Source organism: Quercus lobata, chromosome 1 (genome assembly GCF_001633185.2).
Source record: "Quercus lobata isolate SW786 chromosome 1, ValleyOak3.0 Primary Assembly, whole genome shotgun sequence".
NCBI classification, from domain to species: domain Eukaryota; kingdom Viridiplantae; phylum Streptophyta; class Magnoliopsida; order Fagales; family Fagaceae; genus Quercus; species Quercus lobata.
The window spans coordinates 1,459,347-1,530,815 of record NC_044904.1 but is presented as its reverse complement, the minus strand read 5'-3'; the positions used below and the strand labels follow the sequence as shown (position 1 = coordinate 1,530,815).

Sequence of the window (71,469 nt, the reverse complement as noted above, 5' to 3'; positions counted from 1 at the left end):
CTTTGCCGGCAGGGTCCAAGGATTACTCACCTGTTTTTTGTAGATGATTGCCTTCTGTTCTGCAGGTCTAATGCAACTGAATGCCTAAAAATTCAGCTCCTACTTGAGTGGTATGAAGCTGCTTCGGGCCAACAGGTGAACAGGGCTAAGACAACCATTTTCTTTAGCCGAAACACTTCTAAGGAGGTTCAACAGGAGATCAATCCGGCCATAAAGCACTATGACAAATATTTGGGTTTGCCATCTTTTGTGGGGAGGCAAAAAAAAAGCATGCTTCAATCAAATCAAGGAGAAAATTTGGAACAAGATGCAAGGATGGAAAGAGAGACTATTATCTCAATCCAGGAAGGAAGTAATGATTAAGGCTGTGATTCAATCCATCCTACCTATTCCATGAATGTATTTCGCTTGCCACTTAGGTTGATAAAAGATATAGAATCTATGATCCGCAAATTTTGGTGGGGGAATCAAGATAATTCAAGGAAGATGCAATGGGTGAAGTGGAAGACGCTTTGCTCTTCAAAGGCTCTTGGAGGCATGGGGTTTCGTGACCTTCGATAATTTAATGATGCATTCCTTGGTAAACAGGTGTGGAGGCTTTGCCATGAAGAAGATACCTTGCTGTACAGAGTGTTTAAGCCAAAATATTTTCCTTCGGGTTGTATCCTTGATGCTGAGATTAATCCTCGGAGTTCCTTTGCATGGAAGAGTATAATGCAAGGAAGGAATGTTATTTGTAAGGGTGCTAGATGGCATATAAGGGATGGCTCTACAATAGATATATGGAAGCATAGGTGGTTGGACTCTTCAGGTGGGGGAAAAATCCTATCTCCTCGGATGGATTCATCTCTGGCTGTTGTGAAAGACTTGTTCATCACGAGAACAAAGATGTGGAACTCGGAACTTATTGATCAGATGTTTTACCCTTGGGAGGCAGATTGTATAAAGAGTATGCCTGTTAGTCTTCATACTGACAAGGATGCACTTATCTGGCCGTGGACCCCGGATGGTGATTACTCGGTCAAGAGTGCTTACCTAATTTTGGCAAATGAATCATTCTTATCCCAGGCTGGCTCGTCCAATCCAGAAGCTTCAAAGCCCTTGTAGAATGGTATCTGGGGGCTTAAGACCCCTAACAAAGTCAAGCACTTCCTGTGGCGAGCATCAAATGAGTCTCTACCTACAAAGCTCAATCTCTGTGCACGGCATATCCTAACAGATAATAAGTGTGGACTTTGTGAAGAGTTTCCTGAAGATGTCATTCACTGCTTATGGCTCTGTGACCATGCCAAGAGTATTTGGTTCTCAGATCAGTCCTTTTACTACCCACGTACAAGAAATTTCAGAAGCTTTGGTGACTTGGTGTCCTTCGTGTTATCGAAATTATCTTCAAGTATAACTGCGCTCTTTTCCGTAGTAGCTTGGTGTATATGGACTAGACGTAACAGACTGAGAGAATGGCAACCTGTGTGGGACGTTGGCGAAACGATGAAAAAAGCGAGGGAGTTGTTGCAGGAATTTAACGACGTGCAAGACATTCCTACATGGGCTGTCATCCCTCAGGTTGAAACAAAATGGCAGCCACCTGGTGTTGGGCTTTTCAAGATCAACTTCGACGGAGCTGTGTTTGAGGATAGGAAGCTTGCTGGTCTGGGTATTGTCATCCACGACAAATCTAGGATGATCATTGCGGCCCTCAGTCAGAAAATCCCTTTGCCAAGCTCGGTGGACATGGTGGAAGCTTTGGCTGCTAGGCGAGCACTTATTTTCGCACAAGAGATCAGCATCTTCAAGGCCGTTGTGGAAGGGGATTCCTTGAAAGTAATACAGGCACTCAATAACCCAAAGCCCAACAGAACTCAGCTAGGCCATATTATAACTGATATCCAAAGATTAGGAGCTGGCATGCAATTTTGTAATTTCATTCATATACGTAGGGGGGGCAACAAGTTGGCCCACTCCCTGGCAAAGAGAGCAGTTTTAGCTGCTGATACAGATGTGTGGTTAGAAGAACTACCACAAGACTTGATTGATGTACTTCAGTTTGATCTCTCTTAATAAAGTTGACTTACCTTTCCCTCAAAAAAAAATAATAAAAAAAAAATAAAAAAGAATACATGACAAGTTTTTTTTTTTTTTTAAATAAAGATAAGTTGTTATTTATAAAGTATATAAAGTGCACATAAAATGTGAGACAAAATATTTGTATTCACATACTATGAACATCATAATGTATTTCAGATATATACATTTTTTTAATAGATAGATAGTAAGAATTGATAAGTGAGTTTTGAACTACAGACAAATCACATGACCAATACAAAAGATATCCTTACCATTGGAGAACCCTATAATTCAAATGCATACATTTGCTTTGAAAGGCACATCATAAAGCTAAGTACATATGTTGTCCAAAAAGCTCCCATCTTTGAATCATGAAACACTATACTGTGCTCTATCTAAAACTTTTCCTTTCCTTATCTTTCCTTTGTGTATGTATGTTTGTCTGCACATCATTTGGAGGAAGTAGTGCTACATAATCAAACCATGTCACATGCAACTGAAATGAAACTTCTAGTATTTTCTTTATTCTCATCAAGATAAACCTTTACATAAAAAAGTCTTGAAACTCAACATAGCACCATGTGCAAAAGAAAACGCCTTCATCTCCATATTGTTGCAGTAGAATATCTTCTTTTTAACAATCCTCTCTAACAAGAAAACCGAAAAACAAAATTTTAAGTTTTAACTACTATGCCATGTATATTAGTTTTTCCTTCATCGTTTAATACTATCTTGCTGGGCTTTTCAATGTAAGATTCATTCCCCTAGTATAATAAACCACACACCATGCAGATTTTATGAGAAAAATTGCAAAGAACAAGGGCATAAGGATGTGCCCATGCCATATAACAACAAATAAAAATCAGTCATACTTATTTCAGTTGAGAAACATTCAGCTTTTGTCACTAATTGCAAAAATTTGGAAGGCTGGAGCTGAAGACATCAAGGAGATTCTTGGGTAAAAATTCTGACGACCTTTGGTGATTACAACCATTTGTTTGTACACAACTTGTCAAAAGCATCAATCAAAATGGTGTTCTCTAACGATCTAATCTAACACACAAATGAAGGTGTGCTATAATAATCCTAATTACTAATCCAATCTAGTTGAAAGTACTTAACAAATGATTGCCCTTGATATGAATCTCCAATTCGATATTTCTCTAATTGTAATATTAAAAAAAAAATTAAAACTAAATTGCACCCAAAAAAGAAATACACTAACCATGCAACTCTGTCTCCTTGTGTAATTTACAGGCAAATTATTTGTGAGCTACAGAGTTCAGGAAGAATTCCAGGATGTTTTCGTATAATTCGATATTTCCCTGGTCCATATAATGCTTTCATACAATTTAACAGCTAAAAGCTAATTCAACAGTATGGAAGTTTTTGTTAAGACAACACTAAAACTAAAATCCTAGCCAAAAGAAAACCCACAATGAGTTATAGAAACTGCAACCACCCACAGTTAAGGGGGGATGTTATGGGCTTAGCATGTAAAACAAAGCTATCCCATGCGCAGCTCAGAGGTAAAATTCTAATATGGTGTTCCAACTGCCTATGACAACCAATCAACCACCTCTTCATCATGCTCCACGATTGTTTCTTCCTGTGAGAAAATACAGCAGAGATCACACAACAGAGGATGCAGAGTTAGATTTCTCTGTCCCACACAACTGAAGCTTCCATTTCACACGGCCAGTAACCTTTGTCATATCATTTTCAATAACGGATTACAGGCAACAAAAAGTGCCAGAGTGTGTGTATGTGTGCGTGTGTTATGTAATCAAAGAATACTAACCTCACAATTCTTTCCTTTAACATCCACTCACTTAGAAGCACTAATGCTAGCACTCTTCAGTAGGCTGTGGGGACTATTACTTGGTTTGCTAGGGTCATTCTGCAATGCTGATGCATTTTGGTTAGTGCTTTCTGCTTTCTCAATTCCTTCTGACATTGGAGGGCTCTGAAGGGTTGCACGGGAAGCTGAAGCTGCATTACACTTCTTATTATCCCCATTTTGGTTGGGTACAGAGACCCTTTCCCTGAAAGAATGAAGGGTAAACATCAGTAGGGAAAAGACAATAAAATCAAACAAACTGCATAACCATTAAAAAGATATGACATATTTTGACCAACACTTAACCTGGGCAAGGATGCATGTTTCCTTTCGAGTGCAGTACTTCTTCCACCTTTAACAAACTGCTCCTCAAGATTAGCAAATAGTCTCTTGAATCGATCAATTCCACTGGTTAACATAGAACTCATTTAGCTTGATAATGACAAGTCTTAGGACAAAACAAGGAATTTAGAAAGCAAACAGAAAAATCACCAAGCATGAAAAGTATATAATGATTTGATCAAATCAGATGATGCATAATAATCCCCATGAAGTAAAAATACAAGTTCTCTGAAGAAGCAGCAGGAATTTTTGTCATTCAAAAAAGTTGACTTTGCAGGATAATGCTAGGATTGAAATTGCAACAATACTAGTAATAAAATAAATACCCACTACACATGGCCCCATGGACTGAGTTGATTCAAGATAAGGGAACGAAAAAATGTGGAGGAAGACCAAAAATAACATTAGTAGAAGTAGTAAAAAAATATATGGCAATTAAGGAAGCAAGAAAGGGTATGATTTAGGACAGACTAAAATGACGGAAAAGAATACATGTGGCTGACCCTAACTAATCTATTGAGAATCCATAGCTGACCCCAAAAATTTGGGTCTAAGGCTTGGTTATTGTTATTGTTGCTATAGTCCCATGGCTTTAAAAGGCTAGGTGCATAAAAAACCATGTCAGAAATAGAAGGTGGATATGCAGCAATATGCCCTTTTCCTGAATTTGGGGAAGAACAAAGTACCTCATACTTTATCATGACCAATAGTGAAGAAAATAGGTAAGGTACCAAGATCCATAATAAGGCAAAACTAGCATTTTGTTGTTTTAACAGGTTATGATAGTACTTTTCAACAAGCACCTCTGACGGGAACATTTAACATACGTTACACACACACACAAACAACCACATGACTTTAACATTAGGCTCCCTCATTTTACAGTAGATTCACTCACATATAAACATGCATGTACACACCCATCATCATCAACATTAATAGTAGTAATAATACCTAGGATACATGAAGCTACTCTGATCTGCACCTTGCAGATACTCCTTAAGCATTTGCGGATGATACTCTAGAATCTGTATGCTTTAAGATTTACAACATAAGCAGATGGCAAGGAAGGAGAGAACAACCAAATCAAGATATAAAAAATAACACCACTGAAGCACTATCACCACTGTAGTCGTACCTCTCTATAAATTAGCTCTCTTACATCATCTTTTGACAATTTCCTCCTTTCAAAGTCAAACTCAAGTTTTGAAATGGGTTGTCTAGATGGTTCATGGTCCACATTCGCTAATCCGTCAAAATATGGATCAGCTAATGCCTGAAAAAGAAACAAGCATGGATATCAAGAAAAATAGATATATGATATCGAAACAAATGAGAATTTTAAAATGCATCAGAAATAATCAGTTTTACTAATATCTTATCTCTTCAGCAGATGGGCGATCTTTAGGATCAAATGCAAGCAACTGCTTTAATAAATGAAGAGCCATGGGATCTGAATTGGGGAATTTTTGTGAGAAAGGAGTTGGTTGCTTTTCCCTCATGCAACTTAAATATCTCCTAGCCTTATCATTCCGAATCTGCAGGAAATACAAATAAACCAAAGGTGAGCAATCAAGAACATAATATTAAAATAAATGTACGTTGAAATTCATAGAGACAACTACTTCACAATTATGAAACAATGTTTCAAGATCTATGTAATTGTGAAAGAAGTGACTGAAAAAGACAACAAACCTTTGTAATGGATTCAGGAGGAGGAGTGCCAAGCAAATCAGTTATGATATCCAATTGATGTACCACATTTTTCCCAGGAAACAATGGTTTTCCTGTTAGCATTTCTGCAAATATACATCCTATGCTCCAAATATCAATAGCAGGGGTGTACTGCAAAAGACAGTTCATGATAACAAATTACCAAAATGTGCGGGTGATTAGTTCCATTTTTAATTCTACTCGAATATTACAGATCTAATAAAACATGGACGATGAGTATACCATACAAAATGTACAACAGACACAAATATAACGAGGTAGTGTAGAAACATAATCTTATGCACCAAATTTGTATTCACATGCAGTAGGTAATATAGATTCTTTAAATTTCAATTGACACCATTAGTAAGATCTCATCATCCCATCCAATGCTATTAAAGGGGCCAACTTAGCACACTCAAGCACAGATATTAAGTGAGCATCGCCTCTGAATGAAGTAAGCACATGTTTTGGAATATATATGACATCATTTGAACAGAATATCTATGAAATATAACCAGAAAACTTACCTTAGAGAAAAATGAACCACAGAGTTCAGGAGCGCGGTACCATCGCGTTGCCACATAATCCTTAGAAATTATATTTTGTCAGCAAATGTACAGAATTTATAATAAATAATTAAAAAATTAAAAATCATTGAGCTTAACAACTTTTTTTTAAGTGATTTTTGGCCCCAAGGGGGAAGGAAAAGGGTAGATTCGAACTAGTGACCTCCGCTTCATCAGACGTGGTCCCTAGCCGATTGTGCTACCCCCTTGGGGTTGACACTTCACAACTTTCACAATGGAAACACCTACGGTCCAGAAAATTGTGGATGGGGCATCATCAAAAGCTGCCCGAGCAAGCCCAAAGTCACATATCTTCAGCTTGCAATCCGCATTAGCAAGTATATTTTTTGGCTTTAAATCTCGATGGAAAACATTAGCTGTGAAAAAAAAAAAATTATATATATATATATATATCAGGCCATCAACTTCATTAAAACCAAAGGAAATTCTATCTTAGAACAATGAAAATGGAGGCCAACCTGTATGAATATACTTTAAAGCTCGAAGAAGCTGGTATAAGAAGAATTGAAAATGTGCAGGTGTAAGATCATCATTTGCCTTAATTACTTGGTGAAGGTCAGATTCCATCAACTCAAACACGACATAAATATCTTGAAATTCTCTTCTAGATGGAGGAAGCATTATATGTTTTATTTCTACAATATCCGGGTGTCGAAGCAGCCTAAGAAGCTTGACTTCTCTCAGAATACGTGTTGCATCAGAAACATGCTCAAAGACATCATTGATTTTCTTTATAGCTACTCTCTCTCCAGTGTGAGTATCAATTGCAGAGGCAACGACACCATAGCTTCCTTTGCCAACTACTTCTTGAATTTCATATTGACTTGCCTCACCATATTCTGTGAAAAATTCTTTGTCAAGCATGCTCTGATTAAATCAAATTTTAATTAGCAACTCTTCAAAAGCAGGTAGAAATAAAAATTGAAAGCATGAATAGAAGAAGAATATGAAATTGTATAGTTACCGCATAGCTGAAAAAAAATATATATCATTAACATTTTCTGTCTAAAAAAGAAAAGGAATTACTAATTATTCCATGGTTATAGAGCACATATAATACTTCAATGTGTTAAAGTCCTTCACATAGTTTCTCAGAAAATGTATTCCATAATAATGGAAATTCCTTTAATATCCTATTCAAGTTCCATGCTTGTGATGGGAATCTTGAGAAAAACGCACAGAAAATGCACGAGGACGTTCTAGAATCATTTACAGATTATACCTAGTTTTTAATTAATTACAAAGGACGTTGTGAGTTCCATAAAATATGAGCCAGAGAACATTGTCAATAACATCACATTGCTAACAAATAATTTTCTGAAATGATATCGATTAGCAATCAAATAAATACCAGATAATAAAGTAAACCAACCATCTTAATTAACCATTTAAATTAACTTATTTAATCAAAACAAAAATGTAACATAATGTTGTTGCATCAACGTCAAAACACGCACAGACATCATAGTCAAGACAAGTATCAGTTTCTTCCAAGCTAGCTACACCGACTCAACCTTGTTATGTGTTAGAGTAAATATATCATACACATGTAAATTCATATCAAAGAATTCTACGAAATTCATTTCCCTCTAAATTTGACAGAATGATGTGGAAAACGCCGATTGATTCCCATCACACAAAAAAAAAAAAAAAAAAGACAGCTTCACATCCCATAGAAAGAAATAAAATACATCCTAGAATGTTAACGTGGGTGTCCAATACTCTTCGAGCACCCGAGTATGTGTAGTCTCGCACACATCGGCAACCTAGGACCTCATGAATCACACGAAACTGAGGAACCGTTAGAACAACCCGTCGGGGTTGTCCTTGAATGTTAACTATCAATAGGTCAATTTTTAACACATGAAAAATCTTCATATATGCAAATTCCACAAGCAAACACTAACAGCAGCATAATTAGATTAACGAACAAGCTTTGTAAATAACAAAAACCTCGATCGAGAACACGAAAAATTGCTCGCTCGGGCGATCTCTCTCCGTGTTCTCCAAAGACACACACAAATACAATTGATACGAATCGATCAAAGGGCTCCACGTCATATAAATACACGCATAAATTGAAATAGCGCTACACAAATTTGAGCTTTTCAACTAAAAAAGTCGGTCCAGTAAATACAGCAGAAGCAAATCTTATATATCATATAATATTGAGACGCTCTCTCAAAATGCGAGCCTTAATCATCTTATCAAAAACTATAAAGAGAGAGAGAGAGAGAGAGAGGGGATTGTGTGTGTGACTGACCTTGTTAGGATCGGTGAGGGCGAGCTTGTGAGCGGTCCGATCGGGGACCTTGATCGGCTTCAAACCTGAGATATCTAAGTCCACAGTGATCGTCAGCTCCTTTTGACTTTCATTCTCGGATGATATTTGTGTTTGTACGGCGTCGTTTTGGGAGTGATATTCATCATGATCGTGATCGTGATCATCAACGGCAGAGGAGGATGTGGATGAAGAAGAAACAGAAGAGAGGCGTTGGAACCAGCGAACCAAGCCGGACATGATTGTAGATTAAAAAAAAAGTCTGTGACGCGCCGTATCCTATCTTTTCCCAACCAGCAATAGCTTTAGCTTTTCGTTAGTCGTTAGCTTTAGCCGCCTATTTATCTCAGTCTCTGTCTCTGTCTCACTATGTTTTGCAGTAAAGAGCTTATCGATCGATGCCTGCTGTTTGGATTTGGCAGTTATAGGGTGTGGTTTGGTTTTTCTCCGGTGTTTTGTAGCGACCAATAACTTCGTGCCATGTCAGCATTGTGTGATGGTGTCCGTGTGGAACCCACTCTCTCCACGAATCTCTCCGTTTTTAAAGGAAAAGCAATTGAAATACCATCCCCTTTTTATATTTTATGATTGGAGGCTTAGAGCATGGCAATGATACTCGCTATTGTACACGCAGTTGCATGGACTAAAATTTTAGTGGCAATTATTTAATAATGTTATTTGTATTTTTTAAAAATGTGTGTGTGTGAAAAAGTGTATGAAAATACGTGTAATATTATTTAAAAACTAAAAATATGTATTTAAACCCATGCATCAAACGGGTCCTGAGTTTTTAAAACAAGATTTCGTAATCTTGACTAAAATCGTGTTTTTCCTTAGAATAAACCTCATAAATAAACTATGCTACTGTACACACAGTTGCATGGACTAAAATTTTAGTTAAAATTGTAAAATCACATTTTTAAAACAAGATTTTGTAATTTTGACTAAAATCGTGTTTTTCGTTAGAATAAATCCCATAAATAAACTATGTTAATGAACTTTATGTAGCAAATCCTTATCCAAAAATAAAAAACTGCAGTACTGATTCTAGTGATAATACATTGGATATCTTCTCAAATTAGAATAAATCTCATAAATAAACTATGTTATGTTAATAAAGTCAACATACTAAATCCTTATCCAAAAATAAAAAAACTCCAATATTGAATAGTGAATGCCGATTCTTTTTTCTTTTTCTTTTTTATGGGACTCTAGTACTGATTCTAGAAATAGTACATCGGATATCTTCTCAAAATCATAATAATAATACATTGGATATAAATTCTGGAGGATCGCCTCTATCTAGTAATGTTGGAATGTTGGATTTTATACAACTATTTACCATGTGAACTAAAGCTAGGTGGAGCCCTGAAGTGCTTGTAGAGTGGATTTTACTTTGGGTTGTCTATCACATTGGATTCTTGTTCTTTAGTCAATAAGTTTTGTTTAAAGTCCAAAATTTTTCAAAACCATGGGTCATTTTGGGGGCCCATTTAATAATTTGACTTGAAGGTTATGGAGAGTGGAGACACACTGTAATAAGCCTGACTTTTGAGGAAAAGTATCTAACATCCCCAGATCTGGCTTAATCTTGTCTGCTTGTTACTTATCCCCAAAATATAAATTATAAAATATAAAAAGAAAAACCAGTCTGGTTTTAAACCTCTATAGTTTATGGTTGTTCTAATAATTTTCAGGTCTCATGTGATCCAAGAAATTATGGGTTTTAGTCTCCAAATCAACACCTTCGAATCACTCTAAATGACCCCTTTTTGTAATTACTTAGTACGTACAAAACAGGAAACTACACTCACCCCCAGAAGCCAGGCCATTAGCTGAGTGTGCTATAAAATTCTTGGACACCCAGTTTAGAGCATCAGTATTGAAGAGTGCTACTTTATCCTATTTTACCATCTTAAAAAATTACTTTATCAATTATACCATACCATTTTACAATACACCCTACATCCAAAAACTCTATTATTTTACTTTTTCATTAAAATATTATTTTTTTAATCTTTTTTTATTATTTCTTTCACATTATCATTTTTTTTCAACTAAGGGGTGGAATAAAATATATATATATATATATATTTTTTTTTTTTTAGCATAGTGCTACAGTACAATGTTGCAATAGTGAGGTATAACATTTTTTGATGTAAATGTTTTTTAGCTATGAAATGCTAAAAAGATCTTAGACATGGCATTAGCATTCTTCAATGCTAATGCTCTTAGAAAGAAAGAAGCAAGAAAACTAGTCATTGTTTTCCACTTTAGAGCAACCACGTCAGTTAGTATATTTTACACATCTATTTTTACACTAAAAATCTACTTTTTCTATTTTATACATCAATTTTTACAAAACAGTCACATCAATTTATTTATTCTATCATATCTTTTATTTAAATAATCAATTTTCTCAATTTTTTAATTATTTCTCTCAACTACCCCCTTTACATATGCGCTCTCTCCCTCTCTCTCTCTACCCATTTTTCTGATTTGTTACTCTCTCTATATACCCATCTCTATACCCATTTTTGAACACAGATCAACTCTCCTTAGCTCCGTTAAGCACCGATCAAACTCTCCAATCAAACCCGATTAAGCACCGATCAAGCCATGCTTTATTCCTAGCGAAACTCTCAAACACAGATCAAACCAGTCAAGCACCGATCAAACTCTCGAACACATATCAACTCTCCGATCAAACTCAATCAAGCTCGGTCAAATCTCCCTAGCTCCGATCAGGCAAGACCAACGAGCTCCAATCAAGCAAGACCCACAAGCTTCAATCGTTCCAGTCAAGCACCGATCGTTCCACAAGCACTAATCTGTCTCTTTGTTGGTTTGTCTATGTGGGTTTGTTTGTGTGTGGGTGTGTTTGTGTATCTCTGTGTTGATTTGTCTGTGTGGATGTGTTTGTGTGTGGGTGTGTTTGTGAGCATCTAAGGAAAAAGAAGATGAAGAGAGGAGAAGTTACTGAGTTCATTATGCACGGAGAAGAGAGAAAGAAAAAAAAAAAAAGGTGCGAACGAGAAATTAATAAGATAATATATGGACGAGCTACAATGACCATGTAAATATACACGGTTACTGTAGCAAATGTATAAATATACACATTTTTAGAAGCACTAATATGGAGCATTTTTGAAGCAAAATGTGTAAAACTGATGCCTTTTTCTATTATACATAATTTTCATCCACTGATATGGATGCTATTAGAATCTATTCAGCAAGATGGAAATAAGAAGCAAGAAAGAAGCTGAATCTATAAGTTGGAAAACAATTTGTCATCATCTAAATCATATTATGCAAAATTTCGGAATCGGCTATAAATCCATATAAAACTAGTCATGGTCACCCGCATATATTCCTTTTCACATTCTATTCTAAATCATATTGTGCAAATGTTTCAAAATTTATACCAACTTCACAGTGATAGTTACAGACTATGCAACAAGCTCTCAAGCCTATTCCCCCAGTTTCTTTTATACACATCTGAAAGCATCCTCATAATCAAAACCACTAAAGAGAACTACATCACAACAAAGATCTTATTGTTACAATAAAGCAACCATCTATTTTTCAGTTCTTACTTCCATTTCCATTTACAAAGAGCAAACTTCTACTAAATCCAAATTTTAATGGGAAATTTAAGTCATGTACGGAACTCTTAGAACCAAATGATACACACCCACAACATTCACCATTTAGATGATTTACATTTTGTGGAGATTGAATTTCCACTTAAGTAAGGCTCGAAGGTTCTCATAACTTCCTCATACGTTGGCCTTTTGTAGTCCACCGCCTGTAATCAGTTTAATACCATATGTTACAAAAATTTTGGGAAAATAAATATCATTCTGAAATTGTCTATTTAAAAGAAAGTATCTGTAGCAAACCTGCTCAACAACTTCTTCTGGGCCTGCCCATTTCCATTCAGCAAATTCTGGCTCTGCTTCACCATTAGCTAGATTGATCTCACTCTCATCTTTTGTTAATCTCATAAGGAACCTGTCAAGAGTCCAAATTCATCATCAGGCAGCACAAAGTCTCGGGTTGAATACTCAGTATAAATCCATTGCCAGATAGTCTGATTATATGATTACATAAAAAGGAAATGAATCGCATCCTAATCCCTTGATCAAATAAACAAATACACACATGGACGTATATCACTGAGATAAGAGCCTGAAAACACTATATTAGTTAGCTAGACAAACCCAAAGAAAATTATTTCAGCATTTAAAGTTGTGCCCAACCAATAATACATGATAACATGAATATTCATAACAATTGTAATTTGTAGGCAATAAGTCACTCAATGTGCTGAGCATACAAACATATCATAGATGGCAACCTTAATGTAAAATTCTTAGTTATTTCAGTAACAAAGCCTCCATACAGTAATTAAACGCTCAGTTCATTACTAAAGCACCTGAGAAGCCCTTTCCACTTATTTAATAAAGAATCAGACTTTTTGGTCTAAACAGCCCCAGGAATGGTAGGCTTTGGTAAGCAAAGTTGAAACGTTAAACTCACATTAAAGTGAAGGCCACTCTTACAGTCCTAATTATGAGCTTTTTATCATGGTGAGACAAGGTAGCAGGGCACTAGTATTCAACTATTGTCAACTGACATTAGGATAGAGACAATAAGCAACAGAAAAGCCATTTATAACTTAGACCAATTATTTCATGCAAATCTTGCACAAATTCAATTCTAAACATTTGACTTGATTCTGTTGCAGGTACTAGAAGGTATATCTGAGTAAACATCTCTATCTTTCCCCATGTAATAAGTTTCCAATTCCATAACCCCTCACACAAATAAACTGGTCCAGGTGAAAGCCTGTATATCTACTCTCTACTACCAGAAACTTAATGGAGGGAACTTTGATAACAAATTCCAGAAAAGTCAAAGCATTTATCACACATTTCTTACACTGTGAAGACCTTAGTTCCATAAATTATTCAAAAAAAAAAAAAAAACCTTTATGTATATTGTCATGCCCTCACATCCTAGATTCGGTGAATGTTCCATTATCTACATCTAAAGGAACAAGTTAACTCAAATTCCCTTCAGTCATATTATTTTGTACACATGCAAGCGTTCTTAATTATCTAAAACCAAGGATGTTTTTATATGAAATTCAAGTGAGAAAACATAGAAAATGCCACATCTACTTGGGAAGTAATGATTAAAACATGTTATTCCTTTTTTTTTTACCCCCCATAAAGGACTGTGTGAAGAAAGGAGACGCACCACTTTTGTGCCTGCCCATGCCATTCACCTCCCCAGAGACGATTGACTTTGGCCTTCACAGCAGGAGGGAAGTCATAAGTCAACCAATTTGGAACCTGTTATAGCAAACAACCTGAATCATTACTAAGAATAAAGTATCCTTACTTTAGTCAGCCACAATAAATAAACCTGAGTGGCAATATATTCAGACAAGCTACATCTTGTATGTTTCAAGTGCTATCCAAGAGATTCCTTAATCCTGCAGTGAAATTATACAATTCTAGTACCTTCATCAAAGTGATACCACAAAATGGTCAAAGAGTTTCTAGAAGAAGGCACCACAATTCCATTGAGGTTGATAAATGTTTCTCTCACATAGATATTTGCATGTTCTATCTTCATTTTTTCTTAGTCCTTAATTCTTATTTTATGAAACAGGAGGAGATCCATATCTTTTGATTCTTTGATGATCCAATAAATTCATTGAATCATGTCATATGGCTTTTAATATCTCTACACTTATTTGTAAAGCTCAGAGATACAAAGAGTGAAAGAAGGAGAATAATCAGATATATGTAAAAACATTGCAAGGATGCAAGTTCCTGCACTGGAGTAAATTCAAATGAACAGAAAACTGTAGTGTAAGAAGCAACTTTTTTCCCACAAACCTCAGCCATAATTTCGGCAGACACAATTCCAGTTTCTTCTCGAAGTTCTCTAATGGCTGCTGATTTGGGTTCTTCACCATCTTCAATACCCCCCTGAGATTGAAGATCCCATAGCCATTTAAATTCAGCTGAAATATCTTGAGATTACAGGAAAATGTAGGGTAAAAATTGAGAATTTAAAACGATGCAACACAATCTATTTGAAAGTTCAAATTTTTTATAGTGGTCATCTTAAATTAGATGTAAGCCTTGATGAAAGATCCAAGATTTTCCAAAGGCTAAATAGACTTAAACTCCAAAATGACAAATCTCTCTACCCAAACACAGCAGACAATGACAGTCCATTCAACAGGTCACTTAGACAAATACTCGGTACTCTACATCAGCCCCATACTACTGATAAAGATGTTTTACCAAGTGAGAATGTACACTAGGATAATTGCAAATGGAGAGATAAGATGTGAATAACTAGGTCAAACCAATTGGCCCAACTACCTTAGTGGCTACATTAAAATTCCTGTTGCAACAGAATTCTGTTCTTATAAGGATAAGGAATGCATTTACTCTCTGCAGTATCATCTACTAGATCTTATAAGTCATGAGGTCATAAAGATCCTTAGGAATCAAAACAGTGCCCTCCAAAGGCTGGCTATGAATCTGTATGATGTGGGTGCATTTTGTTTCTTCCCCCCTCCCCCCTTGAAGCATGTTAAGAAATGGTTTTTTTTTTTTTTTGGTAAAAAGAAATGGTATTTTAATAGCAAACAAGAGCATCTGCGCAGTATCACCTGAGGCATCTGCCATGCTCCTGGAACATTCAATCTTGAAGCCACAAAAACCTGCAAGAAAATCTCTAAAAGTTACCATCTTTACCACTTGCTCATGCAGATAAAACTCTGAAATGGAACTAAAATTACTTCAATTTGAAGATAAACAAATACATACTTTCCAAAACCTTGCTTTCCTTATTATTTTTTTTTTTTAATTAACCCAAGTTCCCACATAAATCATACATGTGGGCTACAAAATATAATGAAATATCAGAAAATTTTCCAAAACATATAGTTTGAATTTCTTGCTTCCTCTAAAACATTTAATACAATCAAGTAAAATACTCTTTTTAAGCATTGTGTTTAGTTCATCCAAATAAAAACACCAACCAACCCAACATCTATCTTTTCAACCAAACAAACTCGACCAAGTTTTCTTAGTTAATCAAGTCCAGAGACTCCAGACTATAGAATTTTCAGTCCACAGCAGTAAACACTAAAATTCTATGATTATATAAATATTTGCAGAATTTCCCATAAAATAACTTAACTTGATTTGTGTCCTAATTTCAAGAAAACCAACAAGAGGCAAAAATCACTAACAAAAAAAAAAAAAAAAAAATCAGTAACCTCAAATATATACTTACAGACACGCATAAAACAATGCTCAGTTTTGCACTTTTATAGATGCAAATCCACCATTGATCTCTTTACTAACAATTCTTCTTATGACATAAATAAACATCTAACCATAACAAAAACTAAAACCCAAAAACAAAAAAGACAGAGGTTACTTGATTATCAGGGTTGATGAGGCAAATGCCAACGTTGGGACGATAACCAGGAGGGAGACCCTCCATTGCTTATTGGTTTTTTTTTCTTTTTTTTCTTTTTTGCTTTTGCTTTTGCTTTGGAGCTTGTCAGAGAGTCTGAGTGAGAGAGAGAGAGAGAGAGAGTTAGTGCTATGACTATATGAGAAATTCAACAACAAAAAAAGTGGGTTTTGAGCTGTGTGGGAAATAGTGAAGCTGACTCTAACTATAAGCCAAAAAGGTGACTCAGAGTGGGTGGAGTATTCTGGGTTGAGTATTTGAAACTCTTATCCTGCGCACCCTTCCACCCAGGATTTTTTTTTTTTTAGTACAAATCAAATAAATATGGAGGGAAATGATAGGCTCAGGGTGTTTTCACATTGTTATCATGAGCTCTACTTTGGTTGAATATTGTGTTTTAATTGGATATGACATTATTTGAATATAAACATACAGTGTTTATTTTCTAATGCTTAATCTTTAGTCCTCACCAACAAGAAAACAGATTTCTTCTTATTAGACAGCATCATATTTCAAAATTAGAATTTATCTCCTGTATTTGATTTTGGCAAGATAGCATCATATTTCTAAAAATTTTATTTTACAACTAACAAAGTTGACAATAACAAAGTTGACAAAAGAGTGTATAAATGTCTTACGGATTTGGAAGTTAGTAGCTACCAGCCTACCACCATTATTTATTGGGTTTCCCAATACTTCTAACAAAGTCAAGAAATATCAAACAAACAACCTAATTTCATCCGAAATCAAATTAGGATATACAGTACTTGTTGAAAATCACAAGATGTAAGTAGAATTTTACAATGAAAAAATATATATATTTGGTTATTTTCATTGTATTTATCATTGCACTTGAATGATAATTGTTTAATTGCTCTTTTCCCAACTATTTCCTATAAAACGTGCACTATGTAACCATTTCTCCAATAGAATGGAACTTTAATATATAATGTGCTTGCTATTTTAATCTTATAAGACAAAAGAGTATAAAACTTATTAGTCTCGTTACTGGTTATTGTCAAGGATTAGAATACTCTAGAAATTTTATAGAGCTCCGTCATGAAATTATAGATTCATCTATTTTGAAGTGATTGATTGGATTAATAATAGTCAACTTATTTTTTATGAATAATGTTATAAGCTCTAATATAATAGTTTTGAAATAGATACATAAGATCCTATAAATCTTGTTGTATAATTAATTAGCCACCCAACTAACATAATTGATATATAAATAATTACAATAATAAGCAGTGGCGGAGCCACTTGATGACCAAGGGGGGCCTAGGCCCCCCCAAAATTTTTGAAAAAATTAAATAATTTTTTTGAAAATATCTTAAATAATTTGATAATTTTTAAATAACCTTATTATTTTGGCCCCTATACCTAATAATATACATACATATTTAAGAAAGTTTAAAAGTAAATATAATTTTCATTTAAAAAAAATAATATCTATAAATATATGTGTAAACAAATTACAATAATTAAACATTCATTATCTTTAAAATGAACATATAGGTATTTTAACAATTATCTCAACAAATAAAAGGGAAAAAATTAAGTTATAAAGTATTGTATATTACTATTTTACATTTCATATACCAAAAAAAAAAAAAAATTACATATGGGCCCTCCAAAGATAAATTTCTGACTCCGTCACTGATAATAAGAAGAAGATATTTGAATCTTAATTTTTCTCATAAAAGAGAAGTGACAGTATAATTTGAATTACAATATTACGATGAATCATTTATAACGAAATTATGTGAGAAATTAAAAAAAAAAAAAAAAAAAAAAAAAAAGAGCAAGCCCATGATAAGGAAAATGAGGACAGGCATTGAATAGAAAAACCAAATGAAGGGAAGGCCAGTGCATGATAGCGTGCGCACGAGGATGGTGACGTAGTGAATCAGATGAACATTGGTGAGAGAAAGAGATTAAGAAAAGGCAGAAAAAGCCAAATGAAGCAGAAAGTAGTGGGCGAGGGAGGCCGTTGACTTTCAGGGTGGGGAAGTGACAGAGGTAGAAGAGAGAAAAAAAGAAAAAAAAGTGGACCAGGTAGCATCTATTCCTGTCCATTATCATGTTTATCATGCACACTAATGACTAATCATATCATTAGAAAGAAGTAAAGTTAAACGGCATTAATGCAAAAATTAAAGAGATAAAGAGGTTATACTCTCGCATCTTTTCAGAGAGTGATTGCACTTGCAAGTTGCTTGCATGCACCAGCCAAACTTTGTTCTTTTCTTTGTATTTTTACTTTAATTGTTTCTTGGGTTGGGCACTTGGGCTAAATGCCAGATAAAGGGCTTTTTTTTTTTTTTTTTTGGTTTTATTTGAGTGAGTAAATGAGAAAGCAAGTCAACTCATCTGGTCCCACACCATGAAAATTTGAAGGAAAAAGATGTATTTTTCTAATAACTCAATAATTAGAAGAATATTTTGAATCATAAATGTTATGATTGGAAATAACAAAATTTTCATCTTCCTTCCTTCCAAATCCCTTGCCTCCTACAACCTCTCTTTCTTTTTTAATTTTTAACAAACAATAACCCAAGAATTGAACAGAAAATTTTAACACAATATGAATTTTTTTTCTCTATTTTATTATAATAAGAATGTATATGGAATTGTCTATTCCACTATTTAATGGAAATATGATTTGAAATATTCTAGTGAAGCAGTTAAATAGAATGTTGTAAAATTCTACCTCAAAAACTTTTGTGGCAACATTAGAAGAAGTTAACAAAAAGTCAAAGACATTATATTATATATATTTTGTTTGCAAACTACACTCCTAATGGCATCAATTTATTGGACGAACTAGACACACGTGACAAGCTTATGTAACACTCAACAGAAAATATGGACAGATGAAATGCCGAGACAAACGAAATGTAACTTTAAGAAGTAAAATCCAAATTCTATGATTTCAAGGTGTAAAATTCAAAGACCTCCAAACTTTAGGGGTTTAAATTCTAGATGTTTCTATTAGAAACACCAAGGTGCCAACAAATTAAACTATAAGGCTCTTGCTGAGTACCATAAGTTTAGGAAATCAAATAAAATTCATAAATATTAAAAATGGTATAAATAATGATATAAAATAAAATATAAAAAAATAGTGAAATAGGTACAAGTTGCAGTAGGACAAGACAAAAGCAATGGTTTGGTGACTTTCAACAAAGTAGAAGTCCTTTTTTTAATCTTTTTTCCTCCATGTCAGAATGTAACTACTCTATATTACTATTACTAAAAAATTTTAGGAGAAGTTAGGGGGGCAGGTGCCCCCCCTCGCCCACCTCTGGCTCCGCCAGTGAATTTAGAAGGGGGATTCTCATACAAAATAAAGTTTAAGTCCTTTGAAAACAACCTCTATTGGCAAAAGCATCATCATGTCTCATTCCCTCAACTTGAATTAATCCACTATTTCTCATTAATGTATTAATCAGTCATTGAACATGTCCAAACCCAATTAAAGTCACTCTCACTAGTGCTAGATTTTTATCGTTGTGGTCCATAGAACAGAGTACACTACCTAAAGCCTAGGATTGATGAAATCTAAGGCTGTGGAAGCCCAAAGCTTATAGAAATGGGAGCCAAGGCTGCGAACCAAGCTTAGGTTGTTAAAAATAGCTACAGAGAGGGAGATTTTAGGTTAAATAGTAATTATAGACTTTTAGGTACAAGAATTTTATGCTGTCAACCATTACATTTACCACTCAAAAACGAAAAAAAGGAGGGGGGGATTGTGTCACCTTGGCCTTAATGAGGCATGCAACACAATAGCAAACTACCAAATACATATTCCTTCGACGAAAAGAATGATAAGATAACAAATAGATCTTGATTCGGCTTAACGTAATTCTCTAATTGCCTTGGTAAGCTAATTAGTGAGGCTTGAAGAAACTCACTTCAACACCAGTATCAATCACAACATAAAGCCCGGCTGCAATCAATACAGCGCTTAGACTCCTGTGGGGTCCAATAATTCATGGACCAGGCCCATTTGCCCTTAGAGAGTCCAAAGGCCCAGCCGAGGACAACTGTGGCCCAAACTCTGCAATACAGAGCACAAAACAATTTTGGGAGGCAGCCGAGGACAGTTCAGTCCTTGGCAGATCCTGAATCCCACCGGAATAAAGGGGTAAAACTGGTATAGGGACGAATTTGTAAGGAGATCCAAAATATCTTGGGGAAGTTATCCTTACTACCCTTCCAGATAAGACCCAACACATGACAGGGCCGTACTCTACAGCCTTATCAACCATCCCCAACAATTCTGGGATTAGACTGATGGGACAAATATCAGTCTTGTAAAGATTGACCCTACACGTGGACGAAGGACAATTAACGCAGACGAGTATAAAAGAAGAAAGTAAGTAACTCTAAAGGGGGATCCCATCCCACCTCCAAAAAAGGATGATCACATGGGGGAGAACATCTCAACAACACCGGACTTCACTGAAGAAAGTCCGTCGTTGGATAACCGGGATAAGGCCTCAATGGTCCTCGGATTAACTCCGAGGAGTCCCATCCCATTGGGTGCGACGCCTTAGGGCTTAAATGTTCAAGCCCAACTCCTTTTTTCTACACGAATTCCTCCAAAACCAGGACCGGGCACCGCCCCGTGACCAGCGGCTAGCTTTTCAAGCCCACTCTCTACAAATCATATTGTGAGGGATCTTTCATGCGCGAGCCCAACATCCTTATTGGGCCGCCAGAGAAATGTGTCCTTACAATTGGTGCCGTCTGTGGGAAAGCTTACGCGTTGGCGCAGGTGGCGGTGGAATCAACTCATTGGCAAGCAGAAATTTCTGGGATCTCCTCCGTCTCCGGCGACATATAGTTGTCGCTCCGACGAAAACTTCTGCTAGGGGCTACGCCTCGCAGTACTAAGGGCGCGGGCATCTCTAGGGGCTTCCAGCCTCGAGCCAACTTTCCCCGCCCTGGTGTAGGGGCTTATGGTCGAAAAAATAAATCAAGTAAAAAAAAAAAGAAAATCTTATAAGTTTTGGACAGAACCAAGGTCTTGCATGGTCCTCGGACTCAAGCCTATGGGGAAACCAAGTACAAAAAAGAAAATCTTATAAGTTTTGGACAGAACCAAGGCCTTGCATGGTCCTCGGACTCAAGCCTATGGGGAAACCAAGTACAAAAAAGAAAATCTTATAAGTTTTGGACAGAACCAAGGCCTTGCATGGTCCTCGGACTCAAGCCTATGGGGAAACCAAGTACAAAATTATATTATTACAAGTTTTGGACAGAATCAAGGCCTTGTATGGTCCTCGGACTCAAGCCTATGGGGAAACCAAGTACAAAAAATTATTATTATTACAAGTTTTGGACAGAACCAAGGCCTTGTATGGTCCTCGGACTCAAGCCTATGGGGAAACCAAGTACAAAAAATTATTATTATTACAAGTTTTGGACAGAACCAAGGCCTTGTATGGTCCTCGGACTCAAGCCTATGGGGAAACCAAGTACAAAAAATTATTATTATTACAAGTTTTGGACAGAACTAAGGCCTTGTATGGTCCTCGGACTCAAGCCTATGGAGAAACCAAGTACAAAAAATTATTATTATTACAAATTTTGGGGCAGAATCAAGGTCTTGTATGGTCCTCGGACTCAAGCCTATGGGGAAACCAAGTACAAAAAAACTATTATTATTACGAGTTCTGGACATAACCAAGGCCTTGCATGGTCCTCGGACCCAAGCCAAGGGGGTAAGTATTACTTTTTATTGGTCTGCCTTATTATGCCAAGCACTTTCATTAAAGTTATGGCAACATCTTTTTATTATTAAGTATTTTGGTCTTAGTCGTGATTGATTTAGATGCTATATTATTGTGCCGAGCGGCGCTTGCAAATTTATAAAACAGAGACAAAACATGCAAAATGAAATAGAAACAACTTTTATTAATATGAAAAATCATTACAATATACAAAAGGGGCTTCAACAAGCCTATACAAAAGAGGGGCTGCCGAAGCAGCACTAACATCCCCAGTACATATAAGCAAACGGTCAAGCGCCTTTTAAACTTGTCTTCAAAGTCTCTCCAATCTCTGCCTCATTGTTGCTCATACTAAGAGAAGAACTCGCTTCAAAAAAAAAAAAGAGAATGAAGAAGAAGGAAATAGTAAGGAAGAAATCAATGAAGAAGATGGAGGACATGAGTAAGAGAAGGAGGAGAAGAAGAGGGGGAGAGATGAAGAGATAAAGAGAGGAGCAAAAGAGGGAGAAGGACAGCACCAGGGCGGAACTGGTGCTGGGAAGACTATAAGAGGAAGGCGGAGGAGGGCACCAGTGAGCAAAGAGAGGGAGAAGCAGAAGCACTTCGCCCCTGCCTCAGCCCTGACTCCTAACACACTGGTGTCATATTAGGTACGCTCGTGAGGAGCCGGGTGGTGCTGGTATTAGGTGTTCTCGACTCGGTCACGCCGAGAATTCGACATGACGAGCCCCTGCTTCGGATTTTGGCTGAAAGAGAGGCGGGACAAATCTTAAGTCTGCGCCATCCTTGCCCTGATCGAGCAATTTCAAGCTTTATCAGAACATGGTGTTTTGAGGAGGGGCATGGTTCCTTCATCATTCGTTATGGTAGGCGTATACTGATATGGTGTATAACAAACGGGCTAAGCAGACGCTAAAGGAGGCTACGGGTTTCAGATCTCAGAAGAAAGGAAAAGAGTTTGCACGAAAGTGATGGCCTCCTGCTTGCCTTCTTATAGGAAGGGCAAAACGGAGGGTATTAAATGCATTCAAGTTTCCAAAAGAATCTGAAGAAAAAAGAGACGTCCGTTCCATTTCCCCACCTTATCAGATGAGCCGCCGGACATAAATGAGCCTCGTAAAGGGAATTCATTAAGGGCGCGTCTGGGACAGCCAAGCGGCAGGAGTAGATCACGAGCAGATTAAACGGAATCCCTTGAAAACCGGCTAACTTCCTGGACAGGTGGAAAACCACTCACATAAATGCGGGGTTGAACTAAATAAGCCACATTAAGGGCCCGGGTTTGCCAAAACCCTCATTCCCAACCCGGAAGTCGGATAGAAGGGTTTTGAGGGGCTATTGTGGGGTCCAATAATTCATGGACCAGGCCCATTTGCCCTTAGAGAGTCCAAAGGCCCGAGCCGAGGACAACTATGGCCCAAGCTCTGCAATACAGAGCACAAAACAATTTTGGGAGACAGCCGAGGACAGTTCAGTCCTCGGCAGATCCTGAATCCCACCGGAATAAAGGGGTAAAACTGGTATAGGGACGAATTTGTAAGGAGATCCAAAATATCTTGGGGAAGTTATCCTTACTACCCTTCCAGATAAGACCCAACACATGACAGGGCCGTACTCTGCAGCCTTATCAACCATCCCCAACAATTCTGGGATTAGACTGATGGGACAAATATCAGTCTTGTAAAGATTGACCCTACACGTGGACGAAGGACAATTAACGCAGACGAGTATAAAAGAAGAAAGTAAGTAACTCTAAAGGGGGATCCCATCCCACCTCCAAAAAAGGAGGATCACATGGGGGAGAACATCTCAACAACACCGGACTTCACTGAAGAAAGTCCGTCATTGGATAACCGGGATAAGGCCTCAATGGTCCTCGGATCAACTCCGAGGAGTCCCATCCCATTGGGTGCGACGCCTTAGGGCTTAAATGTTCAAGCCCAACTCCTTTTTTCTACACGAATTCCTCCAAAACCAGGACCGGGCACCGCCCCGTAACCAGCGGCTAGCTTTTCAAGCCCACTCTCTACAAATCATATTGTGAGGGATCTTTCATGCGCGAGCCCAACATCCTTATTGGGCCGCCAGAGAACTGTGTCCTTACAGTTCCCATTACTAAAATTTATGCCTAAATTTTTTATAACGAAAGCTTGGAGTGTAAATTTAAGATATATTTAGTTTCTCCTCTAGATACTATCATATTTGAGGAGAGTTTTTTTTTTTTGGCTCCTAATAGGCAGATAGCGTGGGGGTTCGAAGGAGGTGATATTTGAACCATAAATATATATCACCCAAAAAAAATTTATTATTATTGAATTATAATTGAACCCTGCTCATTTATTATTTGATTAGGTATTTAAATGATATTGTAAATTCAGGTTACAGGCGAGATATGAAAAAAATAATGATGATGATGATGATGATGATGGTGTGGGATCCATATGCATGCGTGAGTGTGTGACTCAATAAACAAGGATACACTCACAACCCCTTAAGCAATTGTCGCTAGCTTTTTTCTTGCATTATATTAAAGGAATGACAAAGTTTGGTTACAAACTTGGTTATAGCTTTAAAAATATTAATACTGTTATATATTTTGAAAATCTAACTATTGGATTACATGTTTTTTATACTCTTAACACAGATGTCAAATTTTGTATCAATCAAATGTTATTTATTATACGATTCCTAAACTTATTTTTTAAGCCCAATTTTAGATTATAAAAACTTGCAATTTAAACAATAGATTAATGCAAGGGCGGAGCTACATGTTAGGGTGAGGGGCCATGGCCCCCCAAAATTTTTGAAAATTTCTTTTGACTATATAGAAATATTTCATATTTTAATAATTAGCCCCAAAAATGGGACTTAGCCCGCCCAAATATTTGAGTTGGTTCAATAATGTTCTTTAAAAAATTGTTCAATTTGTTTAGTAGTTATAAAGAACGTATTTTTCTCAAATTCATTTTTTTGGTAAAATGTGTTATCGTATCTCTTAAAATTTTAGATCATTCATGTTTTTGAACACTTCATTATTTCAATTGAAATTTTTTTACTCACAATGATAGACAATTTGGTAACTTATATTGAAAATGAAAATTGTAAGGATTTCACTGTGGAAGATAGTGAAAGATTAATTTAATTCTATGAAACATTTAATTTTAAAATTTTCATTATAAAAGATACTAATTTCTGTGTATGTGTATAGATTTGTGTATGAAAGTTTGTATAGACTAATAAATTAGTAACACAAATCGGGCCCCCGAACAAAATTTTTTGGCTCCACCCCTAGATTGATGACATAGCTATTAATTTTTGATTTTTTTTGAAAATTTGCAAGTATAAAGAATATAAGAAGAAAATATAATTCAGTGGTAGATTTATTAAAAATAACATATAATAAAAATATATTGAGTAAAGTTGTAACCTTAAACTACAACCAAGGTTGTAGCCAAACTTTGTTCTTGAAGAAACATGAGAAATTAACATTGTGGGGCCCAACAATTTTTGGGCCAGCTCCATTTATTCGTTGGGGCCTAAAGGCCCAAGCCAAGGAAGATCTTGGCCCAGACACTGTAATGCAAGTGCGAAATAGCATTAGGGATACAGCCGAGGAAGACTCAGTCCTCGGCCAGTCCAAAGTCTCCACGGAAGAAAGGGCAAACATGGTATAGAAACAACTTAGGAAAAAAATCTAAGATACCTGTGCCAATAGAAAAGGGTATGCTGGAAAGTGTAAACGACCGGGGAAAGCTGCCCTTACTGCTATTCAATACTCTGTACCTGACAGAGCCATACTCTCCAACTTTTTCAACCACCCCCAACCACTCCGGGTATGGGCTGATGGGACAAGTATCAGTCTTGGAATGTCGATCCTACACGTGAACGAAGGATAGAAAAACACCGGCTAGTATAAAGGAAAAAGAAAGTAATTTAGGGGGGGGACTGGAAAAAATGGCCAAAAAACCAGAGCCTCCCAGCCCACCTCCAGGAGAAAGACTCCAGGGGTGAAGACTCCAGGGGTGAAGACAACTTAACTATGTATGGATATCACAAAAAACCCACCGCCTGGTGACTAAGGCCTAGCCTTTCACACCCACGCTCTACAAATGATATTGTTTGGGCCTTTTTACGAGCGAGCCCAACACTGTTGCGGTTCGTTACGAATCGTGCCCTTACAAACATGATATATTTACCTTCAAGCTCTATACGACCATCAAAATTTATAATCTTATAGTGTTCTCTTTTTACCCTAGTACTTTTCAAGTTGTTCTTCAATGGGTCAAAGAAGATTCATTACTTACCAGAAAAGAGATGAAAGAAAATTAATTAATACTAATCATCTATAAAGTTGATTTTAAACATTATCACATCAAGGTGGACTTACTATACATAAGTGGCGTGATTCTTGACCATGTGGCATGGTGGATAAAAAAACTAATCCTAATCGATAGTTTCAAAGGACAATTTTATTGATTGTTGAATATCCTATAAAATTGGTCAAATAAGGCTTAGCTGGTTCAATGGACTGACCTCCCCAAAGTCAGACAAGGGTAATTAGGATGCTACTTTTATAAATGGCGATCTTAGCCAATTGTGATTTTATTAAGCATTTGGGTTTAACCAACTGGTTGGTTCTATATTTTTATTTTTGGAATGTTATAAAATATGGTATTCTTAGAAAAATCAATGAATACAATATAAATAATATTCTAATCTATCCTTTATTTTATTTTAAAAGTTAATATATTTTTTTGAATAACTTCATTTGAGTTAATTAGGGAAAGTAGTTGTGGAAATTTATATATATATTTTTATCTGAATGACAGAGGAATTGTGACTGATATATTGGAATCTGTACCAAATGCACCTTGTTTTGTTATTTTTAATTGTAAAATGAAGGAGAAGAAATTAAGAAAACACAATGAGGAGAAAGAAAGGTATATCTGGGACCATACATAGTTATGCACAATGCTATTGGGCATGGTGGTGTTAAATCCACCCACGTGCTGCTTTATCGAGCATGCACTACGATGAATTTTGCACGAGATTTAACTCATCCCACATGCCATGCAAATGGTCAGCTGTTGACCATTTTTAATTATTCTTTCTAATTTAGCAGGTGGCAGCTTCAAGAATATTTTTTGGAAGGTCATTAAAAAGTAAAAACCTTAAATTAAATATAATTTGAATATATCTAGTTATAGATTAAAAAAAAAAATTTCGTAAAGATATGAAATTTTACAATTTCTTTATACGAGTTTTCATATTTTAAAATTGTTACATGATAGTTTATTATTTGCTATCATTATCTATTGTCAATGTAGCTAAGTGTAACCATTTTATTTTATTAAGTTTATATACTTTTTTTATTTTTATGCAATTTCCATTATCTATTACTCATTGTTTTTATAAAAATATTTTAATCTAAATGATAAAACTCAATTCACTTGCACTGTATTAATTATTGATCAACACAGCAACACTCATTCATACATAAATAATATATTAAGTGTCTACTTAACCAATCAAATTCTTGAACAATTACTAACTTTATAACAAAAAGTTATTATAACATAATAACAGTATACACACGTGTGACAAACCCTCTATATTTTACAATTATTAAATTATATAAAATTATATTATATTTATACTATACATGAACATATTCACATACATCACAATTCACACAAATAACATAAATAATAATAATAATAATAATAACGCATGTATTAGACACACACACACACACACATATATATATAATGTAAATTTATAATAAAGGGAATTTATAATAAATAGAGAGACACTTACAACTCACAAATATTCACTCTTTAATCTTAGAAATAGAAGATACTGAGATAGTCAAATAGAGAAGAAAGACGAGATGAGATTCATTAAAGAGAGATTTGTGATTTGTGTTGTTATTTGATTTTGGACTAGGCTGATATGTGATTAGAGTGAGCAAGATTTAAATCAAGGTGTATAATAACATTTTTAATGGTAAATTAAACTAATAAAAAAAGTTATATACATAAATTTTTTTTTTTTAAAGTCAGGGGGTTCATTTGAACCCCTGGAGTAGCTCTAGCACCATCCCTGAATTGGGATATCTTCTCTGTTACTTAGCACTAAGTACTTCTTGCATTTTGGTAACGGAAAAAATTTGACTCCAAACCGATTTGTTGCTATCTTAAGTGCTTTGCAGATATCCACAAATCTCTTCTATCCATAGTTTTTGATCCATAATTGAAGGATCAAAGCATTTCAAATTGTAATTTATAGCCTTGATCATGCAGCAACTGTGCACTATAATTCCTTAACTAATAGAAAAATAATCCTTATTCTAACAAACCTAAATCCTCGCCAATATTCATGGCTCCCGTAATTGTTTACCATCCTAGGACCATAGCTTCTTTAATTCTAACACTTCTTATACAAGGTATCAACTACTTTTTTTTATAACATACAAGGTATCAACTACAAGGCATGTATAGTAAAGTTATTTTATGATCCCTACTTATCGTGGCACATTTGGTACACTCTAGAATAGTTATTACCTAGGAAGAGAAATGACCAACACCAATAATACAAGAAGTGGATGAATGAAATAATTTTTCATATTCATCTATTTGGTGACAACAGATGAATATAACTTTCAATATGTACTTCACAAATTAGTATAATATGAAAAGATGGTGAAATTGAATCGCATATATATTTGAAAATTTCATAAAATAAATTTATGAAATTATATCTACAATACTCTTTTAATTATTATTATTTTTTAATTTTAGAAACAATATATACAGTACTTTATGGGTCTAGAGAATACATACCTACTCATTTTGCTTTAATTGGTCAGTTAGACCCTTGTCTACCAAATCAGGATATTATTCATGTTGAAAATTTTTATAGGAAGCTTTGCCTTGGTCCTGTGCTGCCAAAGCATCTTCAAGTAGGGGTGTGCAGAAAACCCACCGACCCGCCAAACCCGACCCGACCCAACCCGACCCGCCGGGTTGGGTCGGTTTTTAAGGCTTGGTGGGTTGGGTTGGGTTACAAAATTTTTTTTTATGGCGGGTCGGGTTGGGTTTGGGTCATAAAATTACAAACCCGCCAAACCCGACCCGACCCACCGACCCACCCATATTTAATATATATTTTATGTTTAATAATTTTTTTTAAATCAATTGTAGGGCACTTATATATATATATATATTATATTTAATAATTAAAAAAAAATAGCTGTAGAGCAGCATTTCCTCAATTCCTCCTACTAATACTAATTTAATATATATAAAAAATATATTATATAATTAATAAATTTTTTCAAATAGCCAGTTCTTCCTATCTTATATAAAAGTTAATTAGTTCACACAAATCCTAATAAATTACTATTGTTGTTTTGTTATTAGTATTGTTTGCCTTTAAAGAGTTACATTGATACTAATATTTAGGCTTTTTTAATATATTAATATATTTTTTTTTACTCAATTTAATAATAATACTAAAAAAATTTGTCAAACCCATGGGTTCAACCCGACCCATGTGGGTTGGGTTGGGTTGGGTTGAACTTATATGATGGGTTGGGTCGGGTTGAATTTTTTTTGACCCACCATGATGGGTTGGGTCAAAAAATCCCCTCAACCCGACCCAACCCGACCTATGCACACCCCTATCTTCAAGGATTTGTTGTTATGTTAATCATGCTTGAATAAGCTTGATCTTACAGTCACACCAATGCCCTCATCATCAACAACATCAAATATACCCCAACTCAACGTTATTATCTTCATTATTAGCCAGTACAACAAACCTATTATTGGTCACTTCCTTGCCGGTTGGAGCAAGTGTTATTGCACTGCCATAATCTCGTACTACTATCAAACAGTTCAACAGCCATTGTGTCAGGAAATTCAGCCCCAACAATAGTGTTAGAGTTTATTAGGCCCAAGAGGCCTGGGCCCAACACCTATCTATCCTAATTCAATGTATTATAGTACGCTGAACTATCCTTCTGGTTGTGGACCTGTAGTGTACTAATATTGTGTTATTGTACTTGTGTACTTCTATCCCATTCGATGACTCAGTGTCGGGGCGGTTTTTTGGCACATAGCCATGGGTTTTTGGAGGTGTGACTTTATTAAGCCCGGATTTGTTTTGGAGAGGTTAACCTGAAATTTGACATTGGGCCGCATAGACCCATAGCGTCCGGTGTATTTTTAAACCTACAAAATAGATGAAACCAAAGTCTTAGAATTATGATAATGGTTGAAATAAATAAATAATATACTTAGCATGATAGATTTGATTAAATGGTGAGTTGATACGTTATTATTATGTTTATTAAGTGATGTCCAATATTAGAAAATGTTTAATTACGTGTCCAATGTCCAATAATGGGATGAGTCCAATAGTCCATGTCTAGTTGCGGTTCATGGTTCATGTTCAACATAATAAGGTATGTCCGGCAACGGTCCATGTCCAAATAATATATGTCCAATGGTAGTTCATTGATTTATTAATATGTACGTTCATTAATGAAGTATTAGTGAGATCATGTTCATTAAATAGTGAGATAATATTAAAATAGCTTGCATCCGGCGATAAAACGATAATGAATAAAATATATTTAATAATATATGTAAGGACTCAATTTGTAACGACCCCAAACTGATATTGGGTTCATACGTTAAAGGCAGGGTCAGCCTAAGGCCTAGGCCTAAGGCCCCAAAACCAAAAAAAAAAAATTCCCTACTAAAAAAAAGGCCCATCCCACCCTCTAAAGGCCCAAAATTTTATAAAAATATAACATTTTTAAATAATTGGTACTTTTTTTAAGAGTGATGTTAAAGATACCACAAATTTTACTATAGGTTTAAGTTTAAGTTTAACTGACATGTCACTAATCATATAAAAAAGTAATTCAAACATAAATAAATTAAGTTGTTGAAATTCATCAATTACAATTATTATCACATTATATTGTGAACATTTTGTAGTATCTTTAATATTTTTCTTTTTCATTTCTAACAAGGCTTCCAAAATAGGAGACCAATAAAAATTGAAACCCTAAAATGTTTCAAAAAAATAAATGCTGCAAATGTGATAGATCATCAATGATTAATCTCTTCTAATAGTTTGAGATCTTAATTTTTGTAAACTAATCTCCTACAAAGACATATACCAAATAATATCTATTTATCTCTTTCTCTTAAAAAGAATATATAAAATTAAAATTTAGGTTACAACTATACTTAACTATGCATAGTCATATATCTAAGTTAAAGTAAGTTTCTTTTTAAAAAAAATAATATTTTTTTTAGTTCTTTTTGTTTAAATTTACTGTTCAACTATGACATTCAGTCATCTGTATGAAATTAACCTTAGTTTAATTAGTATTATTCATCAATTTCTATATTTACATCAAATTAGTCTTATTTTAATTAGTATTATATAAATTTATTTAATTAATATTTACATATAAAAAGGCCCCTATAAAATTCGCCTTAGGCCCCAAATTTTGTTGGACCGGCCCTGATTAAAGGCCCAAACAATAAATTTGTAGAGCGTGGGTGTTCAAGAACTAGGTTAACTCTAAAAGAAAAACGATTAAACCACACGTTTATAGATGGATTAACAGAGTTATAACAATTAATTTTTTCTTTTGAAACAAGTGCAATTCTTTTGTTCTTAAGGCTTTCTTCTGAGTACTCTTTGTTTTCTGACGCTCCGATCCCCTTTTCTCAATACTTTCTTTCATGTTATATACTGCCTTTTTTATATTATCTTTACCACACATGTGTAAGTTGAGTTCAGGAGATCTATTTCTGTCCCATCTAACACCTTCTGGAACCTCCTACTAGCAGCTGTAAGGCTGCTTCATCACTGTTCAGGCATCACCTCCACATTAATGCGGCCAGAAAGTTGGTTGAGAGGCAATTAATGCGAAGACAGCTGTTATTATAGATATTTGTTTGCCTTCTCTTTTTTACCCTTGGTCCCTTATCCCACTTTTAGTGATGAGGTAGCTCCAAAATACGTTTGTAATAAGGTGACGTTCTGATCGTCCTCGGACTCATATTGCCGAGAAGGATTTTGTCCTCAGACGAATACTAAACTTACCTTACATGATACCTACTCTTCCTTTCGTTTGATTACCCCTACAACCTGGTATGGGCCTCCTCGGACAGCTTTACGTTCTCGGATGGATCACAGGCTCAATTAACTTGACTTTAATAATTTTAGTGACTAACCGGCCCCTACAATATAAATTTGAAGATAAAATATAATGACTTATTTTCATATTTTGCACCTCTAGCCGTAACATCAATGGACTTAGCATTTCAGCAACATGAGAAAAGGAGTCCAGCAGCATAATAACATTAGTCAAGTGATATAATGACAATGAATAAAATATACTTAATAATATAATTTAGAAGGCAAAATATGATGACTTATCTTCATGTTTTGCAGCTCCAGCCGTATCACATCAGTGGACTTAATGTTTTAGCAGCATGATGAAGTGAATTCTTTTATGGTGACTTCATGTTTAAAAATGAAAAATTGGTGCAACTGGAGGGAGAAAGAATATGTCTAGCCGTGTGCATAGGTTGGTTAAGTTCATCCTCTTTATCATGCACTTAAATGATTTTTCCCATGTAATGTTCTTTTGGTTTTTTAGCCAAGTATGAGTGATATTGCCTTCCATAAGAAAGACTTTTAATTTTATGAGTTTTTGCCTTTCATAAGAATGACTTTTAGCATTTGTGATATATGGTGTTTGTAATATGTATAGGAATTATATGTAAATACTTTGTTGGACATGGATCTTATATATGTACACTTTGTGAGATATGAAGTTTAAAGATACATAAGAAGTATGTATGGGTATTTTGTAAAGAATGTGTTTGTAAAATATATGGAAGTGTGAGATAGATGATATGAAGGTTAAATATAGTAAATAGATAAGATTATAGCTGCTGTTGGAGTGGTTTTTGTGTTATGTCATGGGTTATGTTGCTTTTTAAGAAGGGAGATTTTGTATGAGAAATAAAGAATGAGATGAAAATATATTTTTGGGCAACAAAACGATGAAATTTCAGAGTATTGAAGTATGGGAGAGATGGATAGTGTGTAATGGTGTTAACTAAGAAGAGATATATTTGTAAGGGAGATGGAGAAGTTTAGAGATATGTGCAGCAAGCTGAATCAAGTTTCAGAACCTTGAGGATCAGAGAGAGGGATCAGAAAGGGGGGTCAGAGAGATCAGAGAGGGGCATCCTTTAGTGTGTAGCTTGGTCCTCTTTATATATAGCCAAGCTATGTAACTAGATTATAACTAGTTGAAAGGAAACTTAGCAAATCAGAAAAAATCTTTGACAAAGTAAGTGGTCTTTTGTTTTTGGCCAAAAGAAGGAAGCTAGGGACCTTAAGGCTGATGGAGCTGCTGTCACAGCTGTCAATCATAGCTGTCACAGCTGGCTGATGACATCTTTTGCTTGGAGGACAATACTTGGTATTAAATTCATGATTTAGCTAAAGATGGTAAGATAATTTTTATGGGATCCTCTTATTTCTGGTACCACAGCTGTTGGGATTGGGCATTAATGGGCGAATGATATAATTTTAGGACATGTGTCAACCTGTTGGAGCTTCTGCAGCTTCTGCTGAGGTTGTCATAGCTTCTGCAAAAGCTATTTGTAGCTTCCGCTGGAGTTGTTTCAACTTCTGTAAAAGCTATTGCAGCTTCCGCTGGAGCTGTTACAACTTGTGCAAAAGTTGTTGTAGCTTCCGCTGAAGCCGTTTTTGGTGTTTTCGGCTAAGTTTTCTCTTTTAGAAAATCATATGCTTAGTCCATGTCTAATTTTGGTGAGTAATAGACTAGTTAGTTAATAGTTGATGAAGTTTTAGAGATGTAATTATAGTCTTTTTGTATCTTAACCAAATCTTGGAAAGTAAGGAGAGCATTTTAATGCTAGATAAGAGATATTAATGTATATTTAGCCATGTGTTTGGAATTGATTTAGATGATAATAATATAATTGATATGAAATACTATAATTACATTTTTAAACTTATATTATATGATGAACATTAATTTTTATGTAAAGAACATAGAGAGTTTTATCATTTTAAGTGTTATGTGATATGAGAGGCTTACCCAAATATTACCTATTGCACACTGACCCGTCAAAGTTCAGGAAATTGGGGAAGACACGCCAAGCAACATGCTTTCCTTTATCAACTTTGAACCACTAGAGTTTTACTGAATATACTTCTTGGCCCTCCAAACCACGACTCCCAAAATTCTCCCGATGAGACTTATGAGCTTGGATCATGAGCCAAAAATGAGATGATGTGCTATGAGCTTAAACCATGGGCTTTGACACCTTTTTTTGTGTAAATATGGGCTCTTTTGGGTTTTAGAAAATATTTTCCCAAAATCCATGATAGTGTTGATGTGGTGCAGGTCGCCAATCAAATGAAGTCATGTGGTGTGAAAAATTTGTCTTCAACACTCAGTAAGCTATAAAAATACAACCCTTGTACATTTTTATACAAAGATAAACATACGGAGTTTTATGGTATTTTATAGCCTAAGTTTTAGAAATTACACTAAAAAGTGTTCTCATTTGATGTTTTAAAATGCTTTGTTCCTAATGGATTAATCAATGAGTATAAAATCGAAAACATTGAAAGTATGGAGATTTTTTTTTCTTAGGCTTTGTTTGGTTGGAGGAGTGGAAAAGTGGAAGGATAGAAAATTAGTGGGAGGATGGAAAATTGGAAAGATAGAAAAGTTTTGGTTTTTCTTCATGTGTGTTTGGTTAGAGGGGTGGAAAAGTGAGAGGGTGGAAAAGTGAGAGTGTGGAAAACTTTTTGTTTGGTTGGAGAGAAAAGTGAGAGGATGAAAAATGTAGTTTATATGAATTGATTATTATGTGAAGAGATGGAAAAGTGAAGGATAGGTGAGTGCAATAAAAATGAGGATATCTGTGTAATTTATTACCCACATCATCTTTTCTCCTTAGTTTTCCTCCCAAATTGAGAGGAAAAAATTATGTAGGCCCAGAGGGATTATTTTCCGCACCATTTTCTTTCTTTCTTGTTTTCTCTCTTGAACCAAACAAGAGAAAATTTCATTTTTCACCCTATTTTCCTCTTCTCCTTTTCCATCCTCCTTATTTTCACCCTAACCAAATGGGGCCTTATGATTATTCAAAGCCAGAAAGTTTGAAAATTTCTATTTGGTTACAATGAAGTATGAAGAATGTCTTTCTCAAAAAAAAAAAAAAAAAGTATGAAGAATGTTACCTTTGAATAAACAATGGTGCTCGTTCCTAAAAATAATAATAAACAAGGTGCTCTTTTGAACTTAGAGATAACTCTCTTTCTTGATAGAGGCTCCATATAATATTTTTCTACCCTCACTTGCAACTTATGGTAATAAAAATTGAATTTCACATATTATTTAGTGAGATTTAATTTAAATATTTGAATTTAACTAGATGGTTACTTGAGCACTATAGGTTGAAACTATATCTCTAAAAAATTGTTATAAAAAGAAAAGGATAGTTACTAAAGCATCATGATACATCCTAAAGTTTACAGTTACTTTGCTATTTATAAGTTATTTTGAAGAGTAAATATAAATGAGGAATCACACTAAAACTTTCCTTACTTGATGTTTTAAAATGCTTTTGTTTTTAGGGATTTCAAATGCATTTGTAGCATAATCAAATAATACTGACAAAAAAATAAAAATAAAAACTTTGAAAGCATGAAGGCTTTTTCCTTGTGTTTATTCAAATGATTTGTTTTTTGGGTTTAAAAAAAAAAGTCTAAGATTAAAGAGTTAATTATAACCCTCATTTTTTTTTTTGGCTAGGTAAATTGTGGGGAAGGGGAGTAGGTTCGAACTCCATCCATCAATTGCCATAGAGAATGATAGTATTATTGGGCTATCAGTCAAATCTGAATAACTTATTTTCCTTCATAAAACAAACATAGCGTTTGAATAAACCTCACCTTCTTAAGGTTCTTTCCTAAGGTTTTATTGAAATCAATTATTAATTTATCTTTATCTTCTCCAAAAAAAAATTATTAATTTATTTTTTAAGAAATCAAAAAGCAATCCATGGAGTTTAAAACACAGTAGACAAATACGATAATAACTAGATATAGCGGAATTTAAAAATACCTTGAAGAAAATTACAATAATAATGATAAAGAATAATATAAACATGACATGCGTTTTAAAATGGTTAGGTATCATTGTTACTTCTGTGTTTAATTCATTTAAATTTTAAATAGTTAATTAGAAATTTTTATTGAATGTCCAAACTTAATTACAAATAAACCTATTTAGATATTCTTAAAAAAAAAAGTCCATTTTCTCTCTAAAGTTTCCATCCACCTATTTCATCTCCAAACAAACACACTTTAAATAAACACTATCCTATAGCTCTCTCTCAAAATAGTGAATACACTACTAAGAGCATCCATAGTAGATGTGCCAAATGCCAAATATTTGGCACACCAAACACCAAACACCAAAAAACCCTTTTATGAGATGTTCCAAATCTCATAATTTTTACCACATGTGAACAATACCGTTTTATTTTGAAATGGTATGGACAAGAATGTTAAAAAAAAAAAAGTATTTTATTCATTTTTCTCTCATCTTTTTTGACTTTCTCTCTTCTCTCTCTTTTTTGGTGTTTGGTGGGAGGGGTTAATATATTATTTTAATGTGTAGTAAATATCATTTTAATGTATAGAATTGAATAATAAAACATCTGATAAATAAGATGTTGTAAAATAATAAAATAATAAAGTAGCATTTTAAAGTATCAAAATGACATTTTTTATAAAATATCTGCTGTGGATGCTCTAAAACTAGTAACCAGTAGTACTAGACAAAAAAAAAAAAGAAAAAAAAAAGGGAAAGATAAGAAAGAAAAGGAAAATAAAAGCGGGAGCGTAGTCATTATGCTAAACGCAAGGGAAAACGTGGGGAACAAGTGTGTGTTATTATGCTAGAAAATAAAAGGCGAGAAGCAACCAAAGTGTACCAAACTGAAACCCATTTGTCATGTTTCAGATTCTCTCTCTTTCTCTCTCTTCACTCTTTAATTAACACACAGATTCCTCTCACAAGTCACAAGCAATTAAGCAAAGCAGAGAAAGAAAGAAAAGAAAGCAAGAAAGAAAGAAAGGTAGGTAGGTTCTTCACTGCAGAGCTGGTAGTACTAATACCGTTAGGGAAATCCAAATTGATTTTGATTTTGATTTTGAATTTTGATTTCCAAAAGCAAAGCAAAGCAAAGATGGACGATGAAGTTGTTCAACGAGTTTTCCAAGAAGGAGGTCGCGATTACTTTCAACAACAGCCTTCGACTTCGTCTTCGTCTTCCTCTTCAATCCTCCAATCCCTCCCTCTCCACGTGGTACGCTACGCACCGAACTTTGTTTTGATTTTTTTTGCTTCTGCTTTTGTTTTTCTTGTGCAATCGTGTTTTCTTATTTGCAAAGTTAATTTTGCTATTCAAATTTCTCGTATATATATGTGTTTGTTGTGTGAAAAGAAAGAAGGATTTCTTAATTATGACTAAATTTCTGACATAATTATTTCATTCACAACATGCATTATTTATAGGACTGAAGTTCTTAGATTATTTAAAATTTTTTTTTTTTTTTTAAATAATCCAAACCTTACAAGTTAACCAATTAAAAAAAAAAACTCCTCTGAAATCATCCCTTGCAATGATTATCTGTATCTCATGCATAAGACATGCAATATCGCTTGTGTGAGACTCACGTATTGTGAGGGATGCTGCATTTATCGGATGCATTCACCATGCCTTGTGCTCAAGGGATACTTTAGGAAATTGTCGCTTTAATTCTTCACCTTTGTTTTTGTTAGGTCAATACCCTTTAATTAGGAAAAAGTTTCATAAGAATTAATGCATAAACCCTTGTATTGCCTCTCATTGAGCTCGGCAGGAGTAAGTTTATTGATAGCCTTATTTGTTGGTAGGAAAAAAGACAGTTAAGAGATAGAGGTGAAGGCTTCTTCTCTTCGGGTGGAAGTAGTTGATGTTGATATTGGAACTTGGTTTGTGAGTTTTGAGGCTTGAACTTCGACTCAAATGCTTTCCTTAAGGTTGATAGCATTAGCAACCTAGTTGATGTGAAGGCGACATCTTTCCAGAGCGACTCAATAAAATTTCATATTGCCTTTGATATTCATGAATAGTTATTGTTTGTTTAATCTAAGTATGATCACCAAAGAAATCTTCATATTACATAGGTCCATACATATGATGTAGACCATCCGTAAGATGATTACATGTAATAGGTTGTTTTTCCTTCAATGATTGATATTTTAGTTGAGCTTCACCTTCCTAGTGGTAAGTGGCCGATAGCAATTGATTCTCCATTGAAGTTTGTTGGGATTTGAAAAATTGCTTAAATTGACAAATCTAGCTTGTTGAATCTTCACTGCCATTAAAATAGGAAGTCTAGCTTAGCAAGCTTAGGTGCAACTGGGGGGAACTTTAGCCCTCTATCCTCCCCAGCATTGTGAGTTCCACACCTGGACCTATTTCGATTGGTAGGGCTCTCAACTTACTCATAGACAAGACTTACCATAAGCTGGTCAAAGTGGGAGTTTAGAGATGAGAACATCTCTTGCACTTCCTTCAACAATCTCTCTTGCTCTGACTTTAAAGCACCAAGTTCAACCTTAAGGTGATTAATGCATTGCTTCTCCATCTATAATTCTAATGCCAAGTTGGTTTGTTCAGCTTGGTTTGTACACTCACCTCTTCCTCTCCCTTGTCTACATATCTTGGTTGGAATTGGTGCTTAACCGGAACCTAACTACAACCGACCACCCTGTCACTCTATCTTGGAAATATCTGCACATAACTGTTTATGTGTATTCATGTAGGGTTAGTGGGTAGTCTTGTGCTTGATGCTTCTTTGCATATTAATGTTCCCATTTTTCTGCATTTAAAATTCATTTATATCGGTGTAGAAAATAATATTGTCATTTTTCAAGGAGTGTAGCTAATTGTGGTTTGTGGGAAGGGTATTTGGAATCACCCATCTGTGTGTATGTGTTTGTTTATGTTGTGGTTATAGTTGTGGTGCTTGGCCACTTGTGTTCTTGATGCTGCTTTGTGTCTGAATCTTCCGTTTTGATGTCCATAAGTTGGGGCTGTATGGTGCAGAGAAGAGGTAGTATCAAGATAATTCACATATTAGAAATTAGGATACCTTTGTAGAATATATATATATATATATATAATGCCGTGGTTTTGTCTTCATATTGATAATTTGCTCTATTATTTTTTAATGGGCCTGGCTGATAGCTTTTATTAACAAGCAGTATTTGATGAGTATGTTTACACACCACATACGTAGAAATGTGTTGAATATGCATTCTCAATGATTGCCTTGGTAATTTTCCACATCTTAAAAAAAAATGATTTTGTTACTTTGCAGTTTAATTTCTTGTGTTGCTGTCTGTAGTGTAAATGGAATTGTTTTCAAACTAAGTTATATTATGCAATCAGCATGCGTTTTTAATACTTACCTTCATTGTTTTTTGATAATATAAACTTACATTCATTGTCTACCACTACCATCATGATTGCTATGATGCTCTGCAAGATTTTATTGAGAAGCCTTCTCATAACTGGTGTTGAAATGTTGCAGTCTTTCGATCATGGATATTACTTGTTAGTAAAATCTATCCAAGAACTACGAGAGAAAAAAGATGGTCTTGTTACAGTTGGCATTGGTGGTCCAAGCGGTTCTGGTAAAACAAGGTATACATGCTGTGTAATGCTTTAATATTTTATTCCCCTGCAGGTTTATGTAGAGTGAAAGCATTTTCTGTTTGTTTTATTGAATGGTTCTAATTTCTAATGTAAATCTAATGGTCCCTGAAGCTTAGCAGAAAAGGTGGCATCTGTCATTGGTTGTACAGTTGTATCCATGGAGAACTATCGTGACGGATTTGATGAAGGGAATGATCTAGATTCAATAGATTTTAATACACTAGTCCAAAATCTTGAGGTTTGCATATGCTTCTCAATTCTGTATTATGGGCTTCTATTTTTAATTATAAGATTGGATTGAATATTGTTTTTAGATTGTTTTGAATGAATATGTAAGGTTGGAATTAGCCAAAGTCTTTGAGTTGTATTTTTTATTTTTTAAAATAATTAACAAAGAATTTTAATAAGAAAAGGAAAGCTCTAAATGAGGAGCTTCCTAACGATTACAACCAAAGACAAATGATCCATAAAATCAACTAATGAAGTAGGAAAACGCAAGAAAAAGGCCTAAAGATCAACCATAAATCTCTCCACACCTTCAAAAGTGTGACAATTATGTTCCGTCCAATGTATCCAGATAACACAATGAGAAGTCACACACCAAACATTGCTACTATTATGCCTCCCACACAACCTTTTCCAACAAAACAAAACATCAATCACCTTAGACGGCATCACCCAATGCACCCCAAATTTATAAAAATGAAGAAGAAGATGATGACGCAGAAGATGATCTGCTATTTCCATGTCATCCTTATGCTTGCAACACCAATCAACCAATACTATATTCCTCTTTATAAGTTTGTCTATTGTCAAAATTCTATTCAATGTTGCTGCCCACACAAAAAAAAAAAAAAAAAACCTTTTTTTTTGGGGGGGGGGAGGGGGGGTTCTTAGTTACTTCCAAACTCATTTAAAAAAGGTTGTATCCAGTACTTAAGACTTTGTGGGGTTTGCTAAAAGTGGTTGGCAGGTAACCCTACACCCAATTTATGGTGAAGTTGATTCCCAAACTCAAACCTGCAACACTTCGCTTACGTAGAGGGCACTTGTCATTGCACAAAGGTTTTGCCTCTACCATCACCTCTCAAGTAATCATAATATGATCAAACACTAAACACTCTTTTGCTATTTATTCTCCACCTCATATGATCATCCCCTCCAGGAAAAGAATTGTGAGAGTATAATAAGTCCCTTAGGTAATCTTCGCAATCCAATCCCAATCTTGAAAGCTGTGAGTAAATTTTAAAGTCCAAAAATGAGGACCACCGTCCCTTGTATAGCATGGCATGGAAAGCACTAATGCATCCTTATTTACAACAATAAAAAATAAGTCCAAACACATTTCCTTAAGGGATGAAAGAGGAGAACTTTTCCCAACCCCCTCTAATTTCCTTTCATAGGCTACACTGTATGGCCTACGAATAACTGAAGTAGTCCATCCATGGTGGGTCTTTTTGAATAATAGGAAAAACTTTATTGAGAGCACCCCAAACCACCTTCTTACACCTTCGAACAGAGTTCCCTTTCCAGCAATACAAATCCTCCCCAGCACTTCCAAGGCATAACCCACTGCACCACAAATAAGCATAAAATCAAGGACCAGAGCTTACTCACATACTCGCAGTGAAGGAGCAAATGATCAACCGTCTCCCCTGCCTTCTTACGCATATTACACCATTCGACCACACATACCCTTTGACTGCAAAGATAATCAATTGTCAAGATCCTACCCAAGGCTGCTGTACAAGTAAAGAAAGCAACCTTAAGAGGAACCTTAACACTCCATCTGCTCTTCCAAGGAAAAGACATCATCCATGGTGATAACCTTTGCCCTATTCTTATGGGGAAGGAAGCAGAATTTTATTGACCCAACAGAAAAGGGGGAAAAAAAGAAGAAGCAAAAATTAAATATATTTTTCAAGTGGACTTTGGGATGATTTGTCATGGTAAAGCATAATTTGATCATGTATCGACCAACATGTACTCTGAGTATTGCTAATGCAGTGAATATTGCATCTAACTTTGTGTAAGGTTGGTCCTGTTTCTATGCATTGAGAAATAGTCTTCTTTGTTGATATTAGGATTTGACAAAAGGCAAAGATACTATGATCCCAGTTTTTGATTATCAACAAAAGAGACGTATTGGTTCAAAAGCAATAAAGAGTGCTTCATCTGGGGTGGTAAGCATGTATAGTAGCAGTTAATATGATTGACTACATTTGCTTTTGGGCTCATTAATCAAATTACATTTTTTTTCTAGCTTATAGTTGATGGCACGTATGCTCTGCATGCAAAATTGCGTTCTTTGCTAGATATTCGGGTTGCAGTGGTAATATTTTTTACTATGAGTAGTTATACTTTTTTTTTTTTTTTGGGTGAGGCTTTCTAATCAGTTGTTAGTGAAAAGAGTGATATGTTCTTGTATATATATTTTTGGCTTGCCAGGTTGGTGGTGTTCATTTTAGCCTTCTTTCCAAAGTTCGGTATGATATTGGAGATTCTTGTTCGTTGGATTACCTTATTGACAGCATTTTCCCATTGTTTAGAAAGCACATTGAGCCTGACCTTCATCATGCACAGGTTGGTGTTTGTATATTTTTTTCATCTGTGAGTTTTTACTGCTAATTCTCCCCTTGTTGTATCTATTTTGCAGATTAGAATTAACAACAGCTTCGTCTCATCATTTAGAGAGGCAATCTACAAGTTGAAATGCAGAAGTGAGGTCCGTATATATTTCATATGTTGTCATTAGTTAATATTTGGCCTTTCTGTATAAATATAAATTAATGCTATTCTTTCAGTTAGATGATTGGGGTATTCAATACATTCTTCAAAAGTTCCTCTGTGTGCAATTTATTATCAGTTTCATTGTACCATAAACATTGAAATCAAACTGTTGATTCTCAATCTTAGTGAATGACAGCACACCTAGTTTTGTTTTTTGGATAGCTACAGAGGTTTGAGACAAGAAGACCAACTTTCTCCTTTTAGTTTTTTTTAGTAATGGGAAGTTTTAGTGGAATGTTATCTTGAGCAGTTGAAGGTGGGCTTATAGCAGGGTTTCATCATTCATGTTGGGGGAGGTCATGTGAAGATATGGAGATTTCTCATTTATTGCTCTTTGATGACACCATCCTACGTTGCTACTTTTTTTTCCTCGATCTTTTGTGCTCTAATTTCCAGTCAGGTATAGTGGAGGATATGATGCATTAGAGGTTATTATGATCAGGTAAATTTGATGTTTCTTTTTATTATGAATCAATCATTTAAGGGGGAAGAGAATACAAGGTTTCTTTGGAAGAGTATATGGAGGGCAACTTCTATGAAAGGTAGCAGTTCTTGGTTAGACAGTAGCATGGGGGAAAGTTTTGGCAGTGGTTAATCTTTGTAAAAAGAGATAATTTTAATAGATTGGTCTTGGCACTTCGTTTGTACACCCCTGCTCCCCCTTTCTCTCTTTTTTGGCACCTTTTGAATAAAATACACTTACTTTATATATAAACAAAAAGGATTGTTGTTGGACATGCAAGGAAAGCTGAGAAACAGTAGATAACCTTTTTTTTTGTACATATCTTTTAGGCTACTTCATCTTTTTCATATGAAGCAGTATTCTATTTTAGAAACACTCTCTCTTGCTTATATAAAAAAGCAGTAGATCACATCTTTTACTTCACTGTTTGAGGGTGATGGGCTTCAGTAACTTGTCTTCTCTCTTTTTGGAGTAAACTTGGTAATGCCAAAGTCAATTATGGATAGTTCACTGGTGGGAAGGAAGATTTGGTTATTTTGAGAATGGTAAAATATGGATATCCATTCCGCTGTCATACGTGGATAATTGGGAAAGGAAGGGAATAGTCGAACTTTTGAGTGTGCTCAACTTATATTGACATCATTTAAATTGTTGTTCCTGAGAGTTTTGTATGATAGGATGTCTATATCAGATGGTGTTCATTCCATTTCTTTTGTAGAGTTGAACTTTTAATTATAATTTTTTAGGAGTTGCTCTAATATACTTCTTGTGTATTAGAGTACTCTCCTCTTTCTAATAAATGATCATTTGCCTATATAAAAAATCAAACACTAAGGAAGAACACAAGAAAGTTGCTTCTATTGTGTGTTAAGGAATACATACATGAAAGAAGGCATGAATGTATTATTTGCACGATACACTTCTTGCATGCAATGCCCTGATTTATAACTTTGCCAGGTTTATGTCTTGGTTTATCTACTTTCCATCCATCTCATAGTAATGTATTTTGCGTGGTGGTTGATCAAAAACTTATGTGACCATAAGGTTTACGTGATAAATTTTATATTCCTACAATGATATGCTAGGATCACTCTGTTGTGCATCATCCCCCTCTCTTTTCATGCTTAATTAGGCTTCTCAAAATTATCTACCTTAGTTTTCCTTTTAATCTCCTGCCTCCTATTAATAACCCATTTATTCTATAGGTAAATTTTTTAGTTTAAGGTAAGGTAATATTTATTAGCCACATTATTTCACTTCAATTAATATTTTGTGACAGTTGCTAGTTGGAGACTCTGCTTATGTGTTTCAAGGAAATGAACCACAAACGGACAAGTGAGTATGTCAATGGACTGTTATTTCTAGCTCTAGCCATTTCCTATCGTAATATTAATCTCAAAATCAGTTTCTTTTCTTTTCGTCTTTTAGAGCTTTTCTTGCAACTGAGAGTGCTAAAAACTTTATTTTGCTTTCAGTTTTATTGAGATGTACCTTAGGCCCCCTTCAGCAAGTGAGGAAGCACGGATAAATGATTGGATTAAGGTGCGACAATCTGGTATTAGATATTATCTATCACTTGGCGACCAAAGGATTGTTGACAAAATTTATATCATCAGGCCTAAAGCTGAATTTGAGGTACAGAAATATCTTCCCTTTGTTGGGATCTGGTATCAATATCTTAGTAAAAATCAGGTCACTCTCCATTGTAAGAATAATTATCAGGCTTTTGTTCCTCTTTTACCAGTACTCTGTTTTGCATGTGTTTATCTACCTGCTTGAGGAATGAATCAAATATTTGAATTTCAAGATCAATGCGAACAGTAAAAGGACATTTGCTAGTGGATGTAGCACAATGTTCTGCATCAACAATATTTAAAAAAATAATAATAATAATAATAAGGAATATTCCTTTTTAGATATGAATGTAAATACATAAAGGTCAACAACCGTATATGTAAGCTTCATGGTTGAAAAGTTAAATTAGTTTTTCATTTTCTCTACAAAAAAAGAAAAAGATAAAAGGAAGAGAATAAATAATATATATTTTCCTGCTCTATCAGCTATTATATGAATAACATCAAATCCTAATCCTTAAAATCATTTTGTACCATCTTTGAAGTTTAAGAAACTCATAGAATACAAACTCTGTTGCTAATGTGAGAGTGAGACTACTGTTGCATGATATGTAACTCATTATAGTATTATGAAGTGTCACTATGCTGTTGTGCTGTGGTCCGTTAAGGTACATTACTGCTTGGAAATTGGTGCCTACATCCTTGTTTTGGAGCATTAGGTTGGAAGGGAATAAATGGGTTTTTGTGAGGATTGGAGAGCTCAAATTGGTTTCCTTAAGGCATTATGCTCCTGGCTATAAATTAGTCCTTCCTAAGGGAGTTCTCATTGATGCCTAGAATTTTAGACTTTGATGGGAATTCCGTCTTTTCTTTTTTCATGTTTTTTATTCTTTGATGTTGTTCCCTTTTGTTTCTCCCTTTAGGGGCGTGCATCCAACTTACCAACCCAACCCAACACCTTGGAGGTGTTGGGTTGGATTGAAATTTTATTTTGAGTTGGGTTGGGTTGGGTTTGGGTTAATAGTTTTTTCAACCCATTTAACCCAACTTGACCCACCATACATATAAGTTTAATTTATTACCTTTATTTTAATTTTTTTTAGTTTCCTTTATGTGGTATTTTAAGAATTAATTTTGATGAATTTGGAAATTTTTACAAATTTTGTGTTGTTTGTTTGCCACGTGCTTTTTTGTTTAGCTTTTAGCTTATTTTGATTATGTACAACTTTTTAAAACCTCTTTTTTAAATTACAAGTATAATTTAGCTCCCTTTCAACAAAAAGCAATTAGCAAAAAGCCAAATAGCCGATGCCAAATGAACACATGAATTGTAATAATTTATTAAAAAAATAATTAAATAATTAAATTCCTATTTTTTATCTAGCATGAAACATGAAAGCACAACCCACCAACCCAACCTCACTGATGTGGTTTGGGTTGAGTTGGTCTCTACATGTGATGGGTTGTGTTGAAATTTCTCAACTTGACAAACTTGGGCAGGTTGAAAAAATCCCTCCAACCCAATCCATGCACGCCCCAACTCCCTTTTTACTTGGGTTGTTCTCCCTTTACTTATATCTTTAAGCTGTTATACACTAATCTTAATGGTTTTTACACTATTGTGATTTGTGACAACGTTAGACATGAATCAACCTTAGAATGAGGAGTCATGGGTTCTTTGATATCTTTAAGCTGTTGTCATAACTAAGGAAACTGTTTAAACCTCAGTTCTTAATTATTGCATCATTTGTGAATATTATCATGACTGTGGATTATAGTTCGTTGCTTAATAATTGTAGATGGTTTCTCTGAGCTGCTTTCTCCTCTTCAATGCTGGAACAGGTTGGCAGGATGACTCTAGGTGGGTTGTTGGCTTTGGGGTACACTGTGGTGGTCAGTTATAAAAGGGCATCTACGTCAGTCAATAATGACAATGTGTCACTGTCACTTGAAAACATTGATACTCTTGGCGAGACTTTCATGGTGCTGAGGGGCATGGATAGGAAAGTATGAACTTTTTCTTTATATGGAGTTATCCTGCCATTTATTTCTTTATCTCTATTAACACCCCCCCCCCCCCCAGCAACACACACACCCAAAAAAAAAGAGGAAAAGAAAAGAAAAGGGTTTTATAGCATCATCATCTCATGCATATGCTTTGTTGTATATTGACAGTAATGTATTAAGAGATTTGGTAATTTTTTTCTGTCTTAAAATTTATTTTGTCAAATTCTTGGAATCTGTTATGCGGAAAAGAGAGAAGTTTTGTAAAACACTTCGGGTTCTGTTTTGTGGGAAGGCTGTTCTTTTTGTTTTTGGGGGGAGGCATGAAAGCTATGCAGAAATGCATCTCGTAGTGTATTTCAAATTAATTTTTGAAAAGGGTAAATTTCTTAGGCGCCTGGGTACTTCGGGTTAAAAACACAGCATCTTCAAGTTTGATTGAGAATTATACAGACAGACTTCTTGAAATAGACCAATTGATTATTGGGGTTCATGCCCTTTGTAAATACAGAAGGAAAAGTCAAAAGAAAAAAAGATGTGGCATGGTTACCCCTTTTTATTTTATTTTAAAGACGACAGTTGCCATGAGCCTCGACTCAAATGGCACTTGCTCCTCTCACAAGTGTGAGTGGAGCATGAGGTCATCATGTAACTTACCAATCAAAACAAAAAGGTGAACAGTTGAATCTTTTGTCTTCATTCTTGTTCTCTCTGTCACTATTTAAATCCAATGATAGGTTAGGATTTTCAGAATACTCTTTTTTCTCTGTGACTCAAAGAGAAGTTCTATGGTTTTATTTAAGTGGTTCTAAGATGAGTTATTTTTCTTCTTTGTCAGTAAGCTAAAAGCTTCTTTTTCCCCCCACAAAATTTAGGTCCCCAATACTTGTATGCACACTCTTCTTTCTCTAATTGTGAAATTCCTGATGAAATTGGGACATATAAAAGTTAAAGGTTCTTGATCTATAGAGGCAATTTTATAACTGGGATGTTGTTTTTTCTTGTCTCTTTTGGCTCCCCCGGCCCCTGGGGGGTGTTAAGGAATTTGTAGGTTCTTACTCTTGATTTTTATAGGATAGAATCAGAATGGACATTGGAAAAATGTGGTTAATTCTATAATGTCACGTGGCTGCTTTCCAATAGTGTTATTCACAGTCATGGGCCCCTAGTACATTTTTGGTTCTGCTATCTGCATGGTATTTTGTTTATTGTACGGTGGTATTTGTATGCATGTTGCATGGCATTTGTGAATTCTGAAGATGTTATTTCTATTGTACAAATTTTTTTACAGTTTGCTTGGTTTTCTTCTTTTGCAGACGGTTGGAGAGAAAGCATTGGGAATGGGTATCAATGGACCTTGGATCACTAAATCATATTTGGAATTGATTCTTGAGAGAAAAGGTTGGGAGCTGGACTCTTGTTTTTTATTTTTTGTTTTTTGCCTGTGTTTGTAGTGATGGTTCACATCTTCTATCCTTTAGTTTTTTAATGGTCCATGTGAAGTGTCATTTAGGCGAAAGGGCTACACAATAAGAGGTAGTCCTCCCACATCCCTTAAAATCCATGGAGATTGGATTCAATTCTAGCTCTTGTGGTATTGATGCCAGGAGAGTTTCCTAGCTAAGCTTGCTGGCATCTTTATCCTCATCCTTTTTTCTTTTGATTTTTCAGATTCTTTATTTCTGATGTGCCCTAAGAGCTTTGTGTTTTTGGATTAAATCTTGTGTACTTGGGCTGAACCCCTTTTGGCATCTTTTCAGTTTGATATGTTATCTTATTTATCAATAGAAAAAAGAAAAAAAAGCATGTGTTGTTTGTGTTCTTCTTTTCTTTTATTTTTTTCATGGTCTGGTTTATGTCATTGTTATTATTGTTTCCAAAAGCTAACTTCACTTGCAGGTGTACCTCGCCTTAATTCACCACCACCTTTGCTTAATACATCTCCAACTAGTAATCAAGAGCGGGTGGTTGTTACACCAAGGCCAATTCGTGTTACTACAAACATTGTCACTCCCCTTGAAGATATAGCTCAGCCATGGACTCGATCACCAACTAAATCTAAAATGGAACCTGTACTAGCGACATGGCATTTCATCTCGTCAAATCCTCTCCACACTAATAGCTCAGTTGTAGGTAAGTGTACTTGGCTTAGGGAATGTCTTCATTCATTTCTTAATATGTCTGTTTCAGTGATTTTTTCCTGGGTTTGCTGTTATTAAATGTTATGTTATAGACTTCTCTCATGAAGCAACCACAGATCCTGCCTCTTTCAGGGATACCATAAAGCTTGCTCCAATGCCTGATTCATGTGACTTGGATAGAGGATTGCTTCTCTCCGTTCAAGCAATACAGGTATGGATTATTTTATAACTTGATAGAATTTTGTTGTGGTGACTCCTATGTCTCCTCATCTAAGAAGCTTATCAGTATATTAAGCTGGATCCAAACTTTACACTTGTGTTTGAAAATCTTTTCAGGCTTTGTTGGAGAATAAAGGTCTCCCGGTTATAGTTGGAATTGGTAATTCTGGCTTTATTGATATTCTCTCTCTTTCTCCTTGTGTTTTACTTTGTGCTTGTCAGCTATAACACCCTTTCAAAAGTAGCTTGGTTGGCAGTTTAAATGTGGTTAGTAGAAGTGTGTGAACTGACCTGCTTAATTGCTCAGTTGAGTTTCTGTTAAAAAATAAGTCTCTAACCAGAAAATAAGTCCATGAATAACATAGGTTCAATGATGAATAATAACTAGAGGGTCTGTGGAACCAGTTATAATATTATGAGCCAATTTGTTTGACTGGTAATACCTCTTCTAGTCGTGTTTACTTTAATTAGTTTGAGATTGAATGGACATGCCAGTACATGGGTCCACTCATTTTTATTTTCCATGCTTTGGAGCGCTTGCTTTGGGGTAGAGCCTAGATGAAACTTCAATATATACAATGACAATGGCCAAGTAAATTACTTAAACATCTGTGTAAGTTTTCCTGGATGTGTTGTTCCATTTTTTTCCCCAGTACTTGCAGGGAAGATGACTGGAAGGCTAGGTCAGTTGTTAATGTACAGTTAAGAGCATATATGATCCTTAGGAGATTTTATTGATTAATGTGATATCCCATGCCCTAGGAAATTAATAAGCAATCATATTCTTATTCATTCAACAAAGGAAGTGATAATTCAGCGGAATTTACTCTCTTTACACAGCTCATGTGTTTGGGTAGATCCCCTTTAATTTTTTAATGAAATTATTTACTTATCCAAAAAATAAGTGATAAATCAGATGAATGTTATTTTTTGTGTATTTTCTTACAATGGGAGATGACACTAAGACTGGAGAGGGCAAAGAGAATGTTAAGATTGAAACTAAAGTGGGTATCAAAAATATTTTGAGCCCTGATATCTTAATGAGGTGTACTTAGGAAGTGTTTTGCAAATTTTGATTTTTTTGATTATTTATTTTTATGTTTATTTACTTTGGGAAGGGTTGCAAGATCAAACAAGGTAACAGGAAAATGAAGCCTTGTTTTCCTTTATATGAATAGCAGTTTTTGTATTTAAATATGCAAGTATTCTGTGTGCATCTGTATAACTCATCTTGAAGAGTGTGGTTCTTTGGTGTCTCAAATTACTTAAGCTCTAAGATGGTTTCTTACTATGTTTCTGCTGTTGTCACTATGTTGCAGGGGGCCCAAGTGGTTCTGGAAAGACTAGTTTGGCTCATAAAATGGCAAATATTGTTGGTTGTGAAGTAGTTTCCCTTGAAAGCTATTATAAATCTGAACAAGTAAAGGATTTTAAGTATGATGACTTCAGCTCTCTTGATCTATCTTTGCTTTCAAAGGTAAGGCGTCGATCATATTCATCAATCTGTTTAAACTAGGGCTTAGTGAGATTCCAAGTCCATTAAGCTTACTTGAGATATGATATGTTAAAACATCATATGAAGCAGCTGGTTTATATGGTCAAGTTTGTGACTCTGTCAAACTACTTATCTGTTTTTGTCCCTAATTTATCACCAAGAAATAGTAATGCAAGAGTTTTTCTTATTTCTGGTTCATGAAATTGGATTGTGCTTTCTTCTCAGCCTGTCATGCCAAGATTTCATTATGTACTCCAAAATGTTCAGTATTTTTTTATTTATAGGCAACAAAAAAATTTTATTAAGAAAAAAATAGCCAACCTGAGTACATTGAGGATGTACTGTGGGGGCAAAAATTAAGAACCAAAATTACAATGATCAAGTAAAATAGGAAGGGAAAAACAAGAAAAATGCGACAGAGCCACACTCCAAGCAAGAAGAGTATGTAAGAAAAAAGACTTAATCTCTAGCAAGGACCGCTCACATCCCTCAAAGCATCTAGCATTTGTTTCACTCCAAATACACCACATCAAGTAATGCGGCACAAGTCTCCAAAAACCCATATTGCGATGTTGCCTGAATTTACCTTGCCAAGACTCAAAAAAATCAATACCAAATGCGGCATAACCCAATGAAGTCCAAACAAACAAAACACCAAAGACCACAGCTCAAAAGTTATGGGGCAATAAAGTAGAAGATGATCTACCGACTCCCCACACTTTTTACACACACCTCTTACACATGTAACACCAATCAAGAACAATAATACGCCTTTTGCAAATGTTATCAGTTGTAAGAATCTTACCTAACAAAGCTGACCATGAAAAGAAAGCCACCCTTGGACGGACCTTCGATTGCCACACCAACCTCCAAGGGAAAGAAAGAGTAGGAGGGTAGAAAGAAGGATAGAAACCTCTAATCTCAAAACCTCTACTCCTTGCTGGCTTCTAACAAACCTTATTAGGGCTAACCCCCCGCACTTTCGAAGAATAAACAATGTCCATAAACCAATCAAAAGAATGTTCCTCCCAATCTTGCGGTGAACGACGAAAATAAAAATTCCAATGAATCTTCCCACCAGACTAACACATATCCTCCAGCACTGATGAGTCTTCAGTTCTACTAAGGCAGTAAAGATTTGGAAAAACCTCTTTGAGGGTACAATCCCCACACCACACATGCTTCCAAAACTTCACTCTAGTACTATCACCTACATCATATGTAGGAATTTAGAGAAGTTCAGCCAGCCACTTCTAATAAACCTCTAGAGGCTAACCCCATACGCACTTGTCACCTTTTTCATGTGCCAACCACCCAAACATTCCCATATTTCGCCTCTATAACCCTTTTTCCTTCTTTTTAAGATGTCATTTGTTTTTCAAGAAAATTTACATGTTGTTGAGTAGGGAAGCAAGGATAAAGTTGATTTTTTTTTTTTTGGGGGGGGGGGGGGGGGGGGGGGGTTCACTTAGAAGACTGTATCCTTGTGTAGAAAACCACAGGTCCATTAGTTGGGGCTTATCGTGGCCTCTTATGTGCTTATGCTTTTAAAAAGTTGAAGCTGCAAGGTCACAGGCTTTTTGCCACTCTTGTGAAGTGGCTTGGGTCTTTTATGCAGCTTTTGAGAACTGGCTTCGGGGTTGCTTCTCAAAGCAGCTTTAGGTTCTCGTATTAATGTAATTTTTGAAGTTCTAAGTTGCCCTTAGCCCATTTGAAAAATCAGGACAATTCCTATTTATAAACCCTTAGATCTTCTCATTTCTCCCATTTTCTTTACAGTTTGAAATTTCCCTTAGCCCGTGCTGCACGTTTTTAAATCATCAGCTTTAAAAATGCTACAACAAGAAACTTTTAAGAAGCCACAACTCTTCTTAACCCCCCCTTCCCTTCCATCAGCATCTATCCATGATGTTGTGGCCCTAAGGTTTTACCTGCTTTGCTTTCACATGTGCCTGTTGCTGCATTCTTTATGCCATATGCCTACTGTCCAGTGATTTTTTTTTTTGACAATGCCTCCCCCCTCTTTTGAATTGTCAACATACAACTCTCCATCCCATTCTGCTAGGAGAGGAAGTGCCATTTTATCTAGAGCTCATTAGCGATATGATTTTTGTGTGTTTCTAATGCTCAAATGGCTTATCTGGAGTAAAATATAATTTTAAAAGATTTTGGAAAGAATAATGGCAACATACTTGAATATCAATTAATTTATGTTCTGGTGCCTGCCAGAAATTTCTCTCATGGTTGTGTTAGCATTCTTATGGTTCACTGGCAGAATATTGGTGACATAAGAAATGGTCGAAGAACAAAAGTACCCATATTTGACTTGGAGACTGGTGCTCGGAGTGGCTTCAAGGAACTTGAAGTTTCCGAAGATTGTGGAGTGGTATGTTATCAAACTCATTGTAGATTGTTCACGGTAGTGGTATCTTAATGTTACTCTGTGTGTGTGTTTGTTAGTGCAGTTCATTCTGTGAGTTGGCATGAATATCATAAGGGATTCAGTTTATCAGGAGCTTAAGGCTGCCTGTATAAGCTACCTTATCTGACTTGAAGGTTTATGTTCATCAGATATAGATAAGAACTTTTATTTTTATTTTAAACTACTAATGCATAAAGATAGAGATGACAAGAAAGGAAGGGTGCAAGTTTCTCTTCAAAGCCTTTTGACATTAAAAGAAGAGAGAATAGAAACTGACTGTATTGGAGCACCGAATGGTCTTCCTTGCTTCTTGATCATGAAAGATACAAACAAATATAAAGAGGAAGCAGAGAACAGCAGAAAGACTGAAAGAAAAGGCAAGCAAGAGATAGTAATAAGAGTGCAGAAGTAAATAGGGAAGGCCATTTCAGGGGCAAGTAGTTTCCGTTTTGGAATCAACATTACCATATTAACGCCCACCCCACATGATTCAAAACGTAAAATATGATTTTTTTTCTTATTCACTTGTGGTCCCATATCAGATAGCTTTCAAGGATTTGTGAATTTTGTGGTTTCTCCTTTTCAATATAGTTGCTTCCAATTTTCCTGTGCTTCTGATTAATTGTGTCCATGTTAGTATATGAAGTAGCCATCTGAGGGTGTGAAGAAGGCATAAAATGTCCTTGAGGAAGATGGTTTTGCTTTGTACTTTTCTAGCCATAATATTGCTGGTCAAACAATTTTTCTGCAGGAGAATCATTGTCTAATACGTGTCACAGTTTTCAGTTTTGATCTAGATATTTGATATTGCTTAAATTGAAATCCTTAAGTAGAAGTTTAAAAATTATGGAGTTATGCTAGTTTATCTTGTTTTGATTTCTCTTTCAACAAGAAAATCTTATTTGTTTAATTTGAACAGATCATTTTTGAAGGGGTTTACGCATTGCATCCTGATATCCGAAAATCGCTTGACTTTTGGATTGCTGTTGTAAGGATGACTCACCACTCCATCTTTGAGGCTTTGTTTGCCATGTATTCTTAATCTGTTTTCTCATCGTCTAAAGTATTTTGATGTGCAAACTAGCTAACTCCTCTTTTTGCAAAAACAGGTTGGAGGTGTTCATTCACATTTGATTTCTCGAGTTCAAAGGGATAAAAGTAGAGTGGGGTGTTTTATGTCGCAAAATGAGATCATGATGACGGTGTTTCCCATGTTCCAGCAGTACATTGAACCACATCTTGTTCATGCACATGTTAGTAGATTTGGAACCATCTGCTAAAGCTTTTTTATTCTAGTCTGGTGTTGTAAGTATAAGGAGTATATTAATTTTAGCTTTTCTTTTGAGTCTGATTTGTTTTATATTTCAAGCTTCTTAACAATAATTCCACTGATTCTATTTGGAAGAACTTATTTGTAATATATAAGATATTGACAAGGGTCACATATTTTACCTCGAAAAATTGTAGTGCAGATTGCCCAAAGTAGTCACATATTTTACCTCGAAAAATTGTAGTGCAGATTGCCCAAATTTTCTTTGTGGGGAAACAAATTTTTACTGGTCTTTGGGGGAAATAAAATCATGTTAGCTCTGGACCAATCTTTGACAGTAACACACTTCACTTTGTAGTGCTAATTTGTGAGTTTTGATAGCTGAATTTGCTGCTACACCATGTTGCAGCTCAAAATTCGAAATGACTTTGATCCTGTGCTTTCCCCTGAGAGCTCATTGTTTGTATTGAAGAGTAATAAACAAGTAAGTGTTTGTTTTTGTATTGTTTTTGGGTGGCTTGACCTTAGTATTGTTTGCCCCTGACAGGCTTCTGTTGTTTCCAATCAACAACAGGTGGCTTATCAAGATATTTTGAAGATTCTTGATTCAGAAAAGTTCTGCAGTTCTGTTCAGAATTTTATTGACATATATTTGAGGATTCCTGGAATTCCCACTAATGGGCAGTTGACAGAGAGCGACTGCATAAGGGTCAGAATATGTGAGGGCAGATTTGCATTGCTTATTCGGGAGGTTTGTAGTGAGATAAATTTATTATTTTTACCATAATGTTAGATTTACTTCCTTTGAAATTATTGTGAATGTACAGCTCTTATTTTCTTGTGAATTACATTTGTTAGCCTATAAGAGAAGGGAACTTCATCATTCAACCTAAAGTAGATTTTGACATCAGCATTAGTACAGTTGCTGGTCTTCTTAACCTTGGGTAAGCCACATATATAAGTTTGCGCAGTCTTGTCATCTTCTACTAATTATTGTGACAAAAATCATCATATGTGGGTACACTCAATTCACTAATGGGATTAATTAATTCTTCTATGATGCACTAGAAGTTTTAAAATTTATACCCTTGGACAATTTACCTAATCCTATGATAACAAAAGGGTTCTATGCATTTTTTAGTTCTTTGTACTGTGGATGATGTTATTAGTTTTTTGGCATTTTGAAGGTAATAGCATAAATTAGTAGGGATGGATAATTGCACTTATTGATCCTTACAGTTCATTTGGATGCACTGTTGAGTGGTGGAAAGGAATGAAAGGGAGTGGTGGAATTGATAGTTCTCTTGTTTGGAGTTTAAAATTTGGGCTTGGAGGGCTGGTTCCATTCTGATCCCGTATAAATATTCCACTCAAAAGTGGGTGAAGCATTTTACTCCCCTCATTCATTAAGGAAAAATTACATTTTTAGCCATATTTCTTTAAAACATAAATAAAATATAAGGACGTAATAGCAATATACATTTCTTTCATTTCCATTCCTTTTTAAAAAAAAAAAAAAAAATTCCCAGACTCTACCAAAAAGAAAAATCTCATTTGTTCTATTCAATTCCTATTTTATAAATTCCTAAACACGCTACCATAAAGAAAAACCTCATTTCTTTCTATTCCACATTCCTTTTCTTAATAAATTCCCAACATGGTCATAGTAACCTAGGCATATGAGGATGGGTTGAGAGGTGTGTAAAGACTTGTTAAGCCAAGAGAGAAGTAAAATATAATTTTCTAGTGCATCAAGAGTGAAGATTAGCTATAGAGAAGGATTAGGTAATTAAAGGTGTCCTGACAACCCCCCTCTCCCAACCCCAAAAAAAAGGGTGAAAGATCTACTTCTATTGAGAGCTTAGGTTTAAGACACTCTTGATTAGATGAAAAGACCATCATCACAGAAATTAGGGTGTCTGAAGCTACAATTGCTTCAACATTTGAAATATCGATCAGCTTTAAGATCATGTGGTGTTCACTATTCTGTTGGGGTTTGGAAATGTATGGGAAATGACTCTGTACCCCAGTTGATGAAGTCATCGGTCTGAAAACTACAAACCTGTCTTTGTTTTTAACTGCAGTATGTGTTAAATATATACTTCATGACACAATTTTTCTGATGAGTTTTTACTATTTTTAATTCTTGTTCATGCCTTGTAGCTGATAGATTCATATATTTGTGTGCGTGGGTGTGTTTGTGTGTTTATGTGTTTCTTATGGCTGTTATACATTTGTATTTGAAACATAATGTTACCTGTTGTGATGTCAGGTATCAAGCTGTAGCTTATATAGAAGCATCTGCATATATATACCAAGACGGAAAGGTCAGATTAAATTCTAGGAGGTTACTTTGTGCTGAAATACATGTTCTTGGGTGAAGTTTGCCTGTGTTGAAACAATAAGCTGTTTTTTTTTTTTTTCCAAACACTTTTGTCTGCTTATTTCACCACTGGGATTTCACTCATTCCAATTTTTCTTTTTCAATTTGATTCCCTTAATTTCTTATAATTCTAAAACATTGTTCATGCAGCTTAATTATATATCATAAGGGAAAAAATATGCAATTTCCATGCAGTTTGTGATTTCTGGATAGTTATTAATCTGTGGTACATTGAAATTGTGTGATAGCAATATAACTCCGAGTTTATTCTTACTTATTTCCAGTGCATTACTGAATTTTTTTGGTTATTTAAATGTGATGTGTGCATTTGTTATGGTGTGTCCTGGGCTATATGCACACTGTTACTGCTAACTACTAAGGAAAGTTTAATGATATTCTTAGTTGAAAATAGACCTTGCAGAAGCTGACAAATAGAGCTTTAAACACCAAAGGCCATGGTCTGGAGTAGCCTGATAGATCCCTTAACCTTCTGTCTCTGCCTTGCTTAGTGCTCATGTAATTCATTGTTTGCATTCTATTTTCATTTGGAAACTTGATTTATCGGTTAGGAAATGTTTTGTTTGTTTATTCTTTTAAACACAATGGAGATTTTCCTATTGAAGGAAAATATTTTCTACGTGGGTAATTGTTTACTTGATGGTATGGGCAAGGGGAGAAATTTTCAATTGACTTCTATATTCTATTATGAATTTAGCAATGGTCTACTCTCTCTTTTTTTTCTTAAACAAAAAAAAAAAAAAACTATGGTCTACTCTTGTTTTAAACCAAACTAAATTCAGCCTATTAGCAATGGTCCTTCTGTTCCCAGTATGACCCTGCAAAATGGCATCTAATTTGGTTATATATTTGATTCCTTGTTTAGATCTATCCAGTATGCAGGAATATAGGGTTATTCTTTCTGTTTTCTGAACTTAAAGCAAATGTTGACCTAAATTACCTAATTTACCGATCTTAATTATAAAGGACATCCTTGTTTAGCATTTGATGGATGGTATGATGTAATCTAAATGATTCATAGCTCCTGCTCTTGATGAACTGATAATGGTAAAGCATGATTTTTTCTGATAATAATACTAATAATATTGTCCCTGATTCATTGTTGATATACCAAAAGTTTTTGTTAGTCATTCGTTATCTCATGCCTTTTTCTTTTATTGATTTACCATTAAAGTTTTACGCTGTTTTTTATGTTGGCCTTAAAATCTATCTAATTTCCTTCTAGATCCTAATTGAGGTTGATCATCTACAAGATGCCCCTAGTCCTTACCTACAAATCAAGGGTGTTAATAAAGAGGCCGTGGCAGCTGCTGGTTCAATGCTTAAACTAGATGGCTCATATACTACTAAGGTTTTTCCTATATTATTTTCATACAAGTATAATGATTGAGTGCTTGCATAGCCACCAGCCTGCCAAATATATTAATAATCACCAGAAACCACTTGTTTGTCTATGCTGACTGAATTAATTGATTGTACTTGTAGAGTTATCTTCAAATAATTTTGGAAGGATTACCAGCAATGGAAAGAAGTTCCACTGGAATTTACCCTCAACAAGCCGCTAGGCTGCAGGAACTTGTGGAATTTATTCAATCTCAGGTATTTCACTGCTGACTAAATGGCGATGAGAGCCAATTACCTTTGAAATCTAAATAAAAGATAATAATCTTGGTTGAATTTAGGACCCCATCAGATACTTTTTACATAGCTTTCGTCTGTACTGTAATCCTGAGATGTACATATCTCCAAAAATATGGGAATTAGTGAAACCCCCAACCTGCACTGAGCCCCCCAATGCCTCATCCCTTTCCTAAATCTTAAAAAAAAAAAAGAATAGATTTCATTGTCTGGAAGAACAAATATTGTACTTGTTGCATTTCTAGTCATTAGTTGAAATGACATTGTGGAACCAACAGGGCAGTAGTTCAGCTTCAGAATCCTCACCTTGTAGGGAGGTAAATCCAATGGAAGGGATTCTTGAAGAGATGCAGATGAGGATTAAAAGGCTTGAGCGGTGGCACACCATCAATACAGTTAAGTCCAATATCTTTTGGGAAATTGTCTTACTTTTAAACCACCTGAATTATTCTTATTTGGACATCCAATCTTAATATATATTGCTGCAGGTGCTTTGGACATTCTTGATGTCTGCTCTTGTTGGTTATTCACTCTACCAAAGGAAGCGTCAGTGACTCAGTAATCTTGTTGGTTATTAACTTGCAAATGGTCTGTGCGGTCTCCAAACAGCCTTAGTCCCCCTTCCATTGATGCCAATTAATTTTTTGAAATTGTGAGTCTTAAAGAATCTTCCCAACTAGTCTAGGATCAATTTAAATCAATATAAACTTGAATTTTACATTTACGAGCGTATTGTTTAGTTTCTCCCTTCGTGGGAGTAAATCTAATTACAGGAAATGAGAAAAACAGATAAGGAATATAAGAGTACATAGTTGTTTTGTTCTTTGCTCCTCTTAATTTCGCATGCTTTAACTAAAACTGGATGGTTCATTTGTTCAAATGCAAGAAGTATTTGTTTGCTAATAATGACTGATTAATAATACTCTTTAGTTCACCCATTGTAACCGTTGAAAACTATCATGCCCTTTATCTTTGTCATTACGTCAGAAGGCAGACAGTATTGTGTAATGAAAAAATGACCAAATCTGTTGGACGGGTTGAATGAAGGGATTTGTCATGTGACTTTGCAAAGGGATTTCTAAGTTAATAATAACAACAAAACTTTTAACAACAAAACTATTGCTAATGCTTGGAATGAGGGAAAATTAATACATTGAGAGCAATTCTCCCTTCTCTCACGAGTTATTTTACTATGAATTTTGAGTAATAGATTTTTCTATGAATTTAATGAATTTTGAGTAATAGATCATGAGCTGTCCTATGATAAAACCAGTTGCTGATACTTTCTAACTCGATTATTTCTTAATAATTGTTGTACTTCACAAGTCACATTAATTTGTTGACCGGCAGTATCTCCACCCTTAACCACCAGAGCGTGTTTTATTATGAATTTAATTTGTGAGGCTCATTATTATATGAGAGAAGGTATTTTTCACCTTGAAAATGACGTGTACCTAAAAAAAATTTGAGGTTTAGAAAGGTATATTTCAAAATAATGAGATTTCAAAATGAGATTCCAAATAACCACTAATCTTTGTACCCATCGATTGAGTGTACAACATATCATGAATTTCACGGATCCAAGAATTATGACATGAGATATTAAAAGAAATGACGGATCTAGTTTGCATGAACTTTTATCATCTTATTCTTATGGAGGGAGTCATTACTATAGCAATACCATCACCAAAGGTTTGAATAAAATCTCGAAAGCAGCATTAAGGGGAATTTCCAAAGTGCATCATATTACAGAATCAAACAACATTTTTGAAATGCACATTATTATTGTAACCTCTAGCTAAGGATTCCTTGACTCATCATAAAATACACAACAACGGCAAGTAAAAGGACGAGTACAATGACCCACAAGCTCAATCCTCCTGAAAAATTGAAATTAAAAACATTAAAAAAAAAACACCAAGAAATGAAAGGAAATCCCAAGTCAACACAAGATAAATTAAAATGTAGAAAAAAGAGTTGAAGGTATCTTGTGTATTAGATAAATGTATCTTGTCCCTCTCACAAAATGTTGGTCCAACATAATTGTGGGGCTTACATTTTGTGAGAGAAAAGATGCATACATCCGATTCATTGTAGAAATTAAGTTTTCCAACCAATACCCTTTGAGAGTGTATTTTGCTTTCAATAATCTTTCACAAGTGTTTTTGCTTATAAGCCCTTCAGGAAATGAGACTCCTCTATCCCCTTTAGTTATAGAGGTCCTGAATATTTTTTAGTTTCACTCATTATAAGCTCTTATCTATATGTTATTAAGAGTTCACTGTAATCGTTGACTTGTGTATATATACCTTATTAAGGATTCACTGTAATCGTTGACTTGAGTATACAATAAAATGTAGCCGATAGGGCTCTATCCCGTAGATGTAGGCTATTGGCAGAACCACGTAATACCTCATGTTCTTTTCTCTTTCTTGCTTCTGCTTCTTTATATTATTTTATTCTCATCTTTAATATAGTATTAGAGCCACTTTCCTGTGGCCAATTGCTTTTGTAGTGTTATCAGTGGTTGTTGGTAGGTCTTGGTGGTTGTGGTTGCTAGTGGTTGTTCTTGGCTTGTTGTCTCATTGCCGTCGCCAGTGGCTGTTCATTGTTGTTGTTGGTTGTGGTGGTGGTGGTGGTGTTGTGGATCCAACCTGAAGGAACAACTCTGACCCAAGATCCAAATTTGACCCGTAACACAGCTTGGTAAATCTCGGTGGTTGGCCTCTATTTTTGTTCTCGGTGGATCGGTGGTGGTTTCTAACCATCCTCCACTGATCTCAGTTGTTTCTGTTGTTCTCAGACATTTCTCGGTGGATTTTTTGTTGTTGTAGGATGTTGTTTTCGGCATATTCCGATAAGTCTTGGCAAATTTAGTTATGGAGGTTGCTCGCTGGAGATTGCAGTGGCTTTTCCGGTGGTCTCAGGGTGGTTCTCTCAATGGTTGCTGGCTGTTGTTGTCACCGAAGTTGTTGGTTGCCACCACTATGGTCGCTGGCGAGTTCTGAGGCTACCAAGCATGGTTGTTGGTCAAAGTTGACAAGGAATACCCTTGTTCGGTTCAAGGCTTAAGTATTCCCTTTCCAAGATAAGGATAACTCAATCTTGTAAAGGAATAAAACTTGTTTGATGGATAAGGGGTTGTTCGGGTACAAGTATTTGGCTATTCCCTATCTTGGATAGGATAAAAAGTTATTTGGCAAATACCTTTTTTTGTTTGGGTATAGTTTCTGCCTCTCCCTTATCCATGATAAGGAAAACCTAGCCCCTATAAAACCTCTAATTGGTTACCTATTTGGTATTGAAGAACTTCAGCCAATTCATCTCAGGTTTTTGGTTGGTTCCCTTAAGTTTTGGCCAGTTCATATCATTTTTCAGCCTCTTAAAGCAAGTTGGCACTTTGTAGAAGTTGTTTAGAGTTTATTTATTTCAAGCTGGACCTATATGACTTTATGCTCTAGCTTGAGGGGGAGTGTTAAATGATATTGGGTTGATGTAATGCCTCAAGAGGCCCAGTTATGTTGTAAGCTCATGTAGGGCTAATCCAAGCTTTTAGCCTCTATATATACTCTGTTAAGGGTTCAAGGTAATCGTTAAATTGAGTAAACAATAAAGAGATATGTAGCCACAAAGACTTTATCCTATGGATGTAGGCCGTTGGCCAAACCAAGTAATCCCTGGTGTTCTCTCTTTCTTGCATTTGCTTTGGGGTGGTCATTGGATCTCGTAGGTTGTTTATCATAGTCAACACATTTTGTGTTGCCAGTGGCTTTTTCTTGGCTATGGTTAATCTCAAAGGTTGGCTTTTGTTTTTTTGTTCTCGGCAGCAGTCTATTGAGGGTTACCAAAAACCTCCTCCAATCTCAGAGGTTGTTTTAGTTCTAAGTGGTGGTCATCAGATCTCAGAGGCTCTTTGTCAGATCTCACTTGTTTTTTGTTGTTCTCGGTATCTTGGCATATGTCAAATTACCGTCCCAAAAGCTTAAAATGTTAGAAAATGATGAATTTAATAATAATTCTAACACTCCCTCTCACATATGTGCCTAAACTCCCACTTAATAAGTGGGTCTAACACGAGAGATTTTTAACATTTTAAATGGGAGGTATAGCAAAGTTAGGTATCGAATTTAAGATCTCCTGCTCTGATACTATGTTAAATTATCGATTGTCCCAACAAACAAGTTTAGAGGGTAAATGGCAGTTTGTCCATTGCCAACCCAACCCAGCCCAACAGAAAATCTAGGGAGGCATGTACCAGTTTTATCCTCTTCCTCGAATAGTGTTACTCTTGCACTTGAGTCCAGGGAAATAGATGCCAAAGCCCTGCATTCAGAGTTTAGATGCTTCACTGTCAAATTAATTAGAGGAAAAGTTGCAGGATTATTGTTATTAAGAAGCAAAACGCAGATTTTTTTTTTTACAACCTTGAGTCATGTGCGAATGAAAGTGCAGTTACAAAGCCAAGGTGTGCTTTCCTAACAATTGTCTGAACCTGCTTACTGGATGAATTTAAAATAAAAATGTCTCCTTGAGTTGTCCCACTGCATGTCAACCAATCAAAGGGAGGAAATGTTAAGTGTTCAAGAAGATGCATTGTATGAGCATGAACAGTAAATATTGTAATGGAAGAAAAAAAGTTTTCTTTTTCAGAAATAAAGGAAATCCTTTCCACAAAGGATTGGACCAAGCAAGTTAGTTTTAGCCATTTCAAGACTGGAAACAGATGTTGATTATTGAAAAGAAAGGCTGAACTTGAAGGCAGCAACAGCTGCTGTCATAATTTTCCTTAAGCCAATGGTCTTAGAAACCAAACCATTGCAAAATGTCTTCAAATGCATTTAAATTATATTCTTCCTCAAGTCTTGACCAGTGACTGAGAGATCAGAGATTCTCTACGGTAGATTACTCTAGAAGGGAGAATTGTTGGAGATAAAAAGCACAATCACATACATAAAAGCTACAAAACTTAAAAAATAAAACCATGAGGGAGGTGAAAATTCATCTCCTTGAGCACTTGAAACTAGCCAATCAAGTTTTTACCAGGCAAGGAGCTTTCCATCTGGTGAAACACTAAAGGCGGAAATTGTGTCATGAACTACAGTCTTTGATCCCATCCTTTTCCATGTTTTTGTATCCCATGTTACAATGCTTCCACCTTTACCTGTGTAGAATAATAATCACAATGGTCAGCTCATGAAACGGTACTGTAACTTATTTTAGAAACTGGTCTGATTTTCACCTGTCACTGCAGCAATATATAGGACCTGATTCATATCATTACTCTCAGAAAATCTACAAAAGCAGAAAACCTCATCCTGTATGTTAACAAATCTTATTAGTTCAACCAGATGCTAGAAGAATTATCAAATCAAATCAAAGGAAAAGCACTAAGACTTTTAAAAGATGTACTACTATTATATCTGTGAGATACACACTAATATAAAATCATACGCAAGAAAAATAAAATATTTCAATAATATATAACTGGAATTAAACAATAAAAAAGATAGTAAAAATTAAAGAACGGAAGTTACTTTTAAATTACATGGCACATATCATCATTTAAAATAAAGTTTCTATCAAATACAAAAATTATAATGCAATAGATTATTAATAGTTCTAATATACGAACTAGTATACTTACACTATGCCACATGGCAAAAACATGTCATATAATATGTCTTTATATTGAGCCACATAATGCAAGCACGATGTGTAAGACCCTTTTTTTGTTAGTAAAATAAAATAAAATAATTTTTTTTGTACATTTAAAAAAAATTAAAAACAAACTGAATTTTTTTTCAAAATTTTTATAAACTTTTGATAATAATGTAGAGAGAGAGAAAGAGAGAGAGAGTCCACTTGGTGCGACCATAGCATGTTGTAACTTTTATTTTATAGTACATCTAGTATATGATATTCTGATTTCTACATACATTTAGCCAGTAGGTTAGCCAACTCATTATTTTTGTAGTTTTTAATAATACAATCCTCTTCTGCTCATACAATTGAAAATTAAACTGCATTGCATGTTAAAACCATCAAACAAATCTACTTGACTAGATGCAGTTGTCAACTTAGAAAGCCAAGTATCATTCTAATTCAACTAAAGTTCAGAATAAAAAGATTTTCCCTCATGACGGAATTTTAATTAATTGCTCACATTTTCCTTTGACAGTGAAGTTACGGCTATTTTGGAAGTTACATCCCAAACCTTAGCAGGACCACTATTTCCCAAGGAGACAAGGTATTTCCCATCAGGGCTGCAAGACAACAAAGCCAGCGTATCAGTATAAGCTCTTCATTACAAATAAAAGAGGTAACACGTACAAATTCCCCTTTTCCTTTTTTTGGATATTGCAATTTAAGAGTAATATTTCAAGTGCATGCTATCAACCTGAAATCTACATCCTTCACAGATTTATGAGGACCGGCTTTATCGAGAATAACTTCCATGCTAGGCCACTCGATGACCCTTAAATTTCCATCCTGTAGTGCACAAAATTCAGATAGTCATATGGCATCTTACATCTGCATAGGGGCGGAGCCAAGGGGGATCGAAGGGGTGGGGGGGGCACTTGCCCCCCATGGCCCCACCAAAAAAATCTATTAATATTTCTTTTATTATATTATATAATACAATAAATGCATTTAAAAATTATACAAATAAATAGTTAATAAATAGGATGGTTTTTTAAACCAAAACCAAAACCCGTCTGATATAACATTTGTATAATTACAATTTCAAAATGATTTTTTATGTAAATAAAACCCTAATAGATAAATAATATAATGAATATGTTATTTTATTTTGAATTTTCTTGTATTCAAATATTGCTTAATATACACATGAATGAATTATTATTTTGAAAATTGATCTCAAATACTATATATATATGTTCACTTGCACATGCATAAATGTGATGTCAAATGTAATTTTTGCCCCCCCTTAAGTCAGATCTTGGCTCCGCCACTGCATCTGCATGAACCAAGACACATTTGGAAAAGAGATTCAGCAATGGCATAGATGGAGCATGAGTTAACTTCATTAAACAACACACAAAACTCATTGCTTGAATAGATGTTGATCATCAGAAAAGAAAACCAGAGAATTGATCATGCTGGGGGTAAAATATTACAAAAAAGAAAATATATTAGTTGTAAAAGGAAAAATTATATTCTGATTTGGTCATTGAAAATTTGAAATGACTACAATGTATTTTCTAACAAAAGTTTGAACTTGTAAAATTCAAACACAACCAACACATACGACTTACACATAAAAATTGTAATTAGACATCTGTAAAAAAACATCCATGCTAATTCCTGTCCAACACCTCAACGTTATGCAGCAAACAAGTAGTCTAGAAAATGTGAAAGACGATACTACCTCACCACCAGCAGCAAGTGCAGAACCCTCATTGTTAAACTTTAATGCTAACTGCTGTCCAACATCTTCCAACCGGGTGAGCACTTTATCAGACAGATTTAGAACTAATTTTTTAATTTCCTCGCTCTTTTCTTCATCTATTACATACAACCTGCATTAAAAATGCTCGATTAATGGTTTAATTTATAAAACTCAGGCACATCTTTAAAAAAGTTGAGTTCCTTCACCTTTATGCTATGGGATACACTGATATAGTACATCTTTGTAAGTTACAAAACTTAGTTTAGAACACTGATTTTAATTGCAACAAATGCAATTCATTCTATTATTTATTTTTTTTTTGATAAGTTCATTCTATTATTTATTACTACAGATATATTATTCATTCTCAATAATTCTGATGATTGGTGAGTTTACAAAGGCAAAAACATTAGAAGATGAATACCTGCAACTCTTGGGGAATGAACAAACGACACCGTCTCCGCGTGGGTGAACTGCCATTCTATATGGCAAATCAGAGGCAGTTACAAACTTAGACACCTGAAAATCAAAGAGAGAGACAATTTATGCATCAATTCAGAATGCTATCTCAAAAGCTTGGCACTAAGGGCATGTATGGTAAACTGTAATAGACCCTGTAATGTAATAGTTATTCCAAAGAAATTACAATGCAATTGTTTGGTTGTGCTTTTATTACAAGTAATAGTTATTCCTTAGGAATAGCTATTCTTTTAAACGAAGAACAACTATTCCTTAGCAAAATTTTGTAATAGTTAATCCTTAACTTGTGTAATAGCTATAAAAATGAAAATTCCTAAAAACACAAGCAAAACAGCTGCTCGGCCTCTCTCTCTCCCTGCCCCTAATTCACAACTTTCTTTTTCATGCTTTGTTATTCACTACAATTATAGCTCTTCTTCAATTTTCTCCTCCACCATTATTCTCATTGTTGGTTCTGTAATCATTTTTATTTATTCTCACTATTGGTTCTGTATTCAATGACATCACAGTGATATGAAAAGACATGCTAGATTATACAATTTGGTTTTGATATTTTTTTTTAAATGATAAATAATTTAAAAAAAATATAATATTATTTTAATATTTTGAGTGGAAACTAGCATATTGTTGTAAGATGTGATCCATTATTTTATTTTATTTTATTTTATGTTTATGAAACTATTAATTTTGAAAAAACAATATTAATGATATAATTTGTTTCAGTATTTTTTTTTAATAAGTAAATGTTTAACGCAAGAAATAATATTTTCAGTGTATTTGTAACAAAATACTAAGTCTTAAGTCTGATTCACAAAAAGTGTGTGTATATATATATAAAATATAACTTCTTAAAAATGGTAGTTTATTAAGTTTGATAAAAATATGATGGCATTCTACCACCTCCTAATCCTAGAATACATATTTAGGACTCTGTTCATGTGTTATCACCAAACAAATGAATAGAAATAGTTATTTCATTTTCTTATATTCCTCGTAATAAAGATTCCTATTACATTGTAATAATTATTACCTAAGATGCACAAATACTTCATTTAGAGTGCTAAACCCTTGTCATATCAGTGTGTACCCATGTCATATTGGTGTCGTACCAGCTGTTTCATGTTATAATTTTTCAAAAATTGCTCGTGTCACAGTGTCGTGCCCATGTCCATGCTTCCTATATTATTACCTTGAAAACCTATCAGACAAACGCTTCATTTGAGGTGCTGTACTCATGTCAGACACGGGACACTTCTGCAAGCATGTCCCAACTGTTTCCTTTTTTCTTTTCTTCACTCTTTTTTTGAGAAACTGCAGGAGCGACACTTATCTATTATTTCTTAGTTTATATTCTAATTTCTAAAAAATATATTGAATAATTAATCCAATTTCCGCCATGCCGTTTCCTAAATTTTTCAAAAATTATCTGTGTCCGTGTTAAACTTTGAACTGCGATTTGACCTAACCCTAATTGCAATTTGATACTAACAATTACTACTGATCCTCGAATTCAACAAAAGCCCTAAATCTATGTAAATAAATAAATAAATTTCAGAAACGGAAAATTGAAATTAAAATCGAAATCAGAATAATAAGAAATTGTATTACAGGAAGATTGGAAAGGGACTTGGCAGTGAAATCGAATTCGACGAGAAGGACAGCGTTTGGGATACCACTCCGACCCTCGCCGCCACCGCCGGCCAAAACGATGTAGCTCTTCTGAGCCGATTTTGATTTTGCGTTGGAAATTTCATCGCTGGTGGATGGACCTGGATCTGGATCTGGATCTGGATCTAGAAGTTTGTACAAAACCCAAGCGGCCGCATACAAAGGCAGACCGTATTTCTGAAAGTTGCGAGTAAGAGGCACAATCCTGATCTTCTTCCTCGGCATTTCAAACATATACGCTACAAATTCTTTTTCCCACAACCGTTACATGATTTACCTTCAAAGTGGTCAGTCTGCGTAAGGCGTAAGGAGGAGTAATTATATCTAGGGATATGCTCACAAAGTCCGAAAAAATGGCGGATAATAATTTTTTTTTTCTTTTTTATCTACGTGTACAAGTGTTTGTAGGTGCAGTGTAAAGTTTGATGGCGAAAATGGGTAATTACCCATCAAAATCGAACTATTTAGTTAATAGGGTTCGTTTATAAACTATATATATTTTTAGCAACTCGAGTTTTAAAAACTCGATTTTGGGCCCCTAAATCGAGCTTCTAAGGCTTGATTTTCATGCGTCATTCCTGTCTGATGTGGCGCTTTGTCCAAGTGGCGTCTACATGAAAATCGAGTCTCTAAGACTCGATTTCCACCGAAAAATAAAATATTAATCACCCAAAATGCAGAAACAGCGGAAAGAAAAGGCAGAAAGAAAGAAAAAAAAAAGAAAGAGAAGAAGAAGAAGAAGAAGAAGAAGGAATGGCGACACACACAGGCCGCGCGCGACCCAGGTCGCCCCGCGACCCAGGTCGCCCCGCGACCAAGTCGCCTCACCGCGACTGTTTCTGGGTTTTTTTTTTTTTTTTTTTTTTTTTTTTCTTTCTTCTCTGATGAACGCGTTGTGGTTTTCTGGCTTTCTTCTCTATTTCTGGGTTTTCTTTTCGTCTAGTTTTCTTCTCTGTTTCTGGGCTTTCTTTTCCTGCTGCCCTTATAGTTTTTTTTTGTTTTTGTTTTAAATGTAAATCGAGTCTTAGAGACTCGATTTTCATGTAGACGCCACCTGGACAAAGCGCCACATCAGACAGGTACAACGCATGAAAATCGAGTCTTAGAAGCTCGATTTAGGGGCCCAAAATCGAGTCTTTAAAACTCGAGTTGCTAAAAATATATATAGTTTGTAAACGGACCCTATTAACTAAATAGTTAGATTTTGATGGGTAATTACCCATTTTCGCCAAAGTTTGATTTAGGGTGAGTTTGGTTCAACTTTTTGTAGAAGTGCATAATGAAGAAGTGAAGTTTTTAAAAAGTGTATAATGAAAAAGTGCATCTTTAAAAAGTTGAATGTTTGGTAAAGGCTGTTAAAAAGTACTTTTTGAAAAAACTGAGTGTTTGACTAATACTTATAAAAGTTGCAGTTTGAGGGATAAATTACCAAAAAGGACAATGTATATATAAGAACATCTCCAGCAGGTTAGACAAATTTTTGTACTGTTTGGACAATCAACAGTGACATATATCTTTTGCCTACCCACTTTTTAAATTTTTATTTTGTAATCAAATTTATTCTTTTTTAATATTTATTTATTCTTTTTCTATTCATTCTCAACAATTATATTTTTCAACAAAAAGTGTTATATCCACAATATTTTTTGCAATACTTTCACAAGAATTATAACAAAATCTTATATGGAAAGTTGTTACTAGTTCTAATTTGAACCCACCACTGAAATTATATTTTTACTCACCAATATTAGCTAATTACTTAAAATTTATTGTGAAAATATTGTGGTAATATTTTTAAATTGTGATTTCTAATTCTTTGCCATTCTTTCATCCATACGTTTACTTTTTCTTTTTCTTTTTTCTCTTGCATTTTGTTCACCACACACGTATACCATTGTCCAATAGTACATCCTCTCCTTTTTCTTTTTCTTTGCTTCCACTTTCCAGAAGCTCCCTCATTCTTTCTTCTTCTTTTTTTCCTTTACTTCCACTTGATTCCAGAAGCTCTCCGACTCTCTCATTTTCTACTTTTTTTTTTTTTTACTTGATTCCATAAATTCTCTAGCTCTCTCTGTGATACTTGATTCCATAATCTTGCTTGCTTTTTTGGTGTCATTATCTTCAAATTTCAAACACACACAGACACGCATGGAGAGAGGAGAAATTGTCTTTGCTCCACCACACTGCCACCGCTGCTCCTCCTCCTCACTGCGGAGTGCATGCAACCAAGGGTCATATCGTTTTTTTTTTTTTTGATCATTTATTGTTGTTCTAATTTTTTTTTTCTATTCTTGATATGCTGTTGTTGTTTTGATTTTAGATTTGTTGTTTAAATTATATCAGTTTTATGAGAGCAAGAATTTTTTTGTTTTTATTGTTGTGGTTTGATTAATTTTAAGATTATGTTTTTGAGTTTGTATTTTGATTATGCTTGAGATGGGAGGCGTGAGAAGAGCTTCGTATAAAGGGAGAGCAGAGAGATGAGATGAGGGGCGTGAGGCTTCAGGCGTGAGAGAATTGGAATATTTATGGGTATTTTCATAATTCACCATCAGCCCAACAGTAACAGTTCAAACGCGCATGCGCGTTTTGATTTATGGACCTCCTGCGGTCCATAAATATTGCGCATTTTGAACGCATTTTTTGCCTAGGCCCAAAATGCAACTTTTATCAAAAAGTTGCGTTTTGGGCTGAGCCAAACGCAATTTTTCTTCAGCTTTTTGTAATATGGGCATTTTCAGCTCCTAAAAGTGCAAACAAACGCACACTTAAGTATTTACAGCATCACGACATATGTTATATAAAAAAAATGTCATTTGGACAAATTAAAAGTCTACTTTATTATTTTATCACAACATTTTACAACATCTCATTTATCATATATTTTATTATTCAATTCTATACATTAAAATAATATTTACTAGATATTAAAATAATACATTAACTCCTCCCACCAAACACCAAGAAAGAAAGAGAAATGAGAAAGTAAAAAAGGATGAGAGAAAAATGAATAAAAAACTTTTTTTTTTTAGCATTCTTGTCTGTACTGTTCCAAAATGGAATGGTACTATTCACATGTGGCAAAAATTATGAGATTTGGAACATCTCATAAAGGCGGTTTTTTAGTGTTTGATGTGCCAAATATTTGGCAGTTGACACATCTGCTGTGGATGAAGTGTGTTTCATATATATAATATACATTTAAATTATGTTAGAATAGAATTTCTATTTGGTAAAAAAAAATTTATTCAAAAATAAAAAATAAAAACTTTTTTCAACAATTAAAAAAAAATCGGAATATCACAAATTTTACCGTTTTACTTTTGCATTTATTTATAGGGCTCGTTATCGAATGGAAAATAGCCTTAGCTAAGGTTGAGTTTTATGTATTTTTAATTAACTTAATTAATAGGGTAAATTCTACTAATATACCCTAAAGTTTGGGCTAATACCAATCAAGTTCAAGACTTTTTAAAACTAGTCAATTTAATTTTTAAACAATTAGTTATTTAAAAAAAAAAAACTATTTTAGGGATTAAGTTGACT

General features: G+C 34.9%; 5 protein-coding genes across 13 annotated transcripts; 2 read left to right on the top strand and 3 right to left on the bottom strand.

Annotated features, from left to right (window-relative positions):
* Positions 1–1,488: 1,488 nt before the first annotated feature.
* Positions 1,489–2,058, top strand: LOC115993135. The gene has a single exon (XM_031117424.1). It carries the CDS (start codon positions 1,489–1,491, stop codon positions 2,056–2,058), a length of 570 nt encoding a protein of 189 aa, XP_030973284.1.
* A 1,210-nt stretch (positions 2,059–3,268) lies between these two features.
* LOC115973333 (mitogen-activated protein kinase 9-like) lies at positions 3,269–9,312 on the bottom strand. Its single transcript, XM_031093618.1, has 11 exons — positions 8,813–9,312; positions 7,008–7,416; positions 6,778–6,905; positions 6,490–6,549; positions 5,942–6,091; positions 5,629–5,784; positions 5,385–5,522; positions 5,201–5,274; positions 4,211–4,312; positions 3,866–4,109; positions 3,269–3,673 (listed from the first exon to the last, which is right to left on the bottom strand). The coding sequence occupies exons 1-10, from the start codon at positions 9,068–9,070 to the stop codon at positions 3,893–3,895; spliced, it is 1,692 nt and encodes a 563-aa protein (XP_030949478.1). The 5' UTR covers positions 9,071–9,312; the 3' UTR covers positions 3,269–3,673; positions 3,866–3,892.
* Positions 9,313–12,170: 2,858 nt separating this feature from the next.
* LOC115973499 (nudix hydrolase 25) lies at positions 12,171–16,574 on the bottom strand. 3 transcript variants are annotated; one of them, XM_031093783.1, is made up of 6 exons: positions 16,307–16,574; positions 15,531–15,581; positions 14,743–14,835; positions 14,096–14,190; positions 12,733–12,844; positions 12,171–12,638 (listed from the first exon to the last, which is right to left on the bottom strand). In XM_031093783.1, exons 1-6 carry the CDS (start codon positions 16,370–16,372, stop codon positions 12,534–12,536), a joined length of 522 nt encoding a protein of 173 aa, XP_030949643.1. In that variant the 5' UTR covers positions 16,373–16,574; the 3' UTR covers positions 12,171–12,533. The 3 variants fall into 3 exon arrangements, with proteins under 3 accessions (XP_030949643.1, XP_030949744.1, XP_030949700.1); XM_031093884.1 differs by having other exon boundaries at positions 12,204–12,638; positions 14,743–14,879; positions 16,307–16,394; XM_031093840.1 differs by lacking the exon at positions 16,307–16,574 and adding an exon at positions 16,160–16,295 and having other exon boundaries at positions 12,204–12,638; positions 14,743–14,879.
* Positions 16,575–37,109: 20,535 nt separating this feature from the next.
* On the top strand, positions 37,110–59,187 carry LOC115972952 (inorganic pyrophosphatase TTM2). 7 transcript variants are annotated; one of them, XM_031093426.1, is made up of 27 exons: positions 37,111–37,316; positions 37,418–37,547; positions 39,823–39,935; positions 40,059–40,185; positions 42,032–42,130; positions 42,211–42,279; positions 42,396–42,530; positions 42,604–42,672; positions 44,480–44,535; positions 44,676–44,835; positions 46,617–46,781; positions 48,095–48,179; positions 48,678–48,911; positions 49,012–49,130; positions 49,256–49,298; positions 50,458–50,615; positions 52,909–53,019; positions 53,975–54,043; positions 54,165–54,308; positions 54,735–54,809; positions 54,900–55,076; positions 55,184–55,269; positions 56,598–56,652; positions 57,952–58,077; positions 58,212–58,325; positions 58,643–58,759; positions 58,853–59,187. In XM_031093426.1, the coding sequence occupies exons 2-27, from the start codon at positions 37,428–37,430 to the stop codon at positions 58,916–58,918; spliced, it is 2,892 nt and encodes a 963-aa protein (XP_030949286.1). In that variant the 5' UTR covers positions 37,111–37,316; positions 37,418–37,427; the 3' UTR covers positions 58,919–59,187. The 7 variants fall into 7 exon arrangements, with proteins under 7 accessions (XP_030949179.1, XP_030949286.1, XP_030949392.1 ...); XM_031093532.1 differs by having other exon boundaries at positions 37,413–37,547; positions 40,067–40,185; XM_031093261.1 differs by having other exon boundaries at positions 37,413–37,547; positions 49,036–49,130.
* A 779-nt stretch (positions 59,188–59,966) lies between these two features.
* On the bottom strand, positions 59,967–68,295 carry LOC115972866 (SEC12-like protein 2). Its single transcript, XM_031093125.1, has 10 exons — positions 67,864–68,295; positions 66,200–66,294; positions 65,755–65,905; positions 64,762–64,853; positions 64,528–64,627; positions 63,604–63,679; positions 63,405–63,525; positions 62,789–62,905; positions 62,620–62,687; positions 59,967–60,244 (listed from the first exon to the last, which is right to left on the bottom strand). Exons 1-10 carry the CDS (start codon positions 68,155–68,157, stop codon positions 60,159–60,161), a joined length of 1,200 nt encoding a protein of 399 aa, XP_030948985.1. The 5' UTR covers positions 68,158–68,295; the 3' UTR covers positions 59,967–60,158.
* Between the last annotated feature and the right edge of the window lie 3,174 nt (positions 68,296–71,469).

Bases quoted from the DNA above. Each gene is read 5' to 3' on its own strand.
- LOC115972952 (XM_031093196.1), top strand. From the start codon at position 37,134: ATGCTAGAAAATAAAAGGCGAGAAGCAACCAAAGTGTACCAAACTGAA. The intron at 50,616-52,908 runs GTAAGGCGTCGA...GTTCACTGGCAG, and splicing joins ATCTATCTTTGCTTTCAAAG to AATATTGGTGACATAAGAAA. The intron at 54,309-54,734 runs GTTAGTAGATTT...ACCATGTTGCAG, and splicing joins CACATCTTGTTCATGCACAT to CTCAAAATTCGAAATGACTT.
- LOC115972866 (XM_031093125.1), bottom strand. From the start codon at position 68,157: ATGTTTGAAATGCCGAGGAAGAAGATCAGGATTGTGCCTCTTACTCGC. The intron at 64,854-65,754 runs GTAGTATCGTCT...TGTGCACTACAG, and splicing joins CACTTGCTGCTGGTGGTGAG to GATGGAAATTTAAGGGTCAT. The intron at 64,628-64,761 runs GTTGATAGCATG...GTTGTCTTGCAG, and splicing joins GTGAAGGATGTAGATTTCAG to CCCTGATGGGAAATACCTTG.
- LOC115973333 (XM_031093618.1), bottom strand. From the start codon at position 9,070: ATGTCCGGCTTGGTTCGCTGGTTCCAACGCCTCTCTTCTGTTTCTTCT. The intron at 7,417-8,812 runs GTCAGTCACACA...TGATTTAATCAG, and splicing joins CCCTCACCGATCCTAACAAG to AGCATGCTTGACAAAGAATT. The intron at 6,092-6,489 runs GTAAGTTTTCTG...TGTCTTTTGCAG, and splicing joins GTGGTTCATTTTTCTCTAAG to TACACCCCTGCTATTGATAT.
- LOC115973499 (XM_031093783.1), bottom strand. From the start codon at position 16,372: ATGGAGGGTCTCCCTCCTGGTTATCGTCCCAACGTTGGCATTTGCCTC. The intron at 14,836-15,530 runs GTGATACTGCGC...CTTCAATCTCAG, and splicing joins GAGCATGGCAGATGCCTCAG to GGGGGTATTGAAGATGGTGA. The intron at 12,639-12,732 runs GTTTGCTACAGA...AACTGATTACAG, and splicing joins CAGAAGAAGTTGTTGAGCAG to GCGGTGGACTACAAAAGGCC.
- LOC115993135 (XM_031117424.1), top strand. From the start codon at position 1,489: ATGAAAAAAGCGAGGGAGTTGTTGCAGGAATTTAACGACGTGCAAGAC.